This window comes from Apium graveolens, chromosome 11, assembly GCF_009905375.1.
Source record: "Apium graveolens cultivar Ventura chromosome 11, ASM990537v1, whole genome shotgun sequence".
Classification (NCBI taxonomy): Eukaryota; Viridiplantae; Streptophyta; class Magnoliopsida; order Apiales; family Apiaceae; genus Apium; species Apium graveolens.
This window is the reverse complement of record NC_133657.1, coordinates 26629379-26701467: the sequence shown is the minus strand read 5'-3', so window position 1 is coordinate 26701467 and position 72089 is coordinate 26629379. Positions and strand designations below refer to the sequence as shown.

Here is a 72089-nt window from a genome sequence, read left to right as displayed (position 1 = left end):
TTTGGAATAAAGCTCATCCTTTTGAGTTGATTATTGGTGATCCAGATGTTGGAGTCAGAACTAGACGTGCTACTCAAAATGAGTGTCTGTTCTCAAGATTTCTTTCTGAGATGGAACCTAAGAAGATTGAGGAAGCACTGACTGATCCAGATTGGGTGATTGCTATGCAAGATGAACTCAATCAGTTTGAACATCAACAAGTCTGGAAACTGGTACCTAGACCTACACACAAGAAAGCTGTTGGTACTCGGTGGGTATTCAGGAATAAACTAGATGAAGATGGTGTGGTTACAAGAAATAAAGCAAGACTGGTAGCTAAAGGGTATTCTCAAGCTGAAGGCATTGATTATGATGAAACCTATGCTCCAGTGGCTAGACTAGAGGCCATCAGGATATTTCTGGCATTTGCAGCATTCTCTAACTTTAAAGTTTATCAAATGGATGTCAAGAGTGCCTTTCTGAATGGAAACCTGGATGAAGAGGTATATGTAGAGCAACCTCCTGGTTTTGAAGATCCAGATCATTTGGATTTTGTCTACTTTCTTTTCAAGGCTATCTATGGACTCAAACAGTCTCCGAGAAAATGGTATGACACTCTCTCTGAATTTCTTATTGAAAATAGCTTTATTAGAGGTGTCATAGACAAAACTCTCTTTTCTAAAAAGCATAAGAATGATACAATATTAGTCCAAGTCTATGTGGATGGTATAATATTTGGGTCTACTAATGATAATCTCTGTAAGAGATTTGCTAAGTTAATGCACAGTAAATTTGAAATGAGCATGATGGGAGAGCTGAAGTTCTTTCTTGGATTACAAGTAAATCAAAGGTTAGATGGAACTTTTATTTGTCAATCCAAGTATCTCAAGGAACTCCTCAAAAAGTACAATCTAGAGGATTCTGCATCAGCAAGGACTCCGTCAACTACAGCTGTCAAGCTTGGACCATGTGAAAACTCTATTAAGGTAGATGTCACAAGCTACAGAGGTATGATTGGCTCGTTACTCTATCTTACTGCAAGTAGACCAGATATTATGTATGCTACATGCTTATGTGCAAGGTTCCAAGTGGATCCTAGAGATATTCATCTCGTTGCTGTTAAACGAATCTTAAGATATCTTAAGGGAACACCAAATCTAGGTATTTGGTACCCTAAAGAATCTGGTTTTAACCTTGTTGGATATACAGATTCAGATTATGCAGGAAGTGTTGTTGATAGGAAAAGCACCTCAGAGAGTTGCCAATTCCTAGGTAGCAGACTAGTCTCATGGTACAGCAAGAAACAACAAACAGTTTCAAATTCAACGGCCGAGGCTGAATATATTGTTGCTGGAAGCTGCTGTGCTCAGATCTTGTGGATTAGGAATCAGCTACGGGACTATGGCTCTGTATTGAACAAAATACCTATTCTATGTGACAATACAAGTGCAATAGCCATCACCAACAACCCTGTGCAACATACAAGGACCAAGCACATTGACATCAGGTATCATTTTATTAGAGAGCACAACATGAATGGTACTGTTGAACTATTTTTTATTCCAACAGAAGAACAAATAGCAGATATTTTCACTAAAGCTCTTGATGAATCCACATTTACCAAATTAGTTGGTAAATTGGGTATGTTGAATAGCTTTAGTGATTAAACTTGTGAATATCTGAAATCTGTTCTTGAGTGAATTTACAAATGAATTTTTCATAAATGAAAAATTCATTTGCAAATTTATTTTATCATTTTCCAAAATTTCTTGTTTATTTCTATGATTTTTTTATTATCTTATCTTATTTATTTACTCAACTTGTTAATTTTAATGTCTCAGAATATTTTATTTTCTCTAAAAATATTTTTCTATGAATTTTATTTGCTAAAATTCAAAAGAAATCTATTTTTGGACTGAAAATATAATTATCTCTGAAATATTTTAATTGTGTAAATATTTTCTGCCATATCTATATTATTATTTATTGTAGTTTTCTGTAATTTTGTTTATATATATATATATGTTCTATTTTTCTTAAAAACTGTTTGTATTTGTTTTTGTTAAAAACAGTTTTTTATTTTAATTATTAAATATATATATATATATTTGTTTGTTTGTGTTAAGTTTATACTTGAATGACAATCAGCAAGACAATTGAAATTGTCTTGCTGAAAGTCATTTCAGTATATTTATATAAATATGTAATTTAGTTTATACTAGAATGACAATCGGCAAGACAATTGAAATTGTCTTGCTGAAAGTCATTCCAGTACAAATACGTGTTTATTTTTAAATACAGTTTAATTTTATAGCTGGCAAGACAATCGGTATGACTATTGATTGTCATGCCAGTAATAAAATTAATATCAGATATTTTATGATTTATTTTGTGCTGGTATGACAATCGGTATGACTATCAGATTGTCATACCAGTTATATATTATTACTATTTTTTATTTTGTCTTCTCAAAATGCCTGGTATAACAATCGGGAAGACAATCGGTATGACTTTCCTCGATTGTCATACCAGTTGTCTTCTTAAACGTTTTTTTTTTGTTTAGTAAATCATTCAATTCAGTTTTTTCTTCAAAATTTCAACAGTCTTCAATTTTTCTCTTTTATTTTTCTCTCTCTCTCTCTCTCTCTATTCGATCAAACTCACAGCCTCCATTGTCTTCACTGCTCGAGTTTTTACTCAGCATACAAAAATCATCACTCCTGTGATATATACATACAGAAGTGCTGTCGATTTTTTGTTAAAAAAAATCAGTTTGTGTTTGTTTGATTTTGGGTATTTTTATTTTAATTTTGTTTGGTGTCTTGTGCGTTTTTCAAATCTGCTTTTGTGAGTTAAGAACTTTAACGAGATACATTTCTTTCTAAATTTTTCGAATATAATTGATTTAATTCGAATTGTTAAATTAATTTAATTAATTCGAATTTTCTTAATATTACTCTTAAAATTCTGAATGTGTGTGTCTTATTATTATTTTTAAAATGGCTGTCAATTTCCAAATTGTTTCGCATAATCTTGTTGGTTATTTTAATTCAGATAAATGTGATGTAGAAAAATTTAAGCCGTGGATTAGATTTTTAAATGACCATTTGATTGTTAGCTCTGCTATTTAATCAAATGTGATTTTAAATGTTGATCTGCTCAGACTGATTTGCACAACCTCTACTGTGGCCGATGATTTTAAATCTTTTTCATTCACCGTGGCAAACACACAGTATGTGGTTGATGAAACAGTCGTCAATCGAGCGTTAAATTTTCCTATGGACAATTTCTGTAATTTGCCCTCTGAAAATGATATTTCAAACTTTTTTCATACTATTCACTATCAGGGGGTAATTAATTTAACCAAGTTATCAAAATTCAATTTGGTTTCTGAATGGGACATTTTCTTCGATACACTTTCTAAAGTGTTTGCCAACTGCACGAAATCCAACTTTCGCAACATCATTTCCACACTGCAGTATATTGGTCTTGCGGTTGTTTTCAATCAAAGGATCAATTTTGGAAAACTACTTTTACCCATTCTTTTGAGACGTCTCACTACTGCTTTACATGATCATTCTACAAATCGTAGGGTCTCGTGTTACTATGCTCGTTTTCTCATGCATATAGCAGAACATATTCTCTCACCTGAGCATAAAGCCCTTTTTGCTAACTCCACAGTAACCGAACCCCCTCCTGTAAGCAAAAAGATTTACACCCGCCAAGACACAACTTTCAAATTCATGCAAGTTCCAGTACTTGTATCTGCTTTCATGGCCACTTATATTCCCTTACCTATCTTCAATCTTCCCGGTCATGAACAACAAGCTCAACCTCCAGTGGTTCAAACCACCAAGGCTCAAGCATCAGATGCTCTTCCTCTACAGGTAATAGTTCCTCAAACTCAACCTATTCCTACTTCTGTTGAAAGACCCCCAGTGGTTGATAGGACTGACCATGAAGTTGTAGAACCACAGCTTCAATCCCAGGTCATAGAGACAAACACAGAGTCACAACCTATCTCAACCTCTCCCCCACTGTCTAAAATGTTGCCTAGAAGGTTAGTAGGAAGTAGTTTGTTAGTGGATGTGAATGAACCCTCAGCTCTGCCTCCACCCAAGAAAAGGAGCACATTTACTGAGGCATCTGAAAACCTATCCTTGTCCTCCCAACAGGACATGGACTTTGAAATGGCCACTGAACAGTTACTAGAAACATTCTCTCAACAGGATGAATCTATTGAAATTCGTCATAGGGCCATGGCATCCTGTACTGAGTCAAGCACAATTCCATTACTCACAATGGAAGCATACAGACCAGTAGATGATACTCAGGTAACGGAGCGAGGAGTGCACATAGAGTCGGTTACAGTGCCTGCCATAGTTACGGCAGAAGAGCAGTCACATGCTTCTGAGGAAAAATCTGACTCTCAGCCACCTTTAATAGAGTCATTTTCTCCCCTCCCAGATCCAACACCTCTGGCTCCCTCACGGGATTCTCCACTCGCAGATTTATCTGGAGAAAGTGGAGGGCAACTCGGTCAATCTATCCATGAAGCAATTCAGACATTTATTTTACATAAAATGATAGGTTAAACTGAGGATCGGGACTCGCGAATTCCCATTGCACCACCACTGACCTCTCTTGAAGAGGCTAGGGTGATTTTAAATACAGGTACAGAAGATCAGCCTCAGGAAGACTCCTCATGAGCAATTATATTGAGAGATACACATGCACGTGAGTTGAGTGAATTAAACAGGAGAGATATTCAGGTGAGCGCACACAGACACAAACACTGAAAATCTGTTAGCTCAAATTGCTGATCTCAAGGAACAACTTGCAAAAAGTCAGGCTGAAGCTCAATCATTTAAAGCACAAGTGGTTGAACGGTCTTCTTCTTCCACCTCTGTCAATAATCAGCTGGCTCTCATCAGGACTGAAATATCAGATTTGAAGACATCTGTTGTACCAAATCTTAACTCAATCCAGGCATCTCCAACGTTATCAGCTGACGATATTTCAAACTTCTGCTCTCTACATACAAGAATGACTTCTCTTGAAGACTTGGTTGAAATGAATCATTCACTAGATTCTTCCAGATTTCTGAAGATAGAGACGGGCATGGAACATCTGAATGAAGGGATGAAGCACCTGTACTACATGATCCAAAATTCTCACTGCCCTAATAAAGAACAAAGGACTTTCTTTGAAGGGCCGTCTGGTGGAGGCTCAGGCTCTGGAGGTGATGGAGGTCATGGAGGATCTAAGGGAAAGTCTGTAGAGGATTCCTCAACTAAGGGGGAGAAGAAAGGGAAAAGTGAAAAGGGAAAAGAAAAAGAGTCGTCTGGTGGAGGCACAGGGAAGCCTGATGATATCTACTATAGTGGAGAACATGATGACTTTGATATTTATGACATTCCCACTGAACCAGTCTTGGAAGATAAATATGGTTTCTTTGAAGCTGAGGAGGAAAGTGATTTTGGACAATGGGAAGAGGAAGCTCCAGTGGATCCTCTGTTTGAGAAAGAGTTTCAGCAGCAGCAGTCAGAAATGAAAAGAAAAGAAGCTGAACTCAAAAAGGTATCCCAGATCATTGACATGAGGAAAGACATACAAAGAACAGAAACTCTTCAAAAGCAACGTCTTCATGACATTAAAGCTCAAGAAAGGAGAAGAGATGTCAGACTGAAGATTGGTGAAAAATGCGATGAAGCTAGGAGAGTACTTGATATGCCTCAGTTGAGCACAAACAATGATAGGCAGTTTCTACATCTTCTGGACAAGCTGGAGATCTCTAATCCAAACAATGACATGTACATGAATGCTATAAAGACTGAAGTCTCAAGGATCACAGCTGCCTTTGACAGATCCCTAAATGAGATGAGCATATTTGTATATTGTCAGAGCGAAGGATCTTTCAAGGTGTCATTTCATCTGTTTAAGAATCGTTCTTTGTCAGAGACTTGGGTTCTTCTCAACAAAGTCAAAAGAAGCTCAGAATTGAATGAAGTTCTTCGAGAAAGGCTTAAAGAGTTTGCCAGCAGGGCTAGTCCTCAAGTGGTCAACAATCCTCATCAGGTAAGATTCTTTAAGTCTGACTGTCTTCAAATCTGCCAGCTCGATTCACAATCTCTTAAAGACTACTCAGCTAAGCATCTGGTCTGGATGGAACATCACTTAAGAACTGCTGGATATTCATCCATGTTGAAAACTCAAGCAGCTGATCTGATTCAAGCTTATTGTGAAAAGAATATTAAAAGGTACAATCAACTCAAGAATAAGCTAAAGACAGTTGGAGTTCAACCAGTTAGACCAGACAGCTTCACTTCAGAGAAGGATCGTGTCTTTGACAAGGAGTTGCTTCAAGATTTGGAAGAAGGTGAAGTCGGAAGAGAAGACAACTGAATTCAATTAGCTCAAAACTCAATGTAATATGATTAGAGCTTTATGAATCAAGATAGACTAATGTAGTTATATGTTCAGGCTAGAGGAACATTTATCTTGTATTCACTTGTAAATTTCTTTTGGAATCTGGAAAATGTTAAATATAATCCAGAACTTTTCTGCTATTTACTTTGCATTACTGTTTATATCTTTTTCTTATTTATTAGTTGAGTTATCCTCTAGGTATTTGTTGTTGTCTAACAAACAAATAGGGGAGATTGAAAGGCATATGTCATAGCCTACTTGTTTATTCGAGGATTTAACTCAACTCAAATAAGGATGTAACAAGTAAATAGTGTTTTTATCGTCAGAGAGATCTCTCAGAGTAACATATGTCAAAGGATTAAGTAACATTGTTCTTCTACAGACTTGATGACTTAATTCACTGGAAGAAGCTCAAGAAATTGATCAAGCCTCAGTGATATAAATCAAGATTGTGGATTTAATCAAGTGACATAGATCTCGTCAGGGTATCAATTAATTACAAGGATTTAGTCTGAAGAAAATCAAGAGTATCAAGGTCAAGGCATGAAGAAACGTCACGGAAGTTAGTCACTCATGAACCAGACAGTACATCGAGTGTCAACATTGAAGTGGTGGAATTGATTCGTAATTGACAGTGATTTTCAGAAGGTTTTCAGAAGAATGGTTGCTGCTCAAGATTGGTATTAATTCTTTATTAATTAATTAAGCCATATAATTTAATTAAGAAAATAAATTAAATCTGCAAAGATTAATTTATTGATTAATTGAATTAATTGATTAATTAATTCAGAATTATTATTTGATTAAAATCTGTTTTAATTCAGCAAGACAATCTTTTGTACTAATATGACAATCGGTATGACAATCAATAGTCATAACGAAAGTCTTGCTAGTTCAGTCTGATTGTCTTGCTAGTTCTAAGGATAGTTCTACCGAAAGTCTTGCTGAGGTAATTGGATTGTCATGCCAGCTCTTTTCTCTCAGGTTGATTGATAAAAAGAAACAGAGGCAGATCATTTCAAAAGTAGAGCATTGAATATATCATTCAGCAGAACATAAAACAAAAGAAAACCTGCAGAGAACTTATTGCAAATTCACAGATCATTTATTTCTAGTATTTATTGTTAAATCCAATCAACTAGAAATACCTTTCTTGTTCTTGTGTAACTATCTAGCGGATCGAAATCCCTAGAACTTAATCTCAAATCGCTTTTAGCATTTGATCTTTTTATTGCAAAAATAGAAAAAGTTCATGTCAAATTTATTCTAGATTTGTGATAATTGATTTGAGATTAATCCCTTGTAAACGATAGTATTGTTGTAACACTTTTCAAGTTTAATAATAATTTTATTTAACTTCAATTTTGTTTCACTTTTTTATTCCGCATTTTATTCGATTAAACGGTATTGTTTGTATTCAACCCCCCTTCTACAAACATATTGAGACCTAACAATTTTGTAGCATTTTATAAACCTCTACGGCTTCTTATGGATTTAATTTCGAAGTAGTGGACTTATATCGTAGAATGCTAGATCATTTACACTAGTTCAAGTGTTGATAATTCGAATTATTCTTCTTAGTTTTGATCAAATATGTCGAATTACATTGTTTTAAAAAAATGCCAAGTACAATTCTCAAACTTTTCTATCCATTCGAAGTACTAACACATTTTTATGAACATAATGTGCAGATATTCACTTGGATTATTAGACTTAAATTGATGGAAAAATTGAATTTTTTCTTAAAAATTCGAACCTCATAAAATCCATTTGATCTAATTCCATCTCATTTCAAGTTAAATTGTTAATCAATATAAAAATAAATGTATCTTCTTCTAACACTAAATACTTAAAAATGCAAATAAATTGATCAAATTTTCGATTAGTTCGGAACAAGATAACTCAAGGACCCAATTTTGGCTTAAACGGAACTCAACCACTTACAAGATAAACTTTAAACTTTCTATGTTATTCTTGTCAAAATGGGTGGTTTATATGTATTCGTAGACTAGGTTTTCAAGAATATGTAAGTAAAACCAGTCCCAAAATAAGAAGTTTCAGAGTTAGACTGCTTCAGAGTTAGAAGGAATCGGTGATTGATTGGTTGTAATAATTAGGATCTATTTCATATTAACCCTCTTCCCTACCAAAATATTTATTTTCACTTTTAGGCATTCTGTCAAAAAGGAGAAGAATTATTATACCAATAATATGAAAATTCCTTCTACTAACTTTATTTTGCAGATTTCTTGCTAAATAAAAGATGATATTGAGGGAAAGTATCTATTTGAAAAGAAATGATAAATACCGACATTTATCATTTGGGGTAAATTTTAAACGCAGTTATGTGTAATATGAACTATTCAAGGGAGTACCCTATTTTTTAATTTGTATCACACATATATTTAATGGAAGTTAGTTTACACACACATATTTAATTTTCATAAGTAGGTCTTGACAAATACCAAAAAAGGGAAGGTTAAGAGGTCAATACTTTTACCTTTAGATTTTGGTGATTTGTCAAACTAAAAGGAAAAATTAAATTAGATTCCTAAGTCACTGAAAACCCTCCCTTAGGGTTTTATGTATGACACTTCCGGAATCGAGTCGAACTTAGATATTCTGGACAAACCGTTCAAAAATATTTTTTTGATATCTATTATTAGACATGACTTGGGTTAGGAATATCAATTAATGATAAATTCTAAACTAGGTTGGTTTTGTCAAATATACCAAGGCTAACGCTAAGGCACAATTCCCGAGAATTTTTAAACATTATTTTTATGAGCCAAAACTGATCGATTTACTAAAAAATGTGTTGAACATAAATGTTTTCCTCATCTATATTTTGTATATATTTATTGCATATTTATACTCAAATTATAGAGCCAAGAGTCATGCCAATAGACAAAAATAGATTTTATTTCGTAATACCCGTAAATCATTATTAATCCGGATAAAATCATTTTAATTCAAACTTAATTATTCCTTGGACCTGATAGTCATGATTTTACAAGGAATATTATGTTTGAATATATGTCAAGTCAAAATTTTATTTAAGTCGTCGGTAAAGACAAATGTGCATATCAGTCGCTTCGAAAGGCCGTTTTAACATTCGAAAAATTCTAAAATATTTTTTAAATATCTTTTTGACTTGAAACTTAGGATTTGTCATTCGTATCTTACCTTCTACTATGTAGATTAATTTTGTAAATTTTGGATGAATTTTTTCCGAGACCGCTAAAATCGATATGTAATTGATTTAACGATCACTTAAAGTTATAGAAGGGAAATAAATTTCAATGTGAATTATTTTTCTTGTTCTTCTGGAACCACTTCTAAAATTTCTCCAAAATTTCACCAAAATTTCATAATTTTTCAATGATTTTCATTGAAAATTGCATTTTCAGTCGTCGGTAAGCGTAATGTTCAGTTTTTATATATTTTAAAAATGATAAAATATCCCCTGAACCCCACAATAGGAAATTTGAATTCATCACACCTGTTGTATTCTAGAAACCCAGCCCTTGTTCTTGTATTTGCTTTTAGAAAGGTTGTGCTTATTTTTTAAGATAAGGTAACCTAGTTTTGGCTATAAAAATAAGGCTAAACTCGCTAATTTCTCTAAGCCTTCAAGAGCCAAATATATGCTGGTTAAAAACACTTGGAAACACTCTCTCATCAGTTGCCAAATTTTCAAAAAAATTTTTTGTTCATAATCTCTTTTATTTCAAAGATATTCATCTTTTAGGCATGTTTTTCACCACCTTTCTTTCTCTTAAACACACACCATTCGACACACTATTTCAGCAGCCCCTAGACCATTATTTTGTTGCCTCTTTGTGTCTATTTGAGCCTTGAAAATTAAGTTTATAAACCTTTTAAATCGTACCTTTCGGTTGAGTTTTCCGGCGACCATTTTGTATATTTTTTGCTTCAATCCTAACTTGTATCTCATGTATTTCACTCGATTATTTGAGGGACTTGAGCCTTTGTAAAGTCACGAGTCATAGGTTAGTTAATTTAATTGTAACTTGTATATTTTATCTTATATTTACTACATTTATCAAATTATACGATTCATTATAATTTTCATTCGCTTTGGTATAGAAACACACTTGTTCTTAAAATTTATTCGTGTAGTGCATTCTTGGGACCATTTTTGAAACATTATCAAGAGCTAAAGACTTGGATTCTCACTCTTGAAGGCCTTACACTCAAGGTTGAAGGCTTGAAGTATTAAGGTAAACAAAACTATCATTTATTCTAAACCAAAGTATCTTAAGTCTTGTTTTACGGTCAAATGGTTTAAAACTTGATTTAAAAAAATTAAAATATAGGTTTGATTTGCATCTATTTTGTTAGTTTGTTACTTGTTACAAAAAAATATATTTTGAACAAGAACTTAACAAATCTAGGCCACTTAAATCTTGTATAAACAAGCAAACATCATTCAGATTTTTGTATATCATTGTTCCTAGATTTTATTTGAACTTAAATTTTAAACGAACGTGAAGAGCAAGACTACATAAACTCGACCAAACTGAAATACATTCGGCAGAGCACACTAGTCTAAGTGCATCATTTTGCTTCGCTTGTTTCTAGAATTTAACAAGTGCACTTAGCTTCTATAAACTTGTGATTCTTAGTCCTTAACTTGCTTTACTAAAACACTAAAAGAGATTATAGGTACTCGGATCTATATTTTGATCGAACATAAATGCTTCTTGACTTGGTTGTTCTTACTCGAAGAAATTCCTTAACCAATTTCATTTAGCAAGTTATAGTCTTGTATATTTGAGTCCCTAATAGATCCTTGAATTATTCTTTAAAGGGACTAAAAGGAGCAAGACTAGATGACTCGATTTTTTAATTTGAGTTTTTAAGTTTCATTCGACTATTCCTTCAAATATAAGGCCGAATAAACTACATCATAGTGTATACAAGTCGAACTACTTGTCTTGCATATTGTTTGCGTGATTTGTCCCTCATGCGACACATCCAACAACTTATATATTTTACGCACTACCTTAACGCGTTATAGTGTCCTATTCTTTTTAACTTAAAACAAGTTTAGGAAGTAGATTGTACTATTTTATGTGTAGTGAGGTGATAGTGCAGTGAAGTGATCCATGTTCTAAGACCCAAGTCTTAGGCGTATGGACAGGGAGTTAGTCGTCTTTGCACCGTGAGGAGAAGTAAAGACCCAAGATCTAAGACCTAAGATCCAAGACCGACAAAGAAGAAAAATTACTAAGGCTACAAAAGGGATTGCAAGCGCTTGAGAAGGTGACTAGGTTGTCGCTCCGAGATAATTCTTGTAATATAGTTTAGCTATTTTATTTTGAGGAGGTTACGTGTGTGTAACACTCCAACATAAATAGATAGTTATTAGGTGTGAAGTCTTTTTCACCTGCTAAAAAGGAGTATCTTTATAGTAGAGAAAATCTCGAGTTCAAGGAGGAGTTCATGGACTAGACTAGAGGTGAGTGGACTCTGATTGTTGAGTTAGCCACCGTTAAACAGGATAAAATCAACCATTTCTAGTATCTTCTTTTTATATCTTTACATTCTGTGTTTAACTTACTTAAATATAAGAAGTTAAACATAAAGAGGAGAAAAGAAATTTTGAGAAAGCCAAGCTCTAAATTTAAAAAGGTCATAAGTTATCAAACCCCCTTCTAGCTTATTAAATCCTTACACGGGACCTATCACGGTCGAACTGCAACTCTATAGAATTTACCCTTTAGTTTTTTATAACACAAGCAAGAAAGATTAAACGTAAGAAAGAACACAAATAGGCAGAAGAGAAAAGTTTTATTGATCTTGAGGATACAGATTACAACATACATTTAGGTTATACCCCGAAGAGTTTATATAATACTCTCTAGGCGGTTACAGAAAACCCAGAAAAATAGGCCCAAAATAGATAATCCAATGTTTTAGACATATACCGATTCAAGGCATATTTTAACACATATCCATCTTGACTTGAATCCTCTCACAAAAAAAAAATAGATGTACCCGATGCTCCATAATAATGCCAAATGTACCGACAAAACTCTTATGCCTTAGATTTTTCCCTAAAAGGGTAATCAACAACCCCGAACATTTAGCAAGTTCAAACAATATTAGAACTTGCTGTGTGGAACCGGCTTGGTGAACATATCAGCTGGGTTATCAGCAGTACCCACTTTTCTCACCTTGATTATCTTCTCACTTCTCAAAAAAGGATATCTTACATCTATGTGCTTAGTCCGTTCATGATGGACCTGATCTTTGGATAAATAGATTGCACTGAGACTGTCACAATACACTCTAGCCTGATCATGATGTAGACCCAAATCATTGACCAAACCTTTCAGCCAGATTCCTTCTTTTGTGGGTTCTGGTAATTCCATGTATTCTGCTTCTGTAGTAGACAAAGTCACCGTAGGTTTCATAGTAGCTTTCCAACTGACAATTGGACCACCCAGAGTGAAAGCATAACCAGTCATAAACCTTCTACTGTCAACATCTCCAGCATAATCAGAGTATGAAAACCCTGTAACCAAACACTCTCCCTGGACCACCCATAAACCTACTAAAAGCACTGATAGATTATGTAAAATCGTGTCTAGTACAGACCATTGCATACATCAAGCTTTCTATTACACTATCATAGGGAACTCGAGACATGTACTCCTTCTCCTCAGCAGACTTTGGTTCATAAGCGACGGATAAATGTAAATTTACAGCACTAGAAGTATCTATAGGATTTATTGTAGACATACCAAACCTTGAAAAAATCCTATGAATGTATCCATTCTGTGATAAAAAGAGGTTTCTTTTGATTCTATCCCTATAATCTCCATTCTCAAAAAATTTCGAGCCGCACCCAAATCTTTAATTCCAAACTCAACACTAAGAGGACCCTTCAACTTCTGAATCTCAAACTTGTTCTCTGCAGATATCAACATATCATCCACATACAGGACCAGATAAATCAAATAATCATTTGTTGCCTTACTATAATAAACACATCAATCATACAGATTCCTGGTGTAGCCAATACATGTCATATAGCTATCGAATTTCTTGTACCACTTCCTCATAAACTAATTTAGTCCATACTAGGACTTCAATAACTTGCAAACATAATCTTCCTTACCAGGAACTTGAAAACCATATGGCTGAGTCATATATATCTCCTCTTCCAGCTCTCCATGTAGAGAATATATCTTCACGTCGAGTTGTTCAAGCTCCAAATTCTGATATGCAACTATTTCTAGTAGCACCCTGATGGAAGTGTGTCTGACCACTGGCGAAAAAATCTTATTGTAGTGTACTATCTCTTTTTGAGTGAACCCTCGAGCTACTAAGCAAGCTTTATACTTAATGCCCTCAACGAATGTTTCTTCTCCCTTCTTCTTGTAGACCCATTTATTAGTCACAATCTTTCTGTCGTGAGACCATGTAAAGCATAATGTAATGTAACATGCAATCGAGGATTTATAACTCAACATAAAAACAGAAACAAATAAATATTATTAAACTGTGAAGCACGGGAACCCTTCAGATGATGACAGGATAAACACAAAGAACCAAATGATGTGATTGATTCATTAGGTCCTCCTACAGATCATGGGAATAAGTTCATTACTATGTTCAAGCAGCCATGAAGAATAAGACATCAAGGGGCTTTAAGTATCAGTTGCATGTATTGACTTTGAGTATTACAAGTTCAAGGGTTCAGTGAAAGAAGCAATGGATCAACATCAGTATATATCAACTCAGAAACACAAGACAAATTGAATCAGGATTCTCTCAATACTAGTTATTTGTGAACCAGACTAGTGCACCAAACATCAACATTCAAGAAAGTCTTTTGATTCAATTAACAGAAAAAAATGATTTATACACTGAAGAATGGTTTGACAAAGAGCCAAAAATATTCTAAGTAAAAGACAGCTCTCTACCTGTTGCCACAGGAGATGTTACCACAGAGAAATGATATCAAGGCACCCCTGTCACCATAGGAGATGTAACTACAGAGGTGTTGGAACAATTGCTCAAGGCAACTATCGCCATAGAGGCTGTCGCCACAGGAGAGTAATTATCGCCACAGAAGCATGTCGCCACAGAGGTTGTCACCACAGAGAACAAGACAACTCTGTCTCCATAGAGCTGTCTCCACAGAGGATACACAGAGAAGCCTTGTCGCCATAGATATGTCGCCACAGAGGATACACAGAGAAGGCTTGTCGTCATAGAGATGTCGCCACAAAGATGTTGATTCACTGATTCAATTGCAGCAAAATTAATGAATTATGTGGACAATAATTATCATTGAATTTTAAAAGTCTACAAAGCAACAATTGAATGTAATTCATTCAGTTAGTTATCTTCTTCAGCAAACATAGAAAGTTTACGAGAGCTCCATTAAAGCTTCACATTTATTATTCTTGTAAACGGAATGTTATGCTGCTGAATTTATTGTAGCTAATCAATACTTTGATTAGATTGTAGCAACCTCAAGGTTTATATTAATAAAACAATATATTCCTCGAATTGGTTTTGTGTTTTTTTTTATTCTGTATTTTCAACGAAGAACTTGAAACGAACCGAAAAAGATTGTAGGTATCGTATTCAACCCCCCTTCTACGATCCTTTGGGACTAACAATTGGTCAGAGCTTGTTGATTGACACACAAATCAAGATCCGGAGAAAGAAACAAGTTCTTGAAAAATTCTTGAATTTTTTAATTTTCAAAAATTCTCATTTCTTGAAATTTTTTGATTTTTAAATAATTTAATTCCGCCAAGAAAATGAATAACCAAAGAATTGGAAGCATAAAGGTTCCTCCATTCGACAGAGATAATTACAACCTATGGAAGAAAAAGATGATGCTGTTTATGAAAGCTTCGAATCCACTTTATATTGGGATACTACTGAATGGACCTTATGTTCCGATGGAAGTAATTGTTGAATCCACAACTGCAACTGGAGGGATCCGTCTAAATATACGGAAATTGATAAGGAGTTGATAAATCTGGATACAAGCCTTCAACTCATAATTGTGGAATCGACCGATAAGGATATGAGTCATCAGCTTCTAGGAAGTAACAGTGCAAAAGATATGTGGGAGACCATTGAGCTTTTAATGGAAGGAACAGAGGAAGTCAAAGAAAACGGGATGGATATTCTGACGACTCAGTATGAGGAATTCAAACTTCAACCCGGAGAAGCACTTTCTTCACTCTTTGAGAGATATACAAGACTGTTAAGTGAATTAAAGTTGTAAGGGAAAGTCTACCCTATACGAGAGTCTAACAGAAAGTTTATGTTGATGCTCCCAGTTCACCTAGAACAAAAGAACATGTCAATTAGGGAAAGATCAGATTTTATCACTATATCTCTGGATGTGATCTATGGTAAGTTAAGAACACATGAGCTAGAGTAAAAACAAACATCCATTATCTATGGACCTGATTCTGTTGAAAGTAAGAGTATGACACTTGCAAAAACCACTGCACTTGTAGTTCGTGAACCAGAATCTCAAGAAAACAAGGTTGCACCCTCCTCAATAATTGAAGAAATTATCGTAGCTGAAATTACTCATGGTGAGCCAGAAGATGAAAGTGAGTTCTATACTCAAGAGGAACTTGAACAGTTAGAGGACAAATCGATGGCATACATGGCTGCAAAATTTAGTCATGTTAGATTCAGAAGAAAGCCCAACTAAAAACCAAGGGGTTCATCAGGGAGATTTCAGAAAGGAAGCTACTCGTCAGGGTCAAGCTCCAGAGGAGGCTACAAGTTAAGTTGGGTCGACAAGAGTAAAACCAGATGCTACAACTGCAATGAGTTGGGGAACTTTGCATCTGATTGCAGAAAGCCCAAGGCAGCTAAACCAAATAATTCCTATGAAAGGAAGGAAACTTATGAAGATCTGAAAAGGAAGAATGAGTAGCTAAAACATAAGTTGAATGCTTACGTGGTAAAGGAAAAAGGGAGAGCCTACATTGCTGAAGTAAAAAGCTGGGATGATACTGATTCGGATGAAGAGGAAGAGCATGTAAATCTGGCTCTCATGGCAGACTCTGCAGAGGAATCACCACGACCATCTCAGGTTCTTGAACTTACCACTATAGAAATGTCTGTATCTGAATACAAATCTATTGTGCATGAACTTACTTTAGAATTGTATAATGTCCATACAAGCGTGCTTGCATATAAAATGGAAAATGATAAATTATTTCTTAAATCTGAGAGTTTAACCTCTAGGAATGAAGAACTAGAATTGCTTGTAGTTGGATTAGAAGACCTTAAGCAAAAAATGAGTATATAGAGAATAAGGTTAAGTGCAATGCAGACATCGAGGTCATTCTTAGAACCCAAATTGCTGACTTAGAAAAGAAGTTACAGGCGTTTAAGAATGCAGCTCTGACTCAGAAGGAGATACTAGATAGTCAAAGATTTAAATCTAAGACTTCAATAGGACTTGACTATTCTAAGCTGAACAGTAAGAAACATAGTGGCACATCAGAGATAAACATGTTTGTCTCAAAAAAGGTTCCATATGTTATTGAGGATGCTGTATCTCCGATATTCACTGAGTCTGTTTCAGAACCTTTGGATGAAGTAAGTTTGCTGATCAATGAGGAATTGATTGCTGAAGATAGAGAAAAGGTAGAGGAATCCCCTAAGAGCCCTAAGGCTCCAGCTACGAAAGCTAAATCCATAGCTAACCTAGGTACTAAGGTGGATAGAAAAGAACCTGAAACACTTAAGAAACCAGAACCTATAGTCAACTCTAAGACTGGTGTAAGTGCTAAGGTTAAGACTAAGAAGAACATGAATGGCAAGGTAGGTGTTAATAAGAAATCTGATTTTGCATCGTCTTCATCTGCATCTAGGAAGCTTTGTAATAATTGCAATTCTTCTGCACATCTTACACATGCATGCACTAAAGGTAAAGTAGAATCTATTGCAACTTCCAGTATGCCTGCCATGCCTAATATGCCTAGTTTTTATGAACCCTGTGGCATAGTTGGATGAATGCCATGTGCTTTTGTTACCATGTCTGATTATTTTAAATCTTTTCATGCAACTGCTAGAACTTGCATCAATACTAAGACAAACATGAGTAATAAGCACACACAAGACAAGACTGAGACTCCTATTTCTAAGTCTGACAACTCTAATGAGACTAACACTGAGAAGGAGCCAGTCAAAGTGAAAGCTAAGCCTGTTAAGGGTTCAATTATTGAAGCTTGGGTACCAAAGTCTTCTTAATCAATCTGTGTTTGCAGGGTAAGGTAAGGAAAGAGAAGATCATGTGGATACTGGACAGTGGGTGTTCTAGGCACATGACAGGAGAAAAGTCCCTGCTCACAGGTATGGTTGAGAAAGCTGGCCCTATAGTTATCTTTGGAGATGACAGCAAAGGATTTACTAAGGGATATGGCAATTTCATAATTGGCAATTTTATCATTGAGAATATCTCTCTTATAGAAGGATTAAAGCATAATCTTCTGAGCATAAGTCAGTTTTGTGACAGGGGATACAATGTTGATTTCAGAACAGAAAGATGTTTGATCTCTCACGGAAAGATGAGAAGCTTGCTTTACAGGGAGTAAGGAAAGGCAATCTGTACATAGCTGAATTGAAGTATACCTGTGATGGAGTAAGCAGATGTTTCTACAGCAAAGCTTCATCAGAACTAAGTTGGCTATGGCACAAGAAGCTCTCGCACTTGAACTTCAAAATAATGAACTCTCTGATCAAGAGAGAACTAGTGAGAGGACTACCATAGATAGAATTCTGTCAAGAAGGACTCTGTTAAGCATGTGAAAAATGGAAATCAAAGAAAGCATCACACAGAAGCAAGGAAATGACAAGTATAACTGAACCTCTTCAGTTGATTCACATGGATTTATTTGGTCCAGTGAATGTATTGTCACTATCAAGGAAAATATATGCTTTAGTAATGGTCGATGATTTCTCCAAGTTCACATGGGTGTTGTTTTTACAAACCAAGGATGAAGCACCTCAGCTGATATTGGATCATATAAAGAAGATTGAGATGGAAGCAAAATTACCTGTTAGAAAGATCAGATCAGATAATGGGACATAATTGAAGAATGCATTTCTAAATGAATTTTGTACGGAGGAAGGTATTTCGAGACAGTATTCAGCCCCAAGGACTCCACAGCAAAACGGGGTAGTAGAAAGGAAGAATCGTACCTTGGTTGAAGCAGCAAGGACTATGCTAAGTGAATCATGACTTCCCACCTACTTCTGGGCTGAAGCTGTCAATACAGCATGTTACACTCAAAATCGTACCCTGATTAACAAAGATCATGATAAGACTCCTTATGAGATTATGGCTGACAAGAAACCAACATTGAAATACTTTCATGTGTTTAGTGCTAAATGCTTTGTGCTAAAGGAAGGAATTGAACATCTAGGAAAGTTTGATGCTAAAGCAGAAGAAGGCATATTTCTTGGCTACTCTCTGGAATCTAAAGCTTACAGAGTTTATGTGATCTTTGATCAGAAGGTGATTGAAAGCCTTAATGTAATATTCGACGACACCAAGTTGGCAAGCCTGTAAAGAGAAGAGGATTCTGAATCTCTGAAATTTGAGAATCTAAGAGATGATCCTATGGATATAATAGAACCTGAGATTGCTAGAACTGTGCCTGTAGCTGATTCAGGATCAAGTGGTGATAATGGTGGAAATACTGATCATGATAATCATTCAGGAACTCCATCAAGAACCATTATAAACAGATCAGAATCATCCAGTCATGGTAACAACAACTCAGGGGGAGCAGGAAGAGGATCTACAGTTCACACTCAACCTCAGGCTGAACAAGGGGAAATATCAAGATCTTATCTGCCTCGTCAAAGGGTTTGGAACAGAGACCATCCCTTTGAATTGATCATTGGTGATCCTGACACAGGAGTAAGAACTAGACATGCCACCCAGAATGTGTGCCACTTCTCAGGGTTTCTTTCAGAAATGGAACCTAAGAAAGTGGATGAGGCACTGGAAGATCCAGATTGGGTTATTGTAATGCAAGAAGAACTCAATCAGTTTGAGAGGCAGAAAGTATGGAAGCTGGTACCCCGACCAAAGAACAAGTCAGTGATAGGCACTAAATGGGTATTCAGGAACAAGCTAGATGAAGATGACATTGTAACGAGAAACAAAGCCAGACTGGTAGCTAGAGGTTACTCTCAAGAAGAGGGTATTGATTATGATAAAACCTATGCACCAATAGCTAGACTTGAGGTAATCAGGATGTTTCTGGCATTCGTAGCATATTCAAATTTCAAAGTTTATCAAATGGACGTGAAGAGTGCATTCCTGAATGGAGAGCTAGAAGAAGAAGTGTATGTGGAACAACCGCCTGGTTTTGAAGATCCTAATCTGGCTGATCTTGTATACTTTCTATTCAAAGCTCTCTACGGTCTTAAGCAAGCTCCAAGGACATGGTATGACACTCTCTCTGAGTTTTTACTTGAAAATGGTTTTACTAGAGGTGTCATAGATAAAACTTTGTTTCATAAAGTGCATAAATCTGATATGATATTAGTTCAAGTATATATTGACGATATTATATTTGGTTCTACTAATGATGATCTTTGTAAGAGATTCTCTAAGCTAATGCAGAGTAAGTACGAGATGAGTATGGTGGGAGAGTTGAACTACTTTTTTGGATTACAAGTGAGTCAAAGGAAAGATGGGATATTTATTTGTCAATCCAAGTACATCAGAGAACTTCTTAAGAAGTATAATCTGGAAGATTCAGCTCTAGAAAAGACTCCCATGCCAACAACCTCCAAGCTTGATCAGGACAAAACTGGTAAGAAAGTTGACATCACAAGCTACAGAGGTATTATAGGCTCATTACTTTATCTCACAACAAGTAGAACAGATATCATGTTTGCAACATACTTATGTGCTAGATTTCAAGCTGAACCAAAAGAATCTCATCTAATAGCTGTTAAAAGAATATTTAGGTACCTTAAGGGAACTCCAAATCTTGGAATTTGGTACCCTAAAGGCACAGGTTTTGACCTAGTTGGCTATACAGATTCAGATTTTGCAGGTTGTAAGATTGACTAGAAAAGTACATCAGGAAGCTGTCAGTTTCTTGGAAGAGGATTGGTATCCTGGCATAGCAAGAAGCAACACTCAGTATCCACATCAACTGCTGAAGCTGAATACATAGCTGCTGGAAGCTGTTGTGCTCAAATCTTGTGGATGAGGAACCAACTCCGGGATTATGGTCTATTGGTGTCAAAGATTCCAATATTATGTGACAATACAAGTGCAATAGCAATCTCAAACAATCCAGTTCAGCAATCAAGGACAAAGCACATTGATATCAGGTATCACTTTATCAGAGAGCATGTCACAAATGGCACTGTGGAGTTACACTTTGTACCCACAGAAGATCAAATTGCAGACATCTTCACCAAACCACTTGATGAAAACACTTTCTCCAAGTTGGTTAATGAACTTGGGATGTTAAATATCTCTAATTAATTTTAGAAGCCAATAACTGCAATTTGGTCTGGTTAAATTCACTTGTTGTTTAAATTCTATATATTAAGGACATCTGAATTTACATGCCATTAATTATTTCTCTTCATTCAATCATTTTTGTGCATACATACAAAATATATATATGGCTGAGCACATTCATATTGATAAATCTATTTAATTTGATCCCAGTGGACTTTAGATAATTCATATTTAAAGGGGTTCATTGAAATTAATATTAAATATATTGCAGCATAATCATTTTTCACAAAAATATAGTGTTATCAATTTAATGATAATATTTTTAGAAGTAGTAAAAATAATTGTGATCTATTGTTTTAACATTCTTTTTAATAACTCAATATTTAAAAGATGTTTAAAATAAATCAGTAGCAAAGGATTGTGACTTAGGAATTCTCTAAAGTCCAGTACTCTGTGTCGCCACAGACTGTATCGCCACAGAGACCTGACTTTGAATTTCTCTAAGTCCTGTACTATGTGTCGCCATAGAGACATGACTTAGAAATTTTCTAAGTCCTGTACTTTGTGTCGCCACAGACTATGTCACCACAGAGACCTGACTTAGAAATTCACTAAGTCCAGTACTCTGTGTCGCCACAGAGACCTGACTTAGAATTTCTCTAAGTCCTGTACTCTGTGTCGCCACAGAGAGTGGTCGCCACAGAGAGGGATCGCCACACAGCTCCTTTGATTATTTTAGATTGTTCTGCTGTTAATATATATACACAATTGAGTTTGGTTTTCATTCATATACACACAGCAGCATAAATCGCAGGAGAGGAAAAACTTTTGCTTTGATCATATCAGTAATAGAACTCTGCTAAAATTTATAATTTTTATAGATTCTGAAAGCCCAATACACAAGGATCATTTTAAGACCAGTTTCAACAAATTCCACCGGTTAATTGTTGAAATCGATTTGCACTTGATTTTGCGTGTTTAAGGCTTCGTTTGGCAGTTTTAATTGATTTGATTAGTAATCTAATTTTTCCTAAGGCATTGTTTGGTTAATTCTTTAGAATTAAAGTGTGTTTAAGTAGAGTCTATTTATTTCTCTTAATAATTCGAAGTGGTCAATTTAATTTATTTTAAATCTAAACTTTATTCTCATTTTATTTGAATGGCGAATAATATTTAGATTCCAAAAACAAATTTTGTGTCTATTATTGAACGTGATCCCGTGAAAATGGTACATTTTGAAACTTGGATCCATTTTTTAAACGAACACTCAATTGTGCGCTTCGCATTAACGACTAATATGAAATTGAATGTTGAGCTTCTCAGGCATGTACACACAACAGCTATAAACTCTTCAGAAGATGAAAAATTAGCTTTTTCTTTTGACATTGATGATGATACCATCAGAATTACAGAGGATGATTTCAATGAACATCTTCAGTTACCTCGAGATAACTTTGATGACACTCCAGAAGATTGGGAACTACTCAGCTTCTTTAGAGCAATAAGGAGCACAATGACAGCGAATGATGATTTACCAAGGCACTTCAACAAAAGTCATCTTCCGAAGGAATGGAATCTATTCTTCAATATACTGTCTCATTGCTTGTCTCCGAAGACAGCTGGATTTCATGGACTCACTATTTTCAATCAAGTTGTTTGGGTTGTTGTCGCGAATAATCTTCGCATGAACTTTGGGAGTTTATTCATGGAGCATATTTTGGAGAACCAATCAAATCATCAGAACTTTATCCTATATGCAAGGTTTCTTCAGATAATGCTAAATGGAAAACTGTCAGAAGCCCAAAAGACATCCACTCACAGTGACTTAGTGCAAGATCCTCCTGTCCTATCTCAACTGGTAGTAACAAAGCTACACAAGAAAGGGAACTATCCAAACTCAGAGGTTGCTTTCCTAACAGACCACATGATAGATGTCTTTGCCACTATCAATGCTCAATATGAAGAAGAAGAAGAAGAAGCTGAAGATGCATCTATAGCTGCAGATGAACCTCAAGCTGAAAATGAATGACAGGAAAACATTGATCATGAACCTGAAGAAAATGTGAATGTAGAAGCAGATCAATCTATTTCTGAGCATGGTGACCAAGCAGAGGCTGAAGTTGAACAAGAACAACAAGCTGAACCTGAAGATTTTCCTCAACCTCAACCTGAAGCTGCTAGTCCACCACATCAAGGTGCTGAGTCTACTCATTCTAATACCTCTGTCTACAAACCAGTCTTCTCAGGTATGGGTACTTCTTCTATGAGTCGTACTTTTGAAGCATGCTCTGATTTCATTAGCATAAATCAATTACACCTTGATTCTCAGCACACACAAATACTTGTTGAACAAGTTGATAGGCTAGGGAGTAAATTTGGCATGCCACAAATTCATAACCACCTTCTAGAGCCACACCAAAAACCGTCATCTCTCCCAGCTCAAACCCTGGAGTATAAGGACCCTATGCAAATAGAGGGAGAAACTACACTAGATGCAGCAAATAAGGAAGGTACTTTGAGTGAACCCGCAGCTTTGTCTCCTATGAAGCAAAGTAGTGAACATCCTGAGACAACTGCAAACCTCCAGGTATCTTCTCAAAAGGACTCTCTGGCTAAAAAGGCAACTACACAGTTACTAGATCTATCTTCTCAACAAGGTAGGTCTATTGAAATTCGCCCGTCAGCCACGGCATCCTGTAATGAGTCAAACACCTTATCCAATATCCAACCTCTTGAAGCTTTAAATGAGTCAATTAGAAGAGTACCATTTGGTGAGGAAGTATTGACGGTAACAGGGAATTCAACCATTTTACAGTTAGAATATCCTGTTCAAGGTCCTTCAATGGATCAACTGCCTTCATAGGTGTTAGGAGAGAGTGCTGTAATCGCTGCCAAATCTAGCACAACACTTACCTCCCCAGGACTAATAAACCTGGATGCATATGCGGATAGTGGATCCGACGTAGGTGCGGATCGGCAACCCATTGGCGATGAACCAGATTTAACTGGTGAGCCTAAGGGGAATGTATCTTCACATATACAAGGGGAAGCTGAGGATCAGATGCCAGATATGAAGGCCCCAGTGCTCCCCCCAGAGATTCAAACTCTGGACGAATCATTTCCTGATGATAGGCAACTTGTCTCAGACAAGGATAGGGAATTGCGAACTCTCATTGCACCACTGCTGACCTCCTTAAGGATGGCTCCAGTGTCTTCTGCAGGTACACTTGGAACTTGGAGCTTTAAGAGGAGTGAACTTGTGAGAACGAGTGAAACACATGACCCTAAACTGAGTGATAGAGTGCTGAGTGATACACTGCGAGAATCCTGTGAGACACCTACCATCCAAACTACACCAATAGATCTATCAAACTATGTCACTATAGATTATCTCAAAGAGCAGCTAGCATTCAAAGACAGCTATCTCAAAGAACAGCTGGCTCTTAAAGATCAACACTTTCAGACAGAACTATCTCTCAGAGATCATTAGATTGCCAGTCTTTTCGATCAACTTAAACATCAACAAGCAGCATTCGCCAGTTTGCGGGAATTCGTTGAGCGATCTCTCTCTCATACAGGAAAAGGAAAAGCAACTGCCAACACTGAGCCAAAGATCTCAGTTAGCAAGCAGGCGCCGATCCCGGTTTCATCTGAAGCAGCTCTTGCCAGTACTGGGCCAAAGACCTCAGTCAACAAGCAACTGCCTGCTTTTCTTGAGATCCCTGTCTCGACCTTACATGCTCAATCAACACCAGCTCTAAAGGATAACCCAACTGAGGGGGAGAAAAGGGTAGTATAACAAGAAAAAGTGGACACTGCTGTTAATCTACTTCAAGATGCCTTTCAGACCACTGGTACGTATGATGAATTTGAAGTAGAGATGAAGGAAGAGTTAGAGGAGAGAATTGATGAAAGGGTGCTCTTAAAGGAAAGATTCTCTAAGGAAAGCGCAACATCTCAGGGGGAGCAATCAGGGCATCTGAGCAGAATTATTACAACTCAGAGAAATCTATTGTCTCAGATATATGCTCCGACACCCTTATTTTCTGAAGAAGAACTAGAAGAAGGTGAAATAGATGAAAGTGATGTTCCGATAGGGTGTGAGCCAAGATTTGAAAAAGTGGCTACGGAAGAAAGAATGATCATCACAGAGGATGAAGAATTTGAAGACGGAGATGCTTTCTCAGATGACTGTCTATCCTGTGGAATCATAGAGAAAATCAATCGCTCATATTTGGAAATTCAAGAAGAAATAGAAAGATCCAGAGCAAGAATTCAAAGAGCTATTGAAAGAAAAAGGAACAGAGAGGAGAGAGAAGCATATCTCCGAGCTAACAGGAAAGGAAGTAAATGGGAAGAAATACAGAAGAAAATGGATAAACCATAAACATATCACTATTCAGACCCTGGAAACTCTAATCTGTTGAGAACTGTGGAGCACTACAGAGAGACATATATAAACATCCATGAGTTCTATGATCAGTTCAGCAAAGTAATTACTGGAACTACTGTGAACATTCTGAAGAATGGATGGAAGATCACTATCAATCACAGAGATTGTCTACAGATGAAAGTGTCTACTAGTGTACTGAAGAAGTTGAACATTGTTGAACTGTTTGTCTTAAGATCCCATGGTTGAAATCTAATGAAAATGAATACTTCAGAGACAGACTTTGGAGAATGATGATGGATGTATCTCCTCAAGCATTTATATATCCATTCGTGATCAAACTTGTTGCGTGTGGTAGATTGCAGAATATCACCATGTCTGACCAACACATAAGAAACATTCAGTATCTACAACTTACCTTTCTGGAAAGTCAACTAAGGAGCAAAAGAGCTAAGCTAACAGCTCCAGGTGTCAAGAGATCTGAAGCAGATGTCAAAGCTGCTGAAGTTCTATACGCTTATAGGCTCAATGACAAGATGATCAGAGATACGGAGAAGGATATGAGGGCAATCAGAAGAGAATATCATGAGATGGTATTCATTAATGGAGAAGTAGAAATTAATCTTCTCAAAGACAATGAACCCATAATCAACATTGACAGTGAAGGAGAGTTAGTCTTTAGAATTAACAAATGCAGAATCAGAATCAAAGACTTCAGGACAAGTGAATCAAGCTCAATTCAGCAAGCCTTGACGGATGTCAAACTATCTACTTGTAAAGATGACAAGGTTGCTCTGATCCCTATCATAAAGATTCTTGATGAAGTAATGGAAGAAGAGTCGATCAATGACACTAGAAGAGTAAGAGGACATCCAAAAAGGATAACAGTCTTTGTAATATCCAGAAAGTCCTCTCTATTGTTTGATCTGGTTCCTAAATGTTCTAAAGTCAAGTATCTTGAGATAATGCTTCATGAGCTAAACAATCCACCTCCAGTCAATGCACTTGAAATAGAAGCTCGTGATTGTGTTCAAGCTAGATTGAATGAGCTGAAGGAATCTCCTCCTAAAAAGAAAGTCTCTAAGAGAAAATCCGTTCAGCCTCAAGAAGAAGAAGGAAGCAGGAAGCAGATGAAGACAAAGACAAAGAAGAAAAATTGAATATATTCAGACTAGAGGAACACTTCTTTGTAATTTGTATCTTAAGAAATCTGGAAATGAATATGTAATCCAGAATGTATTTAATATCTTTATCTGTTTTACAGTTCGTACTTTTTCTTATTATCAGTTGAGTTATCCTTAAGGATTTGCTTGTCGAACTCTAACAATCAAATAGGGGGAGATTGTAAAGCATAATGTAATGTAACATGTAATCGATGATTTATAACTCAACATGAAAACAGAAACAGATAAACATTATTAAACAGTGAAGCACATGAACCCTTTAGATGAAGACAGGATAAACACAAAGAACCAAATGATGTGATTGATTCATTAGGTCCTCCTACAGATCATGGGAAGAAGTTCATTACTATGTTCAAGCAGCCATGAAGAATAAGACATGAAGGGGCTTTAAGTATCAGTTGCATGTATTGACTTTGAGTATTACAAGTTCAAGGGTTCAGTGAAAGAAGCAATGGATCAACATCAGTATGTATCAACTCAGAAACACAAGACAAATTGAATCAGGATTCTCTCAGTACTAGTTGTTTTTAAACCAGCCCAGTGCACCAAACATCAGCATTTAAGAAAGTATTTTGATTCAATTAACAGAAAAAAAGTGATTGATACATTGAAGAATGGTTTGACAAAGAGCCAAAAATATTCTAAGTAAAAGACAGCTCTCTACCTGTCGCCACAGGAGATGTAACCACAGAGAAATGATATCAAGGCACCCCTGTCGCCAAAGGAGATGTAACCACAGAGGTGTTGGAAAAATTGCTCAAGGCAACTATCGACATAGAGGCTGTCGCCACAGGAGAGTAATTATCGCCACAGAAGCATGTCGCCACAGAGGTTGTCACCACAGAGAACAAGACAACTCTGTCGCCACAGAGCTATCGCCACAGAGGATACACAGAGAACCCTTGTCGCCATAGATATGTCACCACAGAGGATACACAGAGAAGGCTTGTCGTCATAGAGATGTCGCCACAGAGATGTTGATTCACTGATTTAGTTGCAGCAAAATTAATGAATTGTGTGAACAATAATTGGCCACCTGTCATTGAATTTTGAGAGTCTACAAAACAGCAATTGAATGTAATTCATTCAGTTAGTTATCTTCTTCAGCAAACACGGAAAGTTTACGAGAGCTCTATTAAAGCTTCACATTTATTATTCTTGTAAACAGAATGTTATGTTGCTGAATTTATTATAGCTAATCAATACTTTGATTAGATTGTAGCAACCTCAAGGTTTATATTAATAAAACAATATATTCCTCGAATTGGTTTTGTGTTGTTTTTGATTCCGTACTTTTAACGAAGAAATTGAAACGAATCGAAAAAGATTGTAGGTATCGTATTCAACCCCCCCTTCTACGATCTTTTGGGACTAACAGACCATTTGAATAATTCCCAAGTCTTATTCTTCTAAAGTGACTCAATTTCATCTCCCAATGTAGCAAAACATTTTATAGACTCGGTATATGTAATTGCTTCTTTGTAAGTGGATGGCTCATCGGATCTAAAATTCACCTTTTCAACAACCTGTAGTGCATATGCCACCATATCTGCAAAACCATATTTCTTTGGATACATCCCATTATTAGTTTTATTTGATTGATCAAGAGCCAAACTGTGCTGATTTACCACTGGTAATGAAACAAATGATTCTGATTCTAACTGTAATTATTGAACTTCCTGTTATGCTTCACTCTCATCTTGAGTGACAGAGCCTCATGTGCCACAACCTGGTCATGTTTTCCTTTTCAATCTCAGAGGACCCAATAATAACAGAACCTGTTAAAGTAAAATCTTGAAGAAGTATCATGTTTAACACCTTTCAGAACCACATCAGAACCCTTGCAGACATGTAGAACTCCACTTCCATCTTTGACACTGAAACCCTTGTTGTCTAACATACTCAGAGATATCAGATTCTTCGTCATAAGTGGGACATGCCTAACATTGTTCAATGTGCAGTAATTACCATCATGTGTCTGAAGTTTAACCGAGCCTATTTCAATAGTCTCACAAACAAAACTGTTAGCCATAGAAAATTTTCCACCTTTTACTTGCTCGTAGGTTGTGAATAACTCCCTATGCAGACATATATTGTCATACGCTCCAGAGTCAAGAACCCACATATCAGAGTGATGCGTGTGGTTGGCAGCAGCTAGAGCAATATCGTCTTCAGAATTATCACCAGTTACAATAGTTTTACCCGGCAATTTATCCTCTTGCTTCTTTTTCTTTGGATAGTGTGATTTTTAGTGCCCCTTCTCTTTACAGTAATTGCAAAACTCATTAAATTTTGAACCCTTAGAAGCTGGTTTCTTGGGTTTATTCTTCCCCGACTTTCCATGTCCGGTCCCGCTGTTTACCAGCCCAACAACCTGATTATCTGCACCTGTACCAGCCTCCTTATGACGCAACTCTCTAGAATGAAGAGAAGATCTAACCTCCTCTAGAGAAATAATATCATTACCAATAATAAATGATTGCCCAGAATTCTCACATGATAATGGTAAAGAGTTAAAGCAACATCTTCATCTTCAACTTTAACATCAATATTACGCAATTCTAATAAGATTATGTTTAATTGATCTAAGTGATCTCGAAGAGGCATACCTTCCTGCATTCGCAAACTAAACAGATGTTGCTTCAGATGCAACTTATTTATTAAATACTTTGTCATGTAGAGACTTTTAAGCTTCAAGCATAAACCAGACGCGGTATCCTCCTCTACGATTTCAGTAATAATATCAGGCATAACAGAATTGTTAAGTGGGCCTTTTTCTTCGAGACTAACTATCTCAGCTTCCAGAAGCAGCCGATTTCGTGTTCAACGGTGCCCAGAGCCCCTGTTACTTTAATAAGGCACACATTTTGATTTGCCATAGACTGAAACTGTTTCTCCAAGTAAATTTACCAATCTTCGCGTTAATACCAGTTTGTTATAACGTAAGTAAGAAAGATTGAATATAAAGATAGAACAAATAGGCAAAAAATTCAAACCCCCGAAGTCCCAGCATTTGGGGCATATACCAATTCAAGGCATATTCTAACATAAGGTTAATTCCGATCACACAACACCCATGTTGTAGCAACCCCCTATTTAAGCCTTCCGGCTTTAATACGATGAGTAACATCTGCAATAATATCCCTACTATTTTCTATTACCGAACCTAGGTACTTAAACGAACTCGGTGTTCAACAATACAAACATCAACATCCGCCTCATTAATTCCCCGCTAAAATTTGCCCACATGTACTCAATCTTAGAATGGCTCAAACACAAACACTTTACCTCCAATAATTCACACCACCGCTCTAAGTGTACATTAACATCACTCCTGATTATCAATAGTATGTCATCAACAAAAAGCATACACAAGGTCACAGTGGTTTGAATTTCGTGGGTGAGCACATCCAAAATAACGATGAATAACAATTGACTTTACACCGATCCTTGATGTAGGCCGGCCTCCACTGGGAAAATGTTAATATCTCCTATTGGCATTCTAACACATGTTCCCCCCACCGAATACATATCTTGTATCGTGCGTATATATATATATATATATTTGTGGAGCCCCTTTAGCTTCTAAACATTTCCAAATAACCGTTATCGGTATGTTATCGTAAACTTTTTCAAGATCGATAAACACCAGATGAAGATCTTTACGACGTTCCCGATATTTTTTCATGAGACATCGAATTAGATAAATGGCCTCAATTGTTGATCGCCAAGCATGAATCAAAATCGATTAGTCAAGATATCAACAACCCTTTAAATTCTCAACTCAATAACACGCTCCCAAAGTTTCATTTTATGATTAAGATAATTATATTAAAAAAAATTATTTTATTAAATTTAAGTAAAAAAATCTGATTTATAAGTACAATTATTCATATAATTTTAATTTATAAGTATTTATCTAAGTATCACGTTTAAACTTTTTTCAAGTAATAAATTATTTATTTTAATATAAATCATTAATTTATTTTAAATAATAACTTAGTTATTTTAAGTAATAAGTTATTTATTGTAAGAATGGCGGAATTTCCCAAACTACGGACAACATGGGCAACATCACTTACCGACTAGATTTATTAATTAAATGATAAAGCAGACAGGGGGCAGGGGAAACACTGAACAAATGTGTACATAGTGCTGTATTATGTTTGTAATGCCATGTACAGTAAATCTAAATTCCGCGGGGTTTTAACGCGGCGTTAGTTTTGGCTTTTTCAGCCCTTCCTGTCTCCAACACAACGATCATGCGATGGGGGATACGTAGTATATTCTTTCATATTACAACCCTGTCCTGTTTAACACTTTGCAACCCCTTCTCTCAGCTTTATTATTTGCAACCCTTTCACTTAACTCTAAACTCCTGTCCTGATCATAATATATGTATGTATGTATGTATGTATTTGTTCAACCCTGTCCTGTAAATATATGTACACAGATACAAGATTTCGATATTTAAACAAGAAAAAAAGCTAGTTAAGACAGGGGAGAGAGCAATGAAGAAATATTATGTATCAGCAAGAGGTATTAAGAGATTGAATATATCCAGAGGCAGTGCTGGTTTGTGGGGAGTTATGAGGGGGGTGGCGAAAACCCGGTTTTCTCAGCGACCAGTAATGTTGCCCATTGTGTTGATACTTGCCATCCTCTTGCCTCTTTTGTTCCTCAGACTTGCTTTCTTCATTTTACAATCTGCCTCTCTTTGCTCCTCCTCCTCCTCTCTTGGTAACATTTTCTTTTTATCTTTTGTCGTCCTGTCCTGTGCTTAATTTTTTAAAAATTTATAAAAAAAAATAAAATTGATCTATGATGAATGATAATTTCTGTGTTGTTACTTTACATTGTTGCTCGTTTCCTAGTTTTTTGCTCATATTTTTTTTTTTATTTAAAATTTTTGTGTTTCTTCCTTCTGGTCCTTGTGGGCTATATATGATTATGTAGATTGTATGGGACCCAAGCTTTTCGGTGGGAGTGATTCATCACGGGTAAGTCTCGTATTGATGTTGGAAGTACATTTTTAGTTAATGAATGGAAATTTCAAGTTCTAAAGTTTACAGAATTTACCAACTTCTTGAAGCAATTAAGTTTAGTATATAGTTTTTGATATTTTGTTTTTCCAGTTAAATTAAGTTGACAGGTGAAATAGTCCTTTGGTTTTGGTTTAAGGGATGAGTAACTGTAATCCGACTATGCGGTAGTTATTTGAAGTTTGTGACAAGGTCCTTTACTCATGCCGCAAATATGTACTTCACCATCACCAAATTAAAATGTACGTAGATTTACCTTTGAATTATATTGTTCTTCAACCACATGAACTCATAACTTGAACAAGTAGAAAATTAAGGAAATTTTTCTAGTAAGATCTGCGAATATGTCGGTAAAGAATTATGCCCTGTTAGTTGTAGGATTATAAATTTGTCCTGTTTTAGTGAACTTAATCTCAGTTGCGATATAAGGTTAGTGCGTAATTTTGAACTTTAGAGGATACAGTTTAGTGTTACAATGGATGTGGTTTCTTTCTCCTTTTCACCTTAAATTGAGGATAATTAGTGGTCTGAACGTTGGGAACTCTATCACTATCTTATCATTAAACACCACTTTATATTTGAGCTCTTCTGGTCCCTTCTTTCTGTGATTATATTTACATACTACAAGTGTAATTGATGCTCTATACTAGCATATGTACTTCTCATTTATATCTTAAATTCTTAATATGATTTCCATCAAAAGAGGACCCCATCACCCAAATTATAAATGCCTCTAATTTGCAACATGACACGAGAATTGGCCTTTACATGTGAACTTTGTCCTACTTAAGATATTTTTTAGGCGATGAAGATTGATTTGTTTTCATTTATTGTGGGTGATGCGGTGTCATTACCATGTAGCTCACGGAACAGCTGAAGAAGGCATTACTAGAAGCAAACGATGGCCATGAAGTAGTAGAACGAAAATTTGGGGTTTCCCCAGAGTCATTTAGTGATCTAATCAAAGATGGTATGTCAAGTAGACAAGACATTAGAGCCTTCACTTTCAGGACCAAGGCAATGGTAATGTCAAGTTGTATTTCTCTTAATAATGTCTTTTTAACATGATTTTTTATGCTTCCCTTGCTTTTGGGTTCATGATAAACATTGGAATTGATATTAGAACATGATATCAAAAGTAAAAAAAGGGAATATATTTTGCTATTATAGTTCCTTTGATGAAAAGGTGAGAAAATACTCCTACTTTCATTCCCCTTGTAAAATTAAGTACTCAACTCAAGTTGAATACACCATAACAAAACATTTTAATTATGCAGGGGGGGGTGATTTTTTGCAGAAAAGGCCTATAAGGTCAATCGCTTTTGTGTTCCAAATTGTTTTGGCCTTTTTAGTTAATGTGATCCTGGTTGTGTTACTTTATCAGGGAACATATATATCGAGTTCTCTAAAGAGTGTTTGTTAACATTAAGTTCTAATCACATTCTCTTTGTGTTTGATTGGTAATGTCAAAGAATAAAACCCTCCCTGTTTGCCCCCTTCCCACTAAGGCTCCTTCCTGATAGTTTGTTTCTGAAATATGTCTACTGTTTTGTATGTTTTTTCTGTCATTTAGTTTGGTTTAGAGCCACATTGCAAATAAATGACAGACATGGTAGGTACTGTATAAGGCACGAATGCTGTCATACTCATTACAGGATTGACCTTTATTGCGCATGTGTTTCAGATGGCAAGTGTATATATTTCAAGATGTAAGGCAGAGAAATTGCCGCATCTTAGAAGAGTCTAAAAATCCAAGTAATATGATGTTCTTAAATCTAACTGTAACATCACTGCACCATCCAAGCATACATTAATTGGTTGTCAAACAGTTCTGTAGTCGATAGTAGTTACAATCTGTCTTCAGAATGGAAATTTTGGACAGAGTTCATACAATCTTACCTCTAAATGAAATGAATGCACAGAGATTATATCTGTTAACTAATCAAATCTTGTTGAGGCATATGCAAAAATTTGCAGTGATCAAAATATTGCAACTTTTGACTGCCTTCGACCAGGATCACAAATATGTTGACAAAAATGTGAAGGATTTACATTGTTTCCTCTTTGAGGCAAGGATAACGTTACTTTGATCAATACTTATTCTTTGACGTCCTCGAAATTTTAAAGGCTTAATATTCTTGTCTACCTTCAAATGCAATTTTCATAAAAAGTATATCAGTTTATGAAAAATTAGATTAGAGACTGCGTTTTTAAAGGTCTTCATTTATATAGTAGAAAAATTTAATACATTCTTAATTTGCAGCCTGCAAGTCATGATGGCAGACCAGAAGTATGTTATCAAGTTAATTCTGTTTGGAGCGCACTAATCTTTTCTTTAAGCAGATAGCGAGTATGGAGCACAAAGTTCGGTCAGCTAGGAGACATGAGTTTATCTACTGGCATTTAGCTTCTCATGGTGTGCCCAAAAGCCTGCACTGCCTTCACCTGACCTTAGCTGAAGAGTATGCTGTAAATGCCATAGCACGGTCTAGCTTACCTTCACCTGAATATGTGTCTAGGCTCAGTGACCCATCATTCTATCATATTGTTCTCTTGACAGACAATGTGGTTGCTGCCTCTGTTTCCATCACTTCTGCCATAAAAAATTCTGTCAGCCCTGAGAAAATGGTGTTCCATCTAGTGACAAATAAAAAAACTTACACTTCAATGCATGCATGGTTTGCAAAATTTCCCATCAAATCTGCCGTTTTAGAAGTTAAAGGATTGCATCAGTACGACTGGTCTCATGAGGTAAATTATGGGGTGAAGGTGATGCTAGAGATTCATCACCTGATTTGGAGACATGCATACAAGAATTTGAAGGAAGGCTTTAATACCGTGGGAAATCATGAGAGGAAATTAAAGGTTATAAGCCCAAGATGTATTTCCCTTCTGAATCATCTCCGAATATATGCCCCTGAGGTAATTAAAATATCTCTTGAGCTATGCAGATGGATTAATGGAGTAGTTGATTGTTTTTTTTTTAAAACAAAATAATGTGTTTGTTTTTAATGCGATCCAGCTGTTTCCAGATCTAAACAAGATAATTTTTTTGGACGATGATGTAGTTGTACAACATGACTTATCATCTCTATGGCAAGTGGATCTCAACAGAAAGGTTGTTGGTGCAGTTTTTGACTCAGGGTGTGGACTTGATTGTTGTCCGGGAAGACAGTACAAGGATTACTTCAATTTTTCAAACTCGTTTATATCTTCTAACTTTAATGAGGACCAATGTGGATGGTTGTATGGGATGAATGTTTTTAATCTTGAAGCTTGGAGGAGCACAAATATCACTGCGACTTACCATCACTGGCTTAAGTTTGTAAGTATTTATCTTATATACCTGATCTACATAAGCTTATTTATGGGGAGCAAAATGAAAGGGTCATTTATTGGATCATATATAGAAGGGTCTAAAATAAAATTCTTAGATGATTACTGAGATGCTAAATTTATGGACATGAATGTTTGCCTTGATACTTTGAGATAGGGACATGTTTTCCGCAGCAGTGAGTAGAAAAGACATCTTTTGAATTAATGATCCTTAAAAATACTTTGGTAGCCTCTTTCAGAATATAATTTTTTTAAATGTTTTCAGTAGTTGTGATTTCCTTGGCTTGTTTTGCAGAACCTCCACTCTGGCTTGGATCTATGGAATCCTGGAGCACTACCTCCCGCTTTGCTTGCATTCAGTGGTCTTGTACATCCAATTCACTCTTCATGGCACTTGGCAAGCTTAGGCTATCGATTCCCTCAAGTTGGCTTAGAGACATTTAAAGCTGCAGCTGTTTTACATTACAGTGGACCGGCAAAGCCATGGCTCGAGATTGGGGATCCTGAGGTACGAAGCTTATGGACTAGACATCTAAATTACTCAAATGAAATTTTTAGAAAATGTAAAGTCGTTGAGTGAAAGAACAAAGTCTTATGCTCCGTTTAGCTGAATGGAAAAATAAATGGCCAGTTTTTTTAACCATCTGGGGGATATTGTTCAGAATATTCTTTCGTTCCTACCTTCTACTCATATCCTTCAGAAACCATGTCACGGAAAAAGATTATGAACCAGAGAGAAGAAGGTTTAAGCTTCAGTCTCTGATTGATCACAGTCCTGAAGCTTTCAATAAAGATTATGCAAGTGATATATATGTCTGGAAACATATACTAACAATTACAGAAAAAGAGAACCTTGAGAGTTATGTGCAGGGTTTTGACCTTTACAAGAACTAGGATTATAGTAATAGCGGTCATTAGTATATGAATATGTTATATGTTGAAAAAATGTAGTTAGATTTCTACTATTACTTTGTCTTCATACATTCGTTTGCTTCAGTAGTTCATATATTATGGTATTTAAACATTCCATTGAGCGTAATGAGTCGCTATTTATATTTCCGTTGCTTATTGTCTCTCTCGATTAAATCACACAATGCCCTAATCTTCTAACTAATTTAAGGATACTAAACATTATAAAATCAATTCTAGTTTGGCAACTGGAAAGATTATGAAATAGAGTACTCATGTTATGTTTCCTGTACATATTCTCTTTCAACATATTCTTCTGTGCTACTGTATGAATAATCTAGAAATCACTAGGGATAGAAAAATTGCTTATTAATTATAAATTCAAAGCAACCAAGTCTTAAGTGATGCATTAGTTAATGGACTTCAATAGAGGCATGGCAAAGGCTCCTGCCCAATTGAAAAGGCTGCAATCACAAAATAAAAGTCTGTTACACAGGAGTACTTGGGGCACACTTTGTACAGGACCTGTGCTATAACAAGAACACATAAAATCATTATACTCGTACATGAATCGAAGCTGAAGGTCCTCATTATAGTAAAGCCTTAAATCAATATGTTATTACAAAATTATAACTCATTGTAATAAGCAACGATAGAACCATAAGCAGAACCACCAGATCATGCGTGGACTAAGCCTTCAGGTGTTAATTACCTGCACCCAATATATATATTTATGCATTAAATATCTTACTGGAGATGATTAATCTAGAGTAATATATATACACTGGAACTGCCAATATGTAAACTCTTCAAGAGACAACATAAATGTATGGCAGTGTCTTAAAAGCATGCCAATTTGTCATATATATATATATATATATATATATATATATATATCTTACACAAGTTGGAGAGGAACTGTTTGATCCTGGCAAGAGTAATTGTCCTCATGATGATTAGGCTGCAGGAGGTTAACGGGAAGGAAGTCGCGAGCATCATGGTTGTAAGCTGGATGTGAATCAGGAGCCATTGATTGCTGGTGGTTGTATGGATGATGGGAAGATCCTCCTCCTGGCATCAAACTCATGTGTTGTTGGACTCTCTCGTTCTCAGATATCTGCATAATTCGATTTCAAATAAATAATTTACTACAACATATAAACCACCACATCAACACTCACACTCACACTATAATCTCAGACATATTATAAGTGAGGTTGACCTTTGCTCTTAGGTACATGTTAGCATGCTGCAACTCAATCTCCTGCATAAATAGAATTGTGCATTTACTATATAATCATTGTCATCCGATTGAGGCTATATAGTAAGTATACTGTAACCTAAGAATATCTGCACACAGCATTAAATACAGTGCAATCATACAAACATGTTAGGTGTACTGATTAAGTGATGTAATATTTATAAGTAGCGCAAAAACTTAGAAAATATGGTAACTCTGATCACAGAAAGTTTATAAACGAATGATTTAAGATGTTAATTACTTGGAAGTTGGCAAGTAAGAGAGAGAGTAGGGATTAGTAGTTAATTACCCTCTTCTGCATCAGTTCAATTTCAGCAAATAATGTCTCGTTCTGGTAATTTGAAAAGAGAAAAGAGAGGTTATGTATCAGAAAATATAGTAGTTAATGTAATATATGCATGTTCCATCAGCATTATTAAAAAACCAAAATAAAGATAGAAGCAGGAGCAATGTATCAACTCAGCTTAATTATAGTACATGTATGATGCAATAATAGTAACAGGATGCGGTAAAATTACCTTCCTTGATCGAATTTTACTAATGGCTTTCTCCAATTTTCCCTCAAGATTCTTGAGTTCCTTGAAGGTCAAAGAGCCAAGGCCCTCCCCAACTATGTTCCTACATGTGTGTGTGTATATATATATATAAAACATTTAACCGTAAATATTAGCACATAACATTGTGTCCAGAAAGGAACCGTGTCCTTGTGTGCATATGTAATGGAGAAGTATATATTTTACCTGTTTGAATTTTGTAAAGCCTTGATTTCACGCCGGAGTTTGGAGGCTTCTTGCTGGTAAAACTGAATTAGCAAAAGACTGCACTTAATGAGACTTGATGATCCCCTTATTATTATTATTATTATAACGGGAGTGGTGTAAAGAGTATAAGAGGTTGTTTGAGTATTTATTTACCAAATTTTAGATGAGCTGCTTAGTTAATACGACTCGATTTAGCCAGAGAGAAGGATTCCAGTCCCTCAACCTTAATTTTTTATACTTTTTATAAAAACAAGTACCTAGCTCTTTCTTTAAAATAAGTTAAATAAAAGAGATAATTGCATTTTTCCTTGGGAAGGGGAAAAAAAATTCAGCTTAAAAAGATAATTAACAAATATTTTATATATTTTAAATTGTATTAAAAATTGAATTATGTATATTTATTATATTTTTGAATTTTTGAGTCATACTAGTAAAATAAAAATTTCAGCTCGAAAAAATAATTAACAAATATTTTATATATTTTAAATTGTATTAAAAATTGAATTATATATATATATATATTATATTTTTGAATTTTTGAGACATACTAGTATTTCAATTTCAATTTTTATTACATGGTGTTATTTCCAAAATTTATAATTTCACTAAAATTAATTTTTACAATATAAATTTATACATTAATTTTAATTTTAATTAAATCTACTGCATTACTTTTTTTTTAATAATGTGACGTTATTATTATTTTAGTGTGTATTTAAGGGGGAATTCATTATTATAAATATTTTTAGCTTTTTTCGAATTATAACTACTAAATTTATTTATATTTTATATTAAAATTCATATATTACCCATCATTATTTTAGTTGTAACTATCAAAAGGGTATTTTTTTCCGGCGAACTGAAAGTTGGGGTTACAAACCGTAATTTCTGAAAATAAGTATAAAATATTGAATTTTGATCAAAACTAAAGGATGCAAAATATAATTCTTACTATCAAATAATTAGATATATTTTTATTCGTTAATTTGTATTACTATTTCAACATCACTACATCAAGAGAATAAAGATATTTAAAATATATACACTTTAATAGAAAGAATGATTAATCTTAAAATACCGACATAAACTCAAAAAATTCAATTAAAAGATGCATTTACTTGTAATCAACATGTACTTGATGGTTGTCAAAAACAAAAAATGTAGTTGATCATTGGACTATTTCACGTACGTGTGTACGTGTACTGCAATAAGTGACGATATTCTAAATTATCGTATATATATACACACGTTAACAGAAAAGATGTGATTAGGTTTGAAATCCAACACAAACTCAAAGATTTCAATTTCAAGATACCTATACTAATGATTGGTGTGTACCTGAGTGTTAGCTTCAGAAACAGATCCTACATTTGAGGTATCAGCACATGTTTTCTTGTACCTATCGATGGTTGATCTTACGCTGCAAATGTGAAATTAACAGAATTATAATCAATATATATATAGCTAGAATTGAAGTACTGACCTTCTTGAAATGCTGAATTAATGTGTATATTTAATTAATGATGTAATTCTAGTGAAAACAATTTTTATGTGAAAACAAAGAGACCAATTTATCAATTATTATGCTCGCACTTTTTAAAAAGTGCAGAATAAATATTATGCACATATTGTTAGGGGAGTACACATGAATATACAATCAAATAAACAATACAAAAAACACATACAAGTGACACGGAAAAATCCATGTCCAAACTTGTATTATTATTTCAAACAATTATCAATAATACAATCAATCTCTTCAAACAGTATTCACTAAAGCGATATTTAAGTCAAACAATACTCAAACATACATCAAAACAATAACATAACTATGTATATATAGTCATCACAAACTTGGCCAACAAGACATACATAATCTAATTATAATAGTAATTGTTCACCCATACAATTATTACCCATTCCCATGTTAATAATAATAATTGTCAACACATATAATTATTACCCAACTCAATTATGATAATAATTATCTACCCATACAATTATGTTTTCTATCACCAAACCCATACTACCTATTGGGTTTAACCCCAACAACCCTCCCTTCAACCCAATATGGTTTCATGCACAACCGAATTAACGGTGACCATCAAGTCATCGACATCGATCCGCCAATACTTCCCCTTAATAATAACCCCTCCCTTTAGTGCAAAAAGATTTCTCTTACCTTTTCGATCTTTGAGTATCTCTAAATCTCCTTTAGTGATTTTCAACATATTGTTCTTCATCATAACAGTATATCCCAAATCAACTAATTTACCCAACAAAATTAGATTTCGATTTAACTTCGGTATGTATCTTACTTGAGTTAACTTCTGAACACAACCATTGTGACGTTTCATTGTTACCTCACCAATGCCAGCAACCTTTACCGTTTTACTGTTCGGTAAAGTTACCATCTTTCCCTCACACTTTTTGTAGGTAGATAACCACTCCCTCCTACCACATATGTGATGAGAACATCCCGTACCAAGCACCCATTCTTTTTTTGATCCCTTCCCTTCTTGAACCAAAAGACATCTTCATCAGCTTCCACAAGTGAAACACTACTCCTTCCTCGATTTTTCTTCTACTTTCTGAAGTCTTATCTTTCCTTTGGACACATAAATTGTATATGGCCCAATTTCTCACAATAAAAACACTTGATATTAGTGTCATGTTTCTTAACATACTTCTTTTCCGTGTCACGCGCACGTATCACGAATGCACTTCCATCAGATATGTCACTTGATTCTTGTTTCATCAATCTTTCGGCCTCCAAAATATCAACAATAGTCTCATCTAAATCTAACTCAATAAAGAAGTCATCACAGTATTATACTTCTTCGGTAGAGACACTAGTAGTAAAATAACTTTGTCCTCATCCTTCAATTTTTCATCTAAATTATTCAGTTGGTTGATTAAGCCATTAAAACGATTCAGATGATCTCTTAAATCTCCGTCTTCTTCCATCTTGAGCCCGAACAAATCTTTCTTGAGAAATAACTAGTTGGCCAAAGACTTTGAGTGATAAGTCTTCGTTAACTTCTCCCATAAATTCTTGGGATTGTCCTCTTCAAGAACATCATACTTTATTTCCGCTACAAGGGCCAACCGGATCGTTGATGCTGCACGTAACTTCATGTCTCCCCCCTTTGTATCATCAACTTCAGTAGGCTTTTTCACTCCGAGAGTCGCATATAACTCTCGTTGAATTAACAGATCTTTCACCGTGCTTTACCACAAGGTAAAATTATTTCTTCCATTAAACAATTCAATCTCAAATCCCCCAACCTTCTCCATCATGAACCTTGGCTCTTGATTCCACTTTGTTAGGCGGAATACACACAAAATATACAACCAACCAAACAATACAAAATACACACACAATATGTGATGCGGAAAAACTCACGTCCCAACTTGTATTATTAATCCAAACAATTATCAATAATACAATCAATCTCTCCAAACGGTATTCACTCAAGCGATACTTAAGTCAAACAATACTCAAGCATAAATCAAAATAATAACATGACTATGTATATATAGTCATCACAAACTTAGCCAACATGACAATACCTAATCTGATTACAATAATAATTATCTACCTATACAATTAGTACCCATTCCCATTATAATAATAATTATCAACATATACAATTATTACCCAACTCAATTATGATAATAATTGTCTACCCATACAATTATTACCCAAACCAATTATGTTTTCTATCACCAAACCCATAATATCTATTGGGTTTAACCCCACCACATATTTCACCTAAAAGTTTTTTTTCATAAAGCAGAGTGTGATCAAAATTATTAATTAGCACTAGTTTAAAACTCATGCGATATACGGGTTCCCGTTAATAATTTCATATTTTTATTTATAGATTATATAATTTTATTTGAATTTTAATATAAATAACTAAATATAATAATTTTAAGTTAATATCAAATGGTACAGTATATGATTGATAAGATTTGAACCATTAACCTTATTTATAAACAATAATTAAATATTTGATGGTGGAGGGATTCGAATCTATGAATTTGCACTACAAGAAAAACGGCTAAATACAACTGGTCCAAAATCGGTCGCATTTAGCTAAATATTAATATAAATGCTTGTTGTTGGTGAGATTCGTATCTAAAAATTTATTTTTAACTTTAGAAATAATAACATATATATTTGTTATTGGTGTGATTCGAATCTGTAAACTTGGGTGGTATATTATTTTAGTATTTGGATTTAACGGTAGGGATCATCTGATTTAGAGATCTAACCGTCGTGATTAAAAAGGATAACTAGGGATAGCAAACACGTTGGTCGAAACAGGTTTCGTAAAAATCAAAACCGAACCCGATTTTTTTTTGCTTAAACTGAACTCGAACCCGTAATAAACCCGGTTTGGTGAACCCGAATCTGAGCCAATCAGGTTTATTTTGGGTTCGAATTTAAACGAAACCTGAAACTAATAAATTATTCTCACTACAATCAAATCTCAATAATTAGAGAAGAAAATAGGTCGAAAAGCTTAATCTCCGTTCAAAAAAAGAATGAGAATATAAGAACAAATGAGAACTTTTTATGTACCACAAGAATATAAGAATTTGAAGTCATGATTGCAGTGAAAAATGAATGAATACATGATTACATTTTACAATAATACTAAGTTTATTTAAATCCATTAACTTTCCAAGGGCATACAAGGTCAACCTTGATCATATTGCTCTTACATACCTATTATATTTTTTAATAATATATTCAAGATAATTAACAAAGATAATACATAAAGATATATAATTTTTGATGAGCACGCATTTTATCTGAATATTGTCCCTGTATTTTGCGTATTTTATCCTAATTTGGATTTTTATTTAATAAATATTCATGCTTTATTGTAGATACCAAGGAGTTATATTAAAATAATACTTGGAATTATAAAATCAGATTTGGAGTTTAATTTGATTTAAAATCAGATTTTATGTGCTAGCTGCGCAGTCTACACTGTTTGTGCCATATATGGAGTTTTGGAAGTGTAATTATGACAATTTAATAGCCCATAAAAAACTTATGAGAAGAGCTTTATATCATATGTGATCTTGAATTTAAGATCCTCCCGAATCAGCCCAGAATCAGAGTCCAAAAGTCAACTACGAATTTTCACTTTCTTAGAATTCAATTCTAATTGGGAAATCTGCTTATATTTGCTTTAATTTATTAAAAAGACTTTTATTAGATACTCTCTCCATCTCATATTATGTGTCCTATTTTGACTATTATATAGTCAAGTTGACCATATTTTGACCAATAATTAAGACAAAGTAATGTATTATTTTTATAAATTGAAAAATATATTTTAAAGAGAATAAGATATATTTTCTAATAATATAAATTTTGACATTTATATATAAATATATATTAACTATAATTTGCGGTCAAAATTTAAATAATTTGACCATTTATTAGTCAAAACATGACACATTATATGAGATTGAGAGAGTATTATTACAGGAGATTAGATCAGGCCTAAAAGTTATCCTGGCATGAACATTACACTGTGATCTTGATGTAGTATTACACTGTTTAACTACTGACATGAACATATTAGGGTGAAGTAATATCCTGACTTAGCTTTTCATATCTAAAATTTATCCATATCTTTTTCCCATATTATTAATTAGTTAATTTAGTTATTAACTAGTTTAATTACATAAATCAAACTCATTCTTGTATTCTATAACTGAATTATTTGATATTAGTTGTGATTTACACGCATAGATATTCCGTGATAAATGATATCTGGTATTTATTATTATATTACTTGTTTGCAATTGTGTACACTTGCACATTAGTATTTTACGCAAATATATATGTATATACATACTTATTTATATAAATGTATGTATATATATATATCAGTATGGGTTTGGGATCGAATTCGAGTTCGGGGCGGTACGAAACGAGTTTCGAGTTTTTGAGTCGGGTTTGAAACAGTAAAATCATAAACCAAACCCGACCCAAAAATAGTCTAAGTTTAAAAATTAAACCCAAACGCAACCTAAACCTAAAATATGGGTTCGGTAAGATTCAATCAGATCGGGTATTGTTATGGATAAAAAACTAATATATATAATTGCTGTATTTATTACTAAGGTACGGGAGCTCAAGGCCTTTAATGGCTGCTCTCGTGTTTCGTAGCTTAACTATGCATTTACGAGATGCCTACGTTCCTCTGTGAATTAGAGAATCAAGCCAAAAAACATAGTTCTGATTTGTGGGGTGAGACCCCTTATATAGATGTGGGAGTCCTTGAATTGGACTTGGTATAGGAGACTTGGCGGCCAAGTTTCTGAATTAGGATAGACTTAGGAGTCCTAGGGAGTAGGAAGCTGATTCCTTATCCCATGAGGTTCCTTGGAGGCCAATCTACAAGGATTTATATCCCCACTAGGACTTATCTTAATAGCTGTTTTCTCCCTTATTTATTAATTACGAAATTAATAAATAATCAGGGTTTTTGGGCCTTCTTTGTTCCATCAGGCCTGATCTGGTCCATCAGGCCTGATCTGGTCCATCAGGCCAGATCAACATGTTAACCATTCTGGTCTGAATGTCATACATCTTCTTATTGGGCCTTGCAGCCCAAACTGTAATATTTAAGTAGGTAATCAGGATTTATTTATTCCTATCATTTGCCCCCCAACTTTTGGGAAACCGTATAAGATTTCGCGAAAGTTAAGTTCATTTATTCCCTTACAGGGTTTTGTTTTTTGTGTAAAGTGTGGAGTGACCTACACGTTTACAACAATATTTCCTTTTATTCAGGAATTATCTTAATTTCCAGGAATTTTTCCCTTAATTCCAGGATTTTTCTATAATTTTCTAGGATTTATCCTTAATTTTCTGGATTTTTCCCTAATTTTCCGGGATTTATCCTTAATTTTCTGGATTTTTCCCCAATTTTCTGGCTTAAAATCGATCAGGATGTATACAAAATCGATCAGGATTCCTGGTCGATTTTGATCAGGATCCTGATCGAACTAGCTCAGAAAGTAACACTCTGGTCGATTGGATCTTCGACCACGATCTATGCAGAATCGATCAGAACTCCTGATCGATTTCGATCAGGATTCTGATCGAACTAGCCTTCAAAGTGACATTCTAGTCGGTTGAACCTTCGACCAGGATCTGGGAAGAATCGACCAGGATTCCTGATCGATTTCGATCAGGATTCTGATCGAACTAGCCTTCAAAGTGACATTCTAGTCGGTTGAACCTTCGACCAGGATCTGGGCAGAATCGACCAGGATTCCTGATTGATTTCGATCAGGATTCTGATCGAACTAGGTGGCTTTCTACCGTTTTGATCGAATGAGGTATCGATCTGGATTCGGTTTTGTGTCGATCAGGACTCTGATCAAATTCAATAGATTTCTTCCCTTTTGTTCGAATGATATATCGATCTGGATCCTCTTTTGTGTCGATCAGGACTCTGATCGAACTTAGTGAACTTCTTTCCTTTTGTTCGAATGAGATATCGATCAGGATACTTTTTTGTGTCGATCAGGACTCTGATCGAACTTAGTGAACTTCTTTCCTTTTGTTCGAATGAGATATCGATCAGGATACTTTTTTTTTGTGTCGATCAGGACTCTGATCGAACCATCTTAAAATTCTGGTCGATTTTCGACCCTTCATTTTCCATGGGAGCTTCTAGATTATTCCTGATACTTCTTGTAGATGGGCTTTTTTAGGTTGGGCCTGACTAAATGGGCCTAAAAATGCCTCGTATTCTGAGCTTTTCACTTATATAAGTGTAGTGTGAAGTGAAAATCCTCACTTCACTTCACATTTCTCATACTTTCTCTCACAATTCTCTCTAGAGTTCTCCCTTTGAGAAGGCGATTTCCGACGACCTCAGCCACCGCAGCTCCACCTTTCTCAAGTTTTTCTAGGTTTCGAGCATTCAACCGAAGCATATCAATGGCGGATCGTGACTTGGCTCGTTTGCAGAAGATGAATGTTTCTAAGAGAGGTACAAACATTCAAATTCAATCTCCGTATACTTCCCTAATTGATATGATTAACTCTAGAGGTGATGAATATCCCTCTCTATGTGAGTTAGATTCGTATAACCATGGTAACACCTTTCATGAGTTAGATGGTAGAATCGAGTCCATGAACACCCTGTACAGACTTCCACCCCACCTTAGGATTACTCCAGCCGCCCCTGGGGATAGGACATGTAACTGGAAGGGGGATACCTTGTTTATTTATCGAGGAGCCCTGACCGCGGGCCTTAGGTTCCCATTCCATGAATTTATTCCTCGCTTACTCGCTGATGTAGAAATCAACCCTTGTCAACTCCCTCCTAACGCTTGGAGGAATATTATTTGTTTTATGGTCCTTTTTTCTTAGAAACAATTTTCCTCTTTCCGTAACTGTCTTTAGGAAAGTTTTCCAATTCTATAATAGTTCCATGAGTCAACCGGGTTGGGTTTTAATTCGTCAACGGCCCAAAATCCCCCATATCTTTGATAGTAATTCCATAGTTGAGAACAACACAAAATGGAGGGATGAGTTCGTTAGGCTGACCTGGGCCGGGGGTGATTGGGCCACACTCTTCCGTAGGCCCTTTTGCAAAGTGTCAGATGGGAGTCCAGGTAGCATCAGGTTATCTGATGAGGAGGAGGTGGCCTATCAAGCCTTAATTTCAGATGATGGGAAAACAGACACTTGGACCCTCTTAGAGGAGTTTTCCTTGAAGAAAGTTGGTCTCTCTCAGGCCAGTGATAAGGGTAAATTTATAACTGGATAGCTATTTTTCCTTCCCTTTAACTGTAATATTTTATCTCCTGCAATTTAATATTCCTTCTATCTTTTTCTTTCAGCTTGCGAGGCCATCAATAACGTCAACAGGCCCAAGGAAGGGGAGTCTGGGCGCCAGAAGAGGGCCAAGCTAAACAGGGACCCCAGGAGCAAGCCTGACGGTCCTTCTTTCCTTAAGCCCCACATCCCGATGGTCGAGCTGGGGGACGATGTGGATCCTCCACTTAAGGCACATTCCTTCAGTCCTAACTGGGGCTTCAGGAGGAGCGATACGGTGGTTGGATCCACCAAACATGCTAAGGATTGGTCTTACCATTCCATCACTCCCCACGATTTTACTGACATTGTTACGGGGAGTGATAGCGAGACTATTGAGCTTCTGGGTTCTCAAGCCCAAGCTGCGGTAACTTTCTTTTTTCTTTTTTTCTTTGAATTCCAACTTTCTCGTATTTCAACGAACTTGTGTTAACTCATATTTCTTTGCAGAGTAACACCTACTTCCAGGCGGCCCTCCATCAGGCTAGGTCCTGGAAGGGTAACTCTGATGGGTTTGAGAAGGAGATGAAGAAATGGGAGGAGAGAGCCAAGCACCTGGAGAAGAAGCTGGACACGAAGAATTAAGAGCTGGCTAAGGCTCATTCCGAGCTGGTGAAACTTAGGAGCAATAAGGATAAGCTCATTGATGACTACATGGATTCTGACAAGTTTAAGAATCTCATGGAGACTCATGATGAGGGTCTTTATTCCCTACAGTTTACTCAGGGATGGTATGCGGCCGTAAAGGCGGTTTCTGAGAGGCATCCGGGCTTAGTCGACCCTAAGGACTTTATAAGTCCTGAGAAGGCTGAGACGGAGAACAGCATATATGCCCTCTTCAATTCCCCTCAGCCAGATGATCGCATCTTTGATCCTAACACTGCTTCTCCTCCCGCTTCTCCTGCGAAGGATGCTGAAGGTGCTGATAAGGAGCAAGAGAATGAAGGCTCCCGCATGGAGGAGTAGTTTTTTCATTTTGTAATTTTATCCTTAACTTATGTCTGGACTTTTGTTTGTATCAAAACTTATTACCCTCCGGGGTTATTTTATATGCTACTTTCCTTATTCGCATCTTTCTCCTTTATCTTTCCGATACTTTAATATGCATTCAAACTTGAACTAATTGGCCACACAAGTACTTTCACAACTCAAACAGCCATAGGTTGAAATAATTTCGAACTCTTCAATTTGAAGTCTGGTTTTTCAAAACCTTACATAATATGGGTTCGACCCTTAACAATAATAACTTGACAATGTAAATTCTAATGGAATATAAAATCCTATGCAAGCAAAACTTCAAGGTGCTTTTAAACCTACTTGTCATCCAGACAAGTGAGAATCGTATTCAATTGCCCTACACATAGTAAACCTTCAGGTTTTGTGCATGCCAAGTTCTTGGGACTTCAAAACCATCCATTGTCTCCAGCTTGTAGGTTCCTCTACCTTGAACACTCTTGAATTTGTACGGCCCTTCCCAATTTGGGGCAAGCTTCCCTTTCTGTCCTACCCCAGAAGCTTCTATCTTCCTCAAGACTAGGTCACCTTGTTTAAAGAACCTTTCTTTATCCCTTAGGTTGTAGTAGAATGAAGCCTTCTTCTGATACTCTACTATCTTTGCATGTGCCCCATCTCGCACTTCATCGATTAAGTCCAGAGCCAACCTTTGTCCTTCCTCATTTTCCTCAGCATTGAAAGCCTGAATCCTTGGAGAAGAATGTGATATTTCCGCGGGAACAACTGCTTCTGCCCCATATGCCAACATGAAGGGGGTTGCTCCAGTAGTGACTCTACAGGTAGTCCTATAGGCCCATAATATTGGAAGTATCTCATCCACCCAATTATTTTTTGATTTCTCGATCCTCTTCTTTAGTCCATCCAAGATAATTCGATTTGCTACCTCCGCTTGCCCATTGGCTTGCGGGTGAGCCACAAAGGTAAACCGTAACTCAATTTCATTTTCTTCACAATACTTCTTAAATTCCTCGTTGTTAAACTGCGTTCCATTGTCGGTGACTAGGATACGGGGAATTCCATACCGGCACATAATATTTTCCCACAGGAATTGTGCAACCTGTTTAGTTGTGATCTTGGCCAAAGGTTTGGCTTCAATCCATTTGGTGAAATAATCAATGGCTACAATCAGGAACTTTCTTTGTGCCGTGGCCATGGGGAAAAGTCCTAGAATATCCATCCCCCACATAGCAAAGGGAATAGGCGAGTTGATAGAGGTCAACATCTCGGGGGGTTGTCTAACAACTGGTGCATACTTCTGACAGCGATCACACTCTTTCACATATTCTTTGGCATCAGCCATCATTTCTGGCCAATAGAAGCCTAAACGGGTTATCTTATGAGCCAAGGCCCTGCCCCCCAAGTGTTGCCCAAAAATACCTTCATGCACTTCCTCAAGAGCCAAGCGTGCCTCATCGGGCCTGAGACACCTCAAGTAAGGAACCACGAAAGATCTTTTATACAGAATCCCATCTATCAAAGAGTACCTTAGTGCTTGAACAGTTAACTTCCGTGCTTCAGTAGCATCGCTTGGCAACCAACCGGTTTGAATGTGAGCCTTGATGGGATCAATCCATGACGTCCCCAGGCCTATGAGAGCCACAAGCTTAACGTCTATGCTTCGTGTCTTCAAAACACGGAAGTACACACTTCCTGAACTTTCTTCTATCTCAGATGAAGCAAACTTTGATAACGCATCTGCCTTAGCATTTTCTTCCCTTGGAATGTGTTCAACATGTCATTCATTAATTGGGTCATCACATCCCTTACTAGGCGGACATACTTAGTCATCGTATCATTCCTTGCCTCAAATTCTCCCTTTACCTGGGATATGATCAGTTTCGAGTCTCCACGAACCTTTAAGTTTTTGACTCTAAGTGTCCCAGCTAGGCCAAGGCCAGCTATCAGGGCTTCATATTCTGCCTCATTGTTTGTGGTTGGGAATTCTAGCTTCATAGCATACTCAATTAATAACCCATCAGGGCTTTGCAATACCAATCCTACTCCACTGGAGTTTATTTTTGATGCTCCATCAAAATAGAGAACCCAAAACTCTTTCTCTTTATCATCCTTCTCTCTGTCCCCATTATCGACTCTCTTATCTTGCGGTATGGTATCTTCCTGCCCCCGAGTTCTTGGTTGGGTATGGTACATTCCACCACGAAGTCAGCTAGCGCCTGGGCTTTTATTGCCGTTCGCGGCTTATACTTGAGATCGAACTCTCCCAGCTCTATTGCCCATTTAATCATTCTCCCACTTGCCTTGGGACTGTGAATGATATTTCTCAGTGGCTGATTTGTTAGCACCTCAATCTGATGAGCCTGAAAGTAAGGACGCAGTTTTCTCGAAGCCATTACCAAGGCTAGAGCAAATTTCTCAATAGTTGAATAATTCAATTCAGCACCATGCAGAATTTTGCTGACATAATATATGGGTTTCTGGACTTTCAGCTCCTCCTTAACCAACACCGCGCTCAAGGTGCTCTCTGAAACAGCCAAGTACAAGAATAAAACTTCATTCAAAGATGGTTTGGCCAACAACGGGGCCTGAGCCATATATTTCTTTAACTCTTCGAATGCCTTCTGGTTTTCCTCATTCCATACAAAGTCCTTGATGTTCTTTAGTGACTTGAAGAATGACAGACACTTGTCTCTTGACTTAGAGATGAATCGTCCTAGCGCAGTAACCTTTCCTGTGAGCTTCTGAACATCCTTGACGGTTTTTGGTGGTTCCATGTCTAGGATTGCCTTTATTTTGTCGGGGTTAGTCTCTATCCCCCTCTTGGAGACCATCAATCCCAAAAATTTTCCAGATCCTACTCCGAAAGCACATTTTGTAGGGTTTAACATCATCTTATGGTACCTCAGAACCTCAAAAGCTTCCCTCAAATGGGTTATATAATTTGTCTTTGCTAGACTCTTGACTAACATGTCATCAACATAGACTTCCATAGTCTTACCAATAAGGTCCTTAAAAATTTTATTTACCAACCATTGATAGGTGGCTCCTGCATTCTTAAGACCAAATGCCATAACAAGATAACAATAAACACCAAAGTCAGTGATGAATGATACCTTTGGAATGTCATCCTTATGCATTTTGATCTGGTTGTATCCGCTAAATCCATCCATGAAACTCAGCATCTCATGCCCAGCAGTGGCATCAATCAAAGTATCAATTCTTGGCAACGAAAAACAGTCTTTAGGGCATGCATCATTCAGATCAGTGAAGTCTATACACATCCTCCACTTTCCATTAGCCTTCTTCACCATTACAGGGTTTGCTAACCACTCCGGAAATTGAATCTCCTCAATGAAACCAGCCTCTAAGAGCTTTTCTACTTCCTGTTTTATAGCCTCTTGTCTTTCTGGGGCAAAATTTCTTTTCTTTTGTTTCACTGTCTTCCGGCTTGGATCCACGTTTAACTTGTGAGTAATCAGCTCCGGGTCCATGCCTGGCATATCAGCTGTTGACCACACAAACACATCACTATTTTCTTGCAAAAATTTCACCAACTTCCCTCTAAGGGGCTCTTCTAATGTGGCTCCAATGAAAGTCATCCTCTCAGGATTCTCGGGGTCTAAAGGAACCGAAACCAAGTCTTCTGCTGGCTTTCCTCTCTTCTCATCATTTTCTCGGACATCTATATCTTCAATAGGAAGAACCTGCCCCGCGACTCCATCTGCCCTCAAAGAGGCCACATACAGCTTCTAGCCATTTTTTGATCTCCTCTCTCTTCTCCAATCTCGTTTCGGGTGGGAAACTTCATGACTGAATGGTAGGAAGAAGGGACTGCCTTGAAGGCATGTATCCCTTTTCTTCCCATGATAGCATTATATGTTGAACTAGCCTTTACTACCACAAAATCCAACATCTGCGTTGCTTGCCTTGGTTCCGTACCTTTGGTGGTTGGCAACTTGATTATCCCTTCTACAGGACATTTTACTCCAGCAAATCCATATATCAGCATGTCGGTTGGTGTCAACTGGGAGTCGTTATACCCCATCCTTAGAAAGGTGTCGTGGAGCAAGATATCCACAGAAGCACCATTATCCACAAGGACACTCTTAACCGGGCTATTTCCTATTATCGGTGTTATGACCAGCGGGTCGTCATGAGGAAACTTTACACCCTCTAGGTCAGAATCATCAAAAGCCAATGTGATTTCTGTCCTTGCCCTCTTCGGGGCTTCTCCAACAATATGCATAACCTCTCTGGTATATGCCTTTCTGGAATTTTTGGACAATCCAGCAGCAGTTGGACCCCCAAAGATCGTGTTTATCACAGGCCCTCGAGGTCGCGGCCCTCCAAAAATTACATTTATAACCGGCCCTCTAGGTTGGGGATTCCGCCCCTGATCGTCTTGGTCCCTCCTGCGATCTTCAAAGTTCTTCCTTCCATTATTATTCCTGTCCCCTCCTTCTCCAGTATACTTGTTCAATCTTCCTTTTCGAATCAAAAACTCAATTTTGTCTTTCAATTGCCTACACTCATCGGTGTCATGGCCAACATCTTTGTGAAATATGTAATACTTGCTCTTATCTAGTTTTGCGGGATCAGCCTGCAAGGGCTTAGGCCAGCGAATATCTCTATCTTTCTCAATCTCCATTAAAATCTGGCTTCTAGGAGCATTCAGCTTAGCATATTCAGTGAACTTTTGCCCAGGTCCTCCCTTCTTGGGGGTTGAATCAGAATTTTGTCCGGTTCTAGGATACTTGTCCTTAGCAATATATTCTAAATCAGTTTTCCGCTTCTTGTTTCCAGTGGGCTCATTACTTACTACGGTCTTCCTCATACTTTCTTCAACCTTGATATACTTCCCTGCCCTCTCTTGGAGCTGCAACATGCTTTCAGGGGGACGTTTGGCCAAGGACATCTTGAAAAACTCATCCCTAGTTCCTTGTTGCAGTGCTATCATGGCTACCTTATCATCAAGGTCCGGGACTTTTAAAGCCTCCTTTGTGAAACGATTCAGGTAATCTCTCAAGGATTCCTTAGCTCCCTGCACAATACTCATAAGAGATGCTGAACTTTTCTCATGGACTCTCCCACTGATGAACTGCTTAATAAAAGCCTGACTTAACTCTCTGAACGATCCAATAGAGTTTGGGGGTAAGCGACATCTTTGAGCCATACCCGACAGGGTTTGAGGGAAGGCCCGACACTTTATAGCATCATTCACGGGTTGCAGTAGCAGTGCATTAGAGAATGTCCCAACATGATTAGCGGGGTCTCCCGTGCCATTATAGGCTTTGATAGTGGGCATCTTGAATTTCCTTGAGATATGGGCATTCATTATCTCTTCAGTGAAGGGCGGAGTTGGATCATCAAGATCTCCAAGGGGAAGGAGATTGCTTGGATCAGTTCTTGGGACAACAGACCTTCTCCGTACCGGACCATCCAGGTCTATGACAGGAGGAGGATTTCTCCCCCTAGGAGGTATCTGGGGTCTGGTGGCCTGGTGAGCCTCCAAGTCACGCCTCAGCCTTTGGATCTCGGCTTCATGAGCCCTGATCCTTTCCTGCACTTCTTGGGGATTCGCCCCTTGGATGCTTTGAGGGCGTTGCCTTCCATCGGCCATCGGCTCTTTGTCAGGACGCCTCCTTCTTGGGGCCACTTCATCATCCGAAGATTCGGAGTCTCTCTCGGTGTAAGAACCAGAAAATTCCCGATCCTCGGGGATAGGAGCCAACCCTCGTATATAGGGGGCGATTGCCCTCGTGCTTCACTTCGCCCAGCATATCCACTTCCTTGAATAGTCGGGGGAGTCGTCCCTTGTGGCTGAGGTTGAGTTGCCCCTATCTGGGCTTCCGCTTGATTAGATGCATAAGTTGAGTGGGGAGGTATCTCCACGGTTGATGAAATCACCTGGGTTGTCCCCGATGATGTTCCTTCTTCCAGAGTTCTAATTATTCTCCGTGTTCTCATTATGGTTGTTGTTGTGCTTTCCCATAGACGGCGCCAAATGTTATGGATAAAAAACTAATATATATAATTATTGTATTTATTACTAAGGTACGGGAGCTCAAGGCCTTTAATGGCTGCCCTCGTGTTTCGTAGCTTAACTCTGCCTTTAGGAGATACCTACGTATCTCTGTGAATTAGATAATCAAGCCAAAAAAATGTAGTTCTGATTTGTGGGGTGAGACCCCTTATATATATGTGGGAGTCCTTGAATTGTACTTGGTATAAGAGACTTGGCGGCCAAGTCTCTGAATTAGGATAGACTTAGGAGTCCTAGGGAGTAGGAAGCTGATTCCTTATCCCATGAGGTTCCTTGGAGGCCAATCTACAAGGATTTATATCCCCACTGGGACTTATCTTAATAGCTGTTTTTCTCCCTTATTTATTAATTACGAAATTAATAAATAATCAGGGTTTTTGGGCCTTCTTTGTTCCATCAGGCCTGATCTGGTCCATCAGGCGTGATCAACATGTTAACCTTTCTGGTCTGAATGTCATACATCTTCTTATTGGGCCTTGCAGTCCAAACTGTAATATTTAATTAGGTAATCAGGATTTATTTATCCCTATCAGGTATCTAATGGTTCAGTTCCAATTTTCATTTCTTGGGATAACCTAAAATACGGTTAATCAAACTATAAATTATATCTCATTTTAATTATTATATTTTAATATAGATTAAATATCGATTTATAGCTTAATGATACATACATGTTGTAGGTATTTTTCTTTATTTTTATATATATGTGTGAAGATCATCGGTATTTAATACATGCTTTTAGATTTTACACGTTAACTAACTTAAAACATGCGCATATATATTTTTAACATTAGGTTGTTGATAGAACACACTAAATAAAGAATATTCATGATATTATTTTAATGATTATATTAAATATGAACAATTATATCTTGTTTTGCTTATTAAAAAATCATTTTATACTCCGCTTTAATTTTTGTGCATATTCTAATGTGTTTTGACTGATTAATTAAAATTATAATTTCTAAAACTACATAAATAATATTTCTAACTATATGGTCAAAATATATTAAAATACGTGTAAAAATCAAATATCATATAAAAAAAATAAAGGAAGTAGTAAGTATACATTAGTTTATGATGTACAGGTTCTTCAAAATAGGCAATTCGATGATTGTACATGTATAATTGTATATAACAATTCATAACGGAGAAATGAAAAAAACCTATCAATATTAGGAACCATGTTTAGTTTTCATTAATATTATATATATTTTTTGTATTATATGTAGGTATTTAATTTTATTCTTTGTACTGTATGTAAGTATATAGTTTAGGATTATTCCTTTTTCAAAATTAAACTAGAGCAGAAAATAGGTATAAAATATCAAATTATTTTGCAAAAAGACAATTTTTTTTGAATAAAAATATAAAAGTACCATTACTTTTAAAAATAAAAAACTTTTAAAAACACGGCTTGCAACTGCATTTGCAACATATCAACCAAACTTAACAAAATCAACAGCAAATATAACTTTAAAATAAATTAATTAACATAATTTTTGGTTACATTTGCTATCAAATTTTATCAGACGAATTTTGATTTGGTTATATATTTTGATGAATTGTTTAATGCTAACAAATTTCATTAGATTGTCCCAATCAAATCTTATTAAATTTACTCAACTTCCAGTTGAGTGTTGTCTCGTCTCCTCAATTGTTATTAGATTGTGGTGAAGTGTTTAATAATATAAATTGAATTCACGTATTTATGTGAATTTTTTTTAAAAAAAATAGTTGAGTTTGTTATTAATAATAGATACTATACGTTCGCTGATTAATTTATCGACAATAATATCTGCTTAATGGTACATATAAACATTTAACTACGATCAATTGAACATCATTATTTAATTTAAAATTACAGCAGAAAATAGACTTAGGTGTTAAATCAGTAGTAGCAGTGTAGGAGATAATCAGAGGGAAAATATATAAATAGATGATGTTAATTAAGGATAACAACTCATAAGACTCTCCATAATATTGTGGAAATAAAGTTTAAAGTCTTCACTAAATTTTAAGGTGGGGCCGTTAAGGTGCACTGTAGAGCACATGCCACCGTAAAGAAGGGGTGCAGGGGGTGTAAGCAGCAACCTTAATTTCCCCGAGACACTGATTGGCTGGTTCTGCCTTGGCAATACAAGATTCCAGAACATGTTTGACTCAGAAATCTCAGCTTCAAATACCATTACATTACAGTTTATCCCCGTCAGGCTATGTACCCAATTACACGCCAGGTAATACCCAATTTAAATCTTTACTACCTTGTCCTTGATTATGTCACTAAACCCTATATTGCTTTCCCATAAGCTCTAAAAAACCATATCTACATAAGTGAGTCTATAGATATATTACAGTTACATTTGTACAAAATTATAAAATCTAGTTTTAAGTATACATATCAATGTTTAGCTAGGTATTTTACATGTACATTTTGCATTTTGCTAAAATTGTAATACAAAATTATAAAATTTAGTTTTATGCTTGCATATGTCTAGTCAAAAGATGAGTAAATATTAGGGTTGTACATTCAATTCGCTCAACTATAGTAACCGCAACTATCATGAGTAAATGATCCGTATATTATGATTAATTGAAAAATGCGGACAGTCGTGAAAAAAATATAAATCGTCGTTAATTTACGATTTGATTACGTATTATTTTTTAAAAATTTGCAAAAAGTCAACCGCAACCGTCAACTGCATATTATATAAATTAATATTTTTATAATATAAATATAAATATATACATATATATATATATCAAATATACATGTGTATATCACACTTATTCTATTTACATTATATATAATTTTAATATGATTTTAAGTGGTAATGGATGTATTTTAAGTGATAGAAAATATAAAAGTAAGAAAATATTCTCTGTTCCTCTAGTCATTTCAAATGGTCAGAGAGGCCTGTAAGCTGTACGTACACACTTCCCCATGTATATATATGTAATTAGTAGGCAACAAAGTACAGAAACCTCATTGGCTCTCACCTCTCTCACTTTTTCTCTTCACTCTGTCACCTCATCTCTCACTTGTCTCCCTCTTTCTTTCTCAAGAATTGACTTCATCTCATCCCCCTTTCCTCTACACAACTTAAGCTTCCATAAATCCCCTTTCTTATCATTTTTTATTATATGACTTCAAACTCTCTTATTATGGTGACCAACATCTATAAGAACTGGGTACCCACCTTAGCTTTGAGTATTATGTACATAAATATGTATGTCTGTTATTTTTAGTTTATGTTAAAATAAAGAATAAACTATACAAATAATATTGTTGACATATGAAGGGGGTAGTTATATATTTGCACCATGCACCATTTAAATAAAATTTGGAATGAAATAAAGTAAGATCCAGGTCCCAAATAAGAACAATTGTGTCTGAAATTTCACAGTTAACATGACAAGAGATTCTAAGCTACTTAGCTATTCTGTTAAAACCCTAATCAAGCGCATATGTTACACATTTGTGGTAGTCCTGCCAAACAAGGTGTGTAAAATGGTTATTAGTTAAAAGAGTAAAAGTAGAAGTTTAAATAGAATTAAACCCTAATACTAATTCCATACCAATTTGGGTATTGCAACCCTAATTTGTGTAAGTAGCTTTTATATTGCTTCTCTTAAAGGCTCATTCATGACATGTCATAATCCATACGAAAATGGAGAAATATATGTGCATATACAGAATAAAGGAAACACAAGCATTGTAATAACTAAATCATCCACACGTTGCTTAACCTATTTTATGTATAAAATTTATGTAATTGCCAGATCTATGCCTGTTATATGAATAAGTGTGTATATATATATATATATATATATATATCTAAACAAAGAAGGAGCAGAAAATGGAAGATGAAGACTGAAAGCTCATAAAGGAAAGAAAAGCATAGTCGATTTTTGTTGAAAATACTCAACACTAAAAATCTTTAGCTAGAAGACGAGTATGATCTATTCAAATTTATGACGATCGATTAGACTGTCAATCAAATGTTGAAATAGTTTAGAGACTAAACTGACCTGTTATTAGCATATTCGTAAAGACGACCACGGCTGGAGAAGACGATGAGAGCAACTTCAGCATCACAAAGCACCGATAACTCATAGGCTTTTTTGAGCAAACCGTTACGGCGCTTGCAGAAAGTCACCTGTCGATTTGTTGTGTTCTCGATCCGCTTGATCTCGATCTTACCCCTACCAGCTCCCTCTTGTTGTTCTAGTTGTGGTTGTTGTTGTTGTGCTCTCCTAATTTGATTATTGGAGCTTTCAGGATCATCTTGATAGATATTAGAAAATTCCATAGCTGAATATAGCAAAACCAGTTAGATGAAATGATAAAGACTATAGATACGGATCATATCTGACAACCATATTTCTAAATACTACAACTATAAGCAAATCAGGAATTGTAACTACATAATTAGGTTTGCGTGAATTTTTGGTGATCCACTGGCTGCACTAACCTGGTAAGGAAAAGTACGATATATATGTTAGATAGGGAGGGGAAGATGATGAAAGTAATTAACAAAGTGTAAAGTAAAATGGCAGCTGTTTGTTGAATTATAGTCTATTATGTTCCACACTTTGCTTAATAGCTGGCTCTTCCATCTCAGCCTCCGTCTCTATCTCTGCGCACAGGAGAGTTTTGCAGAAAATAGAATTGTGTTGCTTTCATTCTTTGATATTTATAGATACAAAATAGACTTTCCAACTCACGCTATTATGCTCAGAATATAATTTTTATTTTTCCAGTATTGAGCATTACTAGCCCTCATTTCTTATTCATCTAAATTTAGATGCTCTATACTTGCAATGACGTCGTATTGTTGATATAACAGTTTTGTACACTGATTATCAATTGTGCTAAATAAATATAATATTTCTTGAATGTACAGTACTTTGTTGAATCTTTCAAATTTTAACATCCTAATACCTAATCTTTCCAAACACCTCATTAATATTTTTATCATTTTTTTTATTTTTATGAAATGACAAATATAGCATAATTATTACAAGAAACATAGATTTTTTCGACCATACAATACCAACAATATCATTATATGGAAAATAACGACCGACATTCACAATCAATCACAATTCATTAGAAAAACTAATAAACTAAAACAAAAAATTCTAAAATCTCTATTTCTCTCTAACGACTTTCTTTATAAAAATCTCTCTCTCACTCAAGTTAACATCTTCCACTCTCTAATTAACTTCGATGAGTATCTCTCTATCTCTCTAACAATATTATTTTTTCTCTCACTTTGTTAATTAGGTATATTATATGTCAATTTATTCTTTTAAAATTAGGGATTATATATATTAGTTTGGTGGGAGGAAATGAAATGAATCTATTTGATGAGAAATAATGAGAATGAGAATGATTTGAGAAAATTTGATAAAATGCAAATTTATTTATTTTATTTTATTGAGACCGAATTTTAATTTTGTAAAGTTTATTCATAATGACTTTGATTTTAAAAACTTGAGCACATATATTGTTGATATGTGGAATTAGTTGTTACTTATACTGTGTTTGTTATAAGAAATTCGCCTAAATTTGACTGACTTTTTTCGGTCGAATTTAGCTATTTCGACCGGAAGCGGTTGAATTTAGCTAAATTCGACCGAAAAAATTCGGTCGAACGAAAACTAATCGAAAATAACAAATACGGTTGAATTATCTGAATTCGACCGCTCTAAATTCAACCAAATAAATTCGACTAATTTTAGTTGTAATTTTTTACCAAATATTTTGAATAAAATGTCAATTTTTTGTCAAAAAATTCAAAAAAACCGCCAAAATACTAAATTCAACCAAATATGGCCGTCCCTAAATTCGAATCAATTTAATCGCAAATCAAATTCGACTAACTCGCCAGCAAGGGTTGGCTCAGTTAGTTAAAGAGAGGAAAACTATCCTCTTGGTCACAGGTTCGAATCCCACGGGAGGAGAATTTATGATTATGCCTCCTGAGCCAGAACCTGTCGCTTAAATGCAGTTTACCTTGGTTCACGTGGTTTGCAGGCTATTGCGTGAGCCCGTAGGGTTTACCCAGTGCGCACCCGAAGGGTAGCAAAATAAATTCGACTAACTCTGGTCAAATATAAATTCGACCTGATATGGTCGCCCTTAAATTCGACCGTATCTTGTTTGAATTTAAATTCAACCATATTTTGTTAAAAATAAATTCGACCAACTTTGGTCGATTTCAGTAGAAAAAAAATTATGTTTTCTGGTCGAATATAATATGCCACAAAATTCTTGTAAGCTATATTAGTCTAATTTCAGTCGTATTTAACATACCAAAGCTTGAATTTGCTACATGCTTATATTAATACCACTCACAACATCTCATTTTGCAATTATAATCTCCAAGTAAGCATTCACAATCTCAAGTGATAAAAACACTATAATAATCCAAGGCATTCATAAATGCTTAAAGTAAAAACAGGTAACCACTAGTTAGATTACAACTAATAAACCAAAAGCAATTTGCTAAATCACCAAATATTTTTCATTACATACACGACCTAATATTTTTCATTACATACTTGAACCGAAAGTTCCAAAGATAAGTTCAAAGTAAGGTAATAAGGCCTAAAGGAGAGGATACATCTGTGCGTGTGGATCTTCATCTTCGAAGTTGTCCGTTCCATCCACCATCACAGCTTTTGTGTCGTCTACCGTCGTAGCCTTCTCTACTGGACTCTCCTGGAAAATAAAGATTGGGTGAAAATAATTCATTTAAGTAATATTTCTTTACTAGATCAGCGATAGGTAAGTTTCTTTACTAAATTCAGAATACACATATAACAAACGCTTAAACCCAATTGTTCCAAACAACACAAACTGCAAAATCTCGTATCTGCATTACTAATAATCTCAAATTAATGGAGCAACAATTTAACCCAAATAACAGTTTTTTTGCTAAATAATACTTGCCAATATTTTGTTAACTGTTCACGTCATCTTTTGGTTTCTTGAAAGACGCCGAGGTCTGATTTTCTATTTAGCGACTTTCGTTTTCAACTATAATACATGTTACTTTTATACTAGCTTATTTAATAGCACTCGCCTAATAATATCATAATCATTTGAATAATATCACAATTTAATAACACTCGCCTAATAATATCGACATTCTAATCTCTCCCTAATATAAAACATTCAAATTACCAAAACAGAAATATGAAATCATGTAAACTTCATTCCATAACAGCAACAACCAACAAGAACATCAAAAATTCTAAAAAATCCTTTCAATTTATAAAGCGCATGAAAGGACAGTACACAAAAGGAACAGATAAAAAATAGGAGCTTCCGTAACAAGTGAGATATCAAAATACTTAGTGAATAGGTGTGTGGCGTAAATACCTCGCCGGTGCTCTACAAGAGAAACTCCAAGAGAAAAATAAAAAAAATAAAAAGGAAAACAACTGCATAAAAAACCAGCCTAACTCAAAAACCAAAATAAAGAAATCTAGAAAATAACCAAGAAACCTAACAAAAAGTAGCTACCAATTCCAGCCAAATTGACTTCAAAAATCCGCCAAAACCCTGCCAAGCAAAGAAACACTCCCCAGGGCATACACTAGACCATTACCGAAGCAGAACAGAAGGAAATGACCCCAGGCAAAACACACCCTCCCCTGCTTTAACATTTACACCACAAGACTTCACAAGAACCGAAACATGACCTTATACTAAACTGGTTTAGATTACAAGATGCTTAAAATAAATACACCACCTCAGTAACTTGATTCACACCCTCGCACCAAAAACCAGATAAAAGCAATGAAACCCAGAGCCTAACTTAATTAAGTGAAAACAAACACAGATAGACACATTTAATTGAACAAAAACAAATTTAATTGAACAAAATCAAGTCAATAATCTAAATCTATACTAGTATGAAGGGAGTGTCCGAGATCGCTAAATTAATAGTTAAAAAGAAAAATTGTTCCTCCATAATGATTTTATCATTGTCCTTCAACACTAGATAAAAGCATACTTTTAACTGCCTATGCATAATATGTTTGCAATACATGTTGACTCGGGTCTGAAAATGCAGTAACGGCTAAGTTTCACACATTCCCATCCAAAAGGATTGTTTCACCTCATACATAGGAAAGGACTGGACCATGTCCTTCAAATCATCTAAAACTTTTGCCATCCTCAAAAAAATCTCATCTAGAGCATTAGCTCGAGCTTGAGAATTTTTAGACGTTTCTCTGTTGATCCACTGTGATGCTTCCTCTACTCCAATAAGCTCTGGCAGCGTCTCGCGGGGATGAAAAAAGATGATCCCCTTGTTCGGGGGCTTAGCCTGAATCAACACTTCGAGTTCTTTCTTTCTCCGAATTTCTTTTCTGGTTCAAGAGGATGGCGGCTTATCACCAGGTGACAACTCAGGTGTAGATTCAGCTTAAGCAGCAAGGAAAGTTTTCATTTTTTCCTGAAATAAAAAAATAATACAAGTTATTATGAAACAAAAAAATGAACATGCTATTACATCTAATAGTTTTTATCTGTGTATCTGTAGATAAGTAAAATTAAACAAATAATACATTTATATGATGTTGACATAAAATGAAACATTTAAACAGGCCAGATACATTTATATGTCAATACACTATGTATAATATATTTATACATTCTTAGTTCGCGTGGATATGATGTGGTAGCTTAATATGTGAAAACAACCACTTCAAATTTTCCTTTTCCTTCTAGAGGATACTTTTTTCCCATTTAAACTAACAAGCGTTGTTGATGAAGACGTTTAGATGTTGTAGCATTTTATCTGGAATGAGTACGATTGTTTTTTCTTGATTAGTTGTGTAATTAAGCTTCAGATTTTCGGACAGTATTACCAGGCATAATAACATCACAGTACCAAGTTAATGTACAATACATGTTATTGTTATTAAAATAATCAGATATCCGATATTATCAGTTGAAATCAGAAATTGGAGTGAAATTGAATATATTTAAATATGATTATAAATATTTATTAACAATATAGATTTATTCTGTCATAAATTTCATAATTATTCATATTTAAATAAATATGATATCTTAATCTTAATAATTTACTATATATCCTAGGAAAAAAACTCGTAATAATTAACAAAATTTAAAAAATTAAATTTACTGGATATCTTGTAAATAATAAATCAAAATTTTTTAGATTATTGCATACTATAAATCAGCCGCACATCCTGTGACGAGAACAAACAAAAAGAGGCTGACAAAGGATCTACAAAGGAATATTATTACACTAAACTAAAATATAACTTATTTCGACAGATCCAACTAAACATGAAAATTTAAAGAAGATACAATTTAAAATGTGTTCAACTATATAATGGCAATGAAATTAGCCTACATTCACAAAAATACTCAAATTGTCCTCATAAATCATTTGAATCAACCGTAAAAACAAGCAATATAACATAATTAACAAACACTATGAGATTCACTTCACTAAACACACATACACACAAAACATGAATCAACAATCAGAATAAGTTGAAATATCAAGATAAAATAAACATATCTAGTAAAATGGAATCGTATACAGTGTCCAGGAATTCCTGTTCACCAATTGGATCTTCGCGCCTTGCCTCTCTTTCAGCGTCTATTTCCTATAAGATAGGTAAAGACCCCATCATGTTTATAACATTTATTACCGGCAGTGAACTACCCAAATTGTTTGTGCCAACAACTTCTATAGAAGCCATTCATTTGTTAAAGAGTAAATGATATAAAGAAAATTGTAGATAGCTATTATACCAGTATCAGCTTTTAGAAATTGTATGGAGCTGAAAAGGATAAAATATCAATCCATATTTGTAGTAAAACCAACCAGTGTGATTTATGGATACAAAGCACTAGCAAACAGGAATGCATGTGTATGCATTTTCAGAAAGTTAGAACAAGTAAAATAAATTTACAGTGATGCATGAACAAAAAAAAGCAACTTTCAGATCAAAATAATAATACCATTATGCAATACAACCTCAATACCAAAGGTTTAAGAACAACAAAGATCACATTTTCAGGTCAATCATATTAAAACAAACAAAAAAGATATTATTTTTACCCATCAAAACACATTAATGATCTATATTATTTTTAGTGTATTAAGATTGATTGAAAATCAAACTTGTAAAGTTTGAAGCTTCATTTTTTTTGCAAAATAAAGTTTAAATCTTGCATAAAGTCATAAAAATCAAGAAAGAATGAATATAAAGTAAAATAAAAAATACCCATCATCAGAAACATGTAAAGAAGATACATTTCAATGAAACTTTGAATCAAAATTACCACATTAACTAAAACAAACTTTAAAAAATATACAATGAAATAAATGTTTAGCTAGTGTATCGTTAGGCATATACTCAACAATAAGTAGCCTCTCATCTCTATTTCCCGTGTAAAACTATGTAGTTATAGTTTTTTATTTTTCAAAATAAATAAAAAGGAATATGGAAAATCAGTGCGCCTAATTATCATATACTACAAGAAACCAAATCATACCTCCCATCATAGGATTTGGCCTCAGTGCGGGAGGTAAATTCCACCATCTTTCGGGTCCTTTTTCCATTTTTTGACTTCATTTTAAATCGGGGCGTTCCCCAATAAGCACAAAGAGAATTCCACGCCCGTTGAGAGAAGTAATGTGGCTTTAACTCTTTAATATCAATATCTTCTTCACGATATCCACTCTTCAATAATTCATTCACATGCGCCATCAGTTGTGCCTTCTCTGGATTAATGATATGTGTTAGGTCTCAATATGTTTGTAGAAGGGGGTTGAATACAAACAATACCGTTTAATCGAATAAAATGCGGAATAAAAAAGTGAAACAAAATTCAAGTTAAATAAAACTATTATTAAACTTGAAAGGTGTTACAAGAACGGTATCGTTTACAAGGGATTAATCTCAAATAAATTATTCCAAATCTAGAATAAATTCGACATGTACTTTTTCTATTTTTGTAATAAAAAGGATCAAATGCTAAATGCAATTTGAGATTAAGTTCTAGGGATTTTGATCCGCTAGATAGTTACACAAGAACAAGAAAATGATTTCTAGTGGATTAGATTTAACAATGAATACTAGAAATAAATGATCTGTAAAATTGCAATAAGTTCTCTACTGTTTTCTTGGTTCTGTGTTCTTCTGTTAATTTGATATTCAATGCTCTGTCTTTAGAAAATCAGCTGCTGCTTTTATATTAAATCAATCCTTGATTTAACTGGCAAGACAATCCTGATAGCTCAGCAAGACAATCCTTTTTAACTGGTAGAACTTTCGGTAGGACAGTCTATTGAACTGGCATGACTTTCGGCAAGACAATCTAAATGAACTGGCATGACTTTCGGTATGACTATTGATTGTCATACTAATACAAAAGATTGTCTTTGCTGAATTAATTTTGATTTTAAATTCAAAATTAATTCTGAAAAACCATAATATTAATTCAGAATTAATTAATCAATTAATCCAATTAATCAATAAATTAATCTTTGCAGATATAATTTATTTTCTTAATTAAATTATATGACTTAATTAATTAATAGAGAATTAATACTATTCTTGAACAGCAACCACTCTTCTGACAATCTGCTGAAAATCACTGAAACTTATGAATCCATTTCATCACTTGAATGTTGACACTCGATGTACTGTCTGGTTCATGAATGACTAACATCTGTGATATTTCTTCATGTCTTAATTTTCTTTAGATTAAATCCCTGTAATTAATTGATACCCTGACGAGATCTCTGTCACTTGATTAAATCCACAATCTTGATTTATATCACTGAGGCATGATCAATATCTTGAGCTTCTTCCAGTGAATTAAGTCCCCAAGTCTGTAGATGAACAATGTTACTTAATCCTTTGATATATGTTACTTTGAGAGATCTCTCTGACGATAGAACCACTATTTACTTGTTACATCATTATTTGAGTTGAGTTAAATCCTCGAATAAACAAATAGGCTATGACATATGCCTTTCAATCTGCCCCTATTTGTTTGTTAGACAATAACAACAAATACCTAGAGGATAACTCAACTAACAAATAAGAAAAATATATAAACAGTAATGCAAAGTAAATAGCAGAAAAGTTCTGGATTATATTTAACATTTTCCAGATTCCAAAAGAAATTTACAAGTGAATACAAGATAGATGTTCCTCTAGACTTAACATATAATTACATTAGTCTATCTTGATTCATAAAGCTCTAAGCAAATTACATTAAGTTTTGAGCTAATTGAATTCAAGTGTCTTCCCTTCCGAATTCACCTTTTTCCAAATCTTGAAGCAACTTCTTGTCAAAGACATGATCCTTTTCAGAAGTGAAGCTGGCTGGTCTGACTGGTTGAACTCCAACTGACTTTAGCTTATTCTTGAACTGATTGTACTTTTTAATATTCTTTTCACAATAAGCTTGAATCAGATCAGCTGCTTGAGTTTTCAACATGGATGAATATCTAGCAGTTCTTAAGTGATGTTCCATCCAGATAAGATGCTTAACTGAGTAGTCTTTAAGAGATTGTGAATCGAGCTGGCAGATTTAAAGACAGTCAGACTTAAAGAATCTTACCTGATGAGGATTGTTGACCACTTGAGGACTAGCCCTACTGGCAAACTCTTTGAGCCTTTCTCGAAGAACTTCATTCAATTATGAGCTTCTTTTGACTTTGTTGAGAAGAACCCAAATCTCTGATAAAGAACGATTCTCAAACAGATGAAGTGATACCTTGAAAGATCCTTCGCTCTGACAATATACAAATATGCTCATTTCATTTAGAGATCTGTTAAAGGCATCTGTGATCCTTGAGACTTCAGTCTTTATAGCATTCATGTACACGTCATTGTTTGGATTAGAGATCTCCAGCTTGTCCAGAAGATGTAGAAACTGCCTATCATTGTTTGTGCTCAGCTGAGGCATATCAAGTACTCTCCTAGCTTCATCCCATTTTTCACCAATCTTCAGTCTTACATCTCTTCTCCTTTCTTTAGCTTTAATGTCATGAAGACGTTGTTTTTCAAGAGTTTCTGTTCGTTCAATGTTTTTCCTCATATCAATGATCTGTGATACCTTTTTGAGTTCAGCTTCTTTTATTTTCAACTCTGACTGCTGTTGCTGAAACTCTTTCTCAAAAACAGGATCCACTTGAGCTTCCTCTTCCCATTCTCCAAAATCATTTTCCTCCTCAGCTTCAAAGAAACCATCTTTATCTTCCAAGACTGGTTCAGTGGGAATGTCAAAAATATCAAAGTCATCATGTTCTCCACTATAGTAGACATCATCAGCCTTCTCTGTGCCTCCAGCAGACGCATCTTTTTCTTTTCCCTTTTCACTTCTCCCTTTCTTCTCCCCCTTAGTTGAGGAATCCTCTACAGACTGTCCTCTAGATCCTCCATGACCTCCATCACCTCCAGAGCCTGAGCCTCCACCAGATGGCCCTTCAAAGAAAGTCCTTTGTTCTTCATTAGGGCAGTGAGAATTTTTAATCATGAAATATAAGTGCTTCATCCCTTCATTGAGATGTTCCATGCCCATTTCTATCTTTAAAAATCTGGAGGAGTCCAGTGAATGATTCATTTCATCCAAGTCTTCAAGAAAAGTCATTCTTGTATGGAGAGAGCAGAAGTTTGAAATATCTTCAGCTGATAACGTTGGAGATGCCTGGATTGAGTTAAGATTTGGTACAACAGAGGTCTTCAAATCTGATATCTCAGTCCTGATGAGAGCCATCTGATAATTGACAGAGGTGGAAGAAGAAGACCGTTCAACCACTTGTGCTTTGAATGATTGAGTCTCAGCCTGACTTTTTGTAAGTTGTTCTTTCAGTTCAGCAATTTGAGCTAACAAATTTTCAGTGTTTGTGTCTCTGTGTGCGCTCACCTGAATATCTCTCCTGTTTGATTCACTCAACTCACGTGCTTGTGTATCTCTCAATATTATTGCTCGTGAGGAGTCTTCCTGATGCTGATCTTCTATACCTGCATTTGAAATCACCCTAGCCTCTTCAAGAGAGGTCAGTAGTGGTGCAATGGGAATTCGCGAGTCCCGATCCTCAGTCAAACCTATCTTTTCATGTGAAATAGATGTCTGAATTGCTTCAGGGATAGATTGACCGAGTTGCCCTCCACTTTCTCCAGATAAATCTGTGAGTGGAGAATCCCGTGAGGGAGCCAGAGGTGTTGGATCTGGGAGGGGAGTGTTAGGGCGAAAACACGCGCTAATATTCACGCAAGTATACGCGTTCGCAAGTAGTATAAGATATAAATCAGATTCGTTCCCACAGAGACTAGTTTAGGTTAAGTTCAATTTATGCACCTATGCAACAATGTATGATTATCGCTCAATGCTAAGACAAATAACAAATTGGGTTTTTATTAAACTAAGAGATTATACTAAGTAACATTAACTAAGAGAATTGAGGTTAAATTAATATATATGATAAACATGGGATCCTAACTTCATTAAATACTTCATTCAATAGCCTTCTCGTTCTTAACCTTAGCATGTGATGGTGAGGACACTAATCAGATAACACGAAACTGATAAACGCCAACTTTCGTTGCACGAGTACCATTCTACCAAACATCCAAAAAAGAGATAGAAGCTGAATAGGCACCAATTATATTGAGACCCTATATGTCTATAGAATTTGACAACATAACAGTTTAAGCACAAGTTATCTATCTTGATTACATAGGGCAAGTAAAACGGTTAGAGTTACCTACGAATCATGCATACACATACATGAACCTATGCTAGCATGGCAAGTTCTAAACCTCTATATTCACTATCGCTTCAATAGAGATTAACACGCTATCTTATATGTTAGCTACGCACATAAGACGAATAAGCACAACCAATACTAGGATATCAATCAATCACCACACACCAAGATATCGAAATAATTAACTATTGAAATCCATAAGTAAATCCGCTAGAATCCCATGACAACGATTAGCCCATAATCGAACTCATCGTCACCATGGGTTCCAATGAAAGCATGGTATAAACAAGGTCTTAATAAACTAAATAATAATCAAAGTATGAATAAACGAGATCTAGGTTCAACAAGAACGAAAACGAGCATCCAAAGTTACAACTAATTCAAAGAATCACAAGTTGAAAACAAGATCTTCTTTTTCGGAGTTGTTCTGTGCTTCTAGGTCTTCTCCTTGGTATCCCCTTCGCTTCTTGCGTAAAACACAATCTTCTTCTTCTTAATTCCCCCTGTGAAAATGTCTCAAATCTACTTATATAATAGTCCCATAAAACTCAGATTACATAGAAGTTGGAAGCCAAACAGAAGTAGAAGTCTAAAATAATTCAGCAAAATTCCCGACCCTGCGCGGCCGCTCAGCATAGCTGCGCGGGCGCGCAGGTTGCTGCGCGGCCACTCAGCATAGCTGCGCAGGCGCGCAGGCCTCCACTGGAAAAAATCCAAGTTTGCTCCGTTTCTTTGCCGTAATCTGCCCGTTCCTTTCCTCTCGCAATGGTGAACACATGCCAAGGCTTATTCTTGATAATTCCTCCCCCGAAATGCAACTAATACCTTGAAATACATGAACACTAGAAAAACGCATAAAATACACAAAATACTTGATTTCAAGACACCAATTTAAGCCATTTTAAGACGTTCTGAAGTGGTATAAAATGCCACTTATCACACCCCCAAACTTAAATCGATGCTTGCCCTCAAGCGTCACAGACTCAAAAACAAATAAAAATATGAATGAATACAATCTATATGAAAATGCAGCGATCCCCCTTACTACAATTAATCAACCAAATTGCCACATTTCAACGAATGCAGTTAGACAACTAAAGATCAATAAACTCATGCAAACGGACATACAGCCAAAAACGTGGTGTGTGCAAATGCTTAACAGATATGCTTCGGAACTAGACCAATTACTATGACTAGACTATCCTTAAGGCAATCCTACGATTATACAAAGAATAAAAATTCCAGGCACAAAGTGATATACAACACTACAAGAACTCTGGAGCATACTACGGAATCGTGCTTTTTATTTACAACTCAAATGCTTATTTGACCGTGCAATGAGTGAGGTCCACAAAAGACTTATACAATGATATCCATGTAACGAGCATTAGGTTAGCGGATCCCAGACTCTAAAAGCCTTAGGTCGCTAGGCACAAAGTCCCCTAAGAACTTAATAACTCGAATACCAAAGAGCCCACTCTTGATCAATTATGCCAATTTTTTTTTTTCTGAGCACGTGCGTTTCGCTCCATCTTGCTCAACCCTAGACTACTCGCAACATACGCGAACCGGCTACTAGCCATTTGACGCCTAGCCACAACTAGCAACAACTTCCATATTTTTTTTCTCCAAAATTTTTCTTTTTCATGTCTTTATCACTAAGAACCTATAATCGAATTCTAAGCATAATAAGTAGATTGACCTTGAAAACAACCAAATCATAACACAATCTAGCCCTTTCACATTCTCTAAGACTTAGTGGACTTACAATTGTTTCTAGCATGCATATCAACCTACACAACTTAATATCACTTTAATGCTATCACTACACTCGCATCAATATCACAATTCAGTCGATAAATCATTGCAAAAGGGATCATGGTAAATGCATGAGCTACATGACATTCATAAAAAACTATATGGCATAAATTATGCAACTATATGAACTAAACTATCATGAATATGCAACTAAATGACACACACACAATATTCCTTAACTACCACCCCCATACTTAAAATTTTCAATGTCCTCATTGAAGGCAATAATAAGGATTTCAGGCATACCTAATTAGCGGGAGATTCACCCTCGTCGGGTGGAGGATCAGGTGGCCAATCAACCTCGCCACCAGTGTCTCGAACAACAGTACCGAAAGCATGTGTCAAATCTGCAGCAAAATGACGGTGAATATCGTGCATGGCCTCCATACGCCTAGTTACTCGCCTGTACTGCTCATCACCAACACCAGTCCTATCAATTATCTGCTGCACATGAGAAGAACCCTCTATAGGCACTGGAGGATCCGTTCGGCTACCCTCTACATCATCAAAGATATATCCCAACCCCTTGTCAGGGGGTGCACCTAAGAATGAATAACTCAAGTGATTTGGCAGTGGGTTGAGCTCAAGTGTAGGAGCATCTTCAATAGACGACTCGAGACGATCCTGAGAAATTTTCAGCTCTGCTAACCCAAGAGAATCGAATGGCACATAAAACTTCCTCTTCCACAGAGGTGCATTCAAAACCTGAATTTGCTCTACTTTAAAGCACTCCTCTTTAGCTGTGGGTAATTTTATTTCCTTGAACACATTGAAAGTGACCTTCTGATCATGAACCTTCATCGTAAGCTCTCCTTTTTGCACATCGATCATAGTTCGGCCTGTAGCCAAGAATGGTCTTCCCAAGATAATGGGAATCTTCTTATCTTCCTCGAAATCAAGAATTACAAAGTCAACAGGGAAGAAGAGTTTATCCACCTTGACCAAGACATCCTCCACTATACCTCGTGGATAAGCGATGGAACGGTCAGCTAGTTGCAATGACATGTATGTTGGTTTCGGCTCAGGCAAACCAAGCTTCTTGAAGATAGATAAGGGCATCAGATTGATGATAGCTCCTAAATCACATAAACACTTTTCGAACGATAAGTTTCCGATGGTGCAAGGAATAGTGAAGCTTCCAGGATCTTTAAGCTTCGGAGGCAACTTCTGTTGCAGCACAGCACTGCATTCCTCCGTTAGAGCAACGGTCTCTAAGTCATCGAGCTTCACTTTCCGAGAGAGAATACCTTTCATAAACCTCGCATAGCTAGGCATCTATTCAAGAGCTTCAGCGAAAGGTATGTTGATATGAAGTTTCTTGAACACCTCCAGAAACTTCTCAAACTGCTTATCCAGCTTTTTCTTCTGCAGCCTTTTAGGAAAAGGAGGTGGAGGATAGATCTGTTTCTCCCCTGTATTACCCTCAGGAGGAGTGTGTTCCACAGTAGTCTTCCTTGGTTCCACCTCTACTTCCTTCTGCACATCTTCTTCAGCCACAACTGCATTTTCTGAATCTTGATATTTTTCAGGCTCTTCGTCTTGCTGAATTTGGGGGCTTGCGACCTTTCCAGACCTTAACGTGATGGCATTCACATGTTCTTCAACTTCCCTCTTTCCTGGATTGGCTTCTGTATCACTAGGAAGCGTTCCTGGTGGTCGATTCAATAAGGCATTAGCAATTTGCCCTATTTGGTTCTCCAGACTCTTGATAGAAACAGCTTGGCTTTGGCATATAAGAGCCTGGTTTTTGCACATAAGCCTCAACTCCTCTAATTCAGATTTTTCATTC

At 35.8% G+C, this 72089-nt stretch overlaps 2 protein-coding genes across 6 annotated transcripts; one reads left to right on the top strand and one right to left on the bottom strand.

Annotated features, from left to right (window-relative positions):
• Positions 1 to 30650: 30650 nt before the first annotated feature.
• LOC141697093 (putative galacturonosyltransferase 15) lies at positions 30651 to 35983 on the top strand. 4 transcript variants are annotated; one of them, XM_074501304.1, is made up of 6 exons: positions 30651 to 31243; positions 31460 to 31503; positions 32407 to 32568; positions 33889 to 34467; positions 34568 to 34870; positions 35177 to 35983. In XM_074501304.1, exons 1-6 carry the CDS (start codon positions 31015 to 31017, stop codon positions 35459 to 35461), a joined length of 1602 nt encoding a protein of 533 aa, XP_074357405.1. In that variant the 5' UTR covers positions 30651 to 31014; the 3' UTR covers positions 35462 to 35983. The 4 variants fall into 4 exon arrangements, with proteins under 4 accessions (XP_074357405.1, XP_074357408.1, XP_074357406.1 ...); XM_074501305.1 differs by having other exon boundaries at positions 31179 to 31243; positions 31639 to 32568; positions 35177 to 35976; XM_074501307.1 differs by lacking the exon at positions 31460 to 31503 and having other exon boundaries at positions 31106 to 31243; positions 35177 to 35976.
• A 161-nt stretch (positions 35984 to 36144) lies between these two features.
• On the bottom strand, positions 36145 to 58373 carry LOC141697094 (agamous-like MADS-box protein MADS1). 2 transcript variants are annotated; one of them, XM_074501308.1, is made up of 9 exons: positions 58169 to 58370; positions 57726 to 58008; positions 39151 to 39232; positions 37792 to 37853; positions 37570 to 37669; positions 37341 to 37382; positions 37013 to 37054; positions 36693 to 36907; positions 36145 to 36502 (listed from the first exon to the last, which is right to left on the bottom strand). In XM_074501308.1, the coding sequence occupies exons 2-9, from the start codon at positions 58004 to 58006 to the stop codon at positions 36499 to 36501; spliced, it is 828 nt and encodes a 275-aa protein (XP_074357409.1). In that variant the 5' UTR covers positions 58007 to 58008; positions 58169 to 58370; the 3' UTR covers positions 36145 to 36498. The 2 variants fall into 2 exon arrangements, with proteins under 2 accessions (XP_074357409.1, XP_074357410.1); XM_074501309.1 differs by lacking the exon at positions 37013 to 37054 and having other exon boundaries at positions 58169 to 58373.
• Between the last annotated feature and the right edge of the window lie 13716 nt (positions 58374 to 72089).

Excerpts from the sequence above, each read along its gene's own strand:
- LOC141697093 (XM_074501304.1), top strand. The coding sequence starts at position 31,015 with ATGAAGAAATATTATGTATCAGCAAGAGGTATTAAGAGATTGAATATA. Across the intron at positions 31,244-31,459 it reads CTCCTCCTCCTCCTCTCTTG|ATTGTATGGGACCCAAGCTT; the intron begins GTAACATTTTCT and ends ATGATTATGTAG. Across the intron at positions 34,468-34,567 it reads TCCGAATATATGCCCCTGAG|CTGTTTCCAGATCTAAACAA; the intron begins GTAATTAAAATA and ends AATGCGATCCAG.
- LOC141697094 (XM_074501308.1), bottom strand. The coding sequence starts at position 58,006 with ATGGAATTTTCTAATATCTATCAAGATGATCCTGAAAGCTCCAATAAT. Across the intron at positions 37,854-39,150 it reads TTTCTGAAGCTAACACTCAG|TTTTACCAGCAAGAAGCCTC; the intron begins GTACACACCAAT and ends TTGCTAATTCAG. Across the intron at positions 37,055-37,340 it reads TTGAACTGATGCAGAAGAGG|GAGATTGAGTTGCAGCATGC; the intron begins GTAATTAACTAC and ends CTATTTATGCAG.